A 72089-nucleotide genomic window follows, 5' to 3' on the forward strand; every position below is an offset into this window, starting at 1 on the left:
TAGAGCCTATACTGATTGGCACTAGTGCTAGTGGGAGATTGTTAGTTAGAGCCCTAGAGCCAATCATTTGATGATTGTACGGACTCATGTATATCATATTCTTGTATATTAATAAAGGCATTTGTTTGGTTATTATACTTATTTATATTAGTGCCAAATAGACTAAGTATAATAGCGTCCTTGAGTAGAAGGTTCATACCTATATCAATCGATTAGTTGAATCGATAGTGAGATGATATAGGGAACACTACTCTAAATCATTCCTAGTCGAGTATTAGCATTCAGGGACAATGTTAATACAATAAGACTAGCATGTAGGTCAGCTCGATGACTTGATCTCACAAGTCATGGATATAGAGATATCAAGCTGACACATGGGTATGCATTAGAGAATGTATACTGAATGACCCGCCATGAGAAAGTATCATGAATCGTTATATGAGTGTCATATACTTTCTCATTTGGCTATTAGTATGACTATTAGTCCTTAGACCTGAAGTCACCATGGATCCCTACATAAGGAGTTATGTACTTTAGTTTCGTCAAACGTCACCCGTAACTGGGTAGACTATAAAGGCGATTACTGGGTATATAATGAATTATGTAGAGGGATGTGAGTGATGTAGATGGAATCTATCCCTCCCATATGACGGGAGCGACATCGGTATTCTTGATAGAGTGAGACCACTAAGTGCATGGCCATGCCCAAATGAGTCAACATTAGATGTTGAGCTCATTTGATCGAGTGAGTCTACTTGGAGTTCAAGATTTAGATTGATTAGAGGATGACACGGTCTATGCCTCATATTGATCAATCTAGATGTCTAGGATAGAAGGACACTTGTCATTATTTTGTGAGTAGTCACAATTAGTAGTCACAAGGTGATGTTGGATCTCGACATTCTTGTAACTTGGGTAGTAATGATGTGTTGCTAGATACCGCTCATTACTTATGCTCCTAAATGGGTTTAGGGCATTGCCAACGTTACATGAACCTATAGGGTCACACACTTAGGATAAATAGATGGAGATTAGGTTCATATGATGAACCAAGAGGATTAGATTTATTTGATAAATCAAATTGGATTAAGAGTAATCCTAATTGGGCTAACTTGGGTTCGACTCAAGTTGATTCATGTATTTAATGAGTCTAATTTAGATTATGACTTATTAAATCAATTTAATTTAATGAATTAGATTCATTATATTAAGTTGGCTTGAATCAAATGGTTAGATTAGATCAACCATGGTAGAGATTGGGTCAAGTTTGACTTGACTAGAGATGGAAGACCAAAGGTTAATTTTGACTTGACCTTTTGCCACCTCATTGGTGAGTTGGCATTAGGTGGACCAATGATGATGTTCCACATCATCATGGTGTGCCACCTCATGGAAGTTACAAAGCCATTTTCTTATTAACTCCACATTAATTGCATTTAATGGGGAGTTATTCTTGTGAAGAAAGTGGCCGGCCACTTGGTGATGGTGAGTGAATTCATTTTTCATTCAAGTGTGGTTTTTCTTCCTTGTGTTCTTCCTCTCAAGCTCTCCCTCTCCCTCTCCTCCCTTGGCCGAACCACATAGGTGCTAGCACACCTTGGTTGTTGGTCATCTCCATCTAGTGTGTCCGTGTGGATACTTCTAGAGGACCGGCGCTTGACGGTCTTGAGATCCGGCATCATTTGGACGAGCGGGAACGCGAAGGGCATCGCATCAAGGGTAAACACTTTTTCCTCATAGATCTAAGTAGTAGATCAGTTTTTGAACTCGTACAAGAAATAGTTTTTCGAATTTTTATATGAATCTTTGAACGGATCTACGGCTTTGGGTCCTTCGGGGTTTTCGCGACGCGAAAAAGCGGTTTTCGCGGCTCGAAGAACCCAACACCTTGTTCCCAAGAATATGCGCCTATTTTCCTAAGTCCTTTATAACGAATTGCTTGGACAACCATACCCTTACTTCCGATAACACCTTGATATTGTTTCCAACTATCAAAAATGTAATCTACGTATAGTACAAGAAATACCACCACGTTTCCATCACACCTTTTGTATACACAAGACTTATCCGGTTACTAAATAAATCCATAGGTCTAGATAACTTTGATAAACTGGATGTTCCAAGACCTTTGAAGCTTTGTCTCAGTCCTTAAACTGATTGAGCTTGCACACAATATGCTCTTACCCTTTGCAATGAACCCTTCTGGTTGCTTTATATGGATGCTTTCTTCAAGACTTCCATTAAGGAATGCTGTCTTGACATCCACTTGCCAAATAGATAAAAGAATCCAGATAGATTTAAGCATGGTTGCCAATGAAAAAGTTTCCTTTTTCATCAAACCTTGCTTTGAAAGTTTCTACCTTCCTGTCTATCCCTCTTTTCCTATTATAGACCTTTTTATACCCAAAGGCTTTTACACCATTTGGTGGTTCTACTAGCTTCCAGATTTTATTAGAATACATATATTCTAATTCTGTTATTCATTACTCTTTGCCAAAATGCTGCATCTTTATCTTGGAGTGCTTCGTCATATGTCCGGAGATCAGGTTCATGTCCTCCAGGGATCGAGTCCAAAAACTCTCCCAAAACATGAATCTTTTTAGGTTGCCTAACAACACTCCCACTATGACGAGGCACTTTCTGCAATTGTGTATCATTTGTGATACGTGTTGCAGTTTCTTGTGATATTTCATCTTGTACAGTTGTACTAGGTTAGACATGTCCTTTATTATTTCCTTAAGAACAAATTTACTTATGGGCACGTGATTTATTACATAGTCATTTTCTAAAAATCTGTCATTGATGCTAACAATGACCTTCTGATTTTTAAGACTATAATCCTACTTTCATTTCTCTATGATAACTCACAAACAAGTGAATTCCTGTCCAACTTATCATTATCTCTCTTCAGCATATGTGCTGGACTACCCGAATCCGAATATGCTTTAAAATAGGCTTACGCTTATTCAGCAATTCTATATGAGTAGAGAGTTCTGACTTTGGAAGGTACTATGTTCACTTCCATTTCCAAAGTATATCCTTAAAATGAATTTGGTAATTTTTCAAATAACTCATCATCAATCTACTTATTTCTATAAGAGTCCTATACCTTCCTTTTTCTACACCATTCTGTTGGGGTGTACCAGGTGCAGTTAGTTGGGATTGAATCCATATTTCTGATAAGTGACTCCTAAATTCTCCCAAAGAGGTACTTGCCACTACGATCTCACCGTAGTGTCTTGATACTTTTACTTTGATGTTTCTCCGCATTAGCCTTGTACTTTTTGAACTAATCAAAGCACTTAGTCTTGCGGTACATTAAGTAAATGTATTTGTATCTTGAATAGTTGTCTATAAAATAGATGAAATATTCGATACTACCTCTTGTCTGGATAGTCATAGGATCACACAAATTAGAATGAAATAATTCCAACATATCTTTGGCTCTATACCCCTTAGACGTAAAAGCTTCTTGGTTATTTTTCCTTCCAAGTAAGACTCACAGGTTGGAAAGATTTCCACTACCAATGAACCCAAAAGTTCATCAGCTACCAATGAATCCTACTCAAGTTAATATAACCTAGCCTTAGATGCCAAAGATATAATTGGTTCATTTCCGAAGGTTGATTTCTCTTAAAGTTAGAAGATGTGTTATAATTTCCATTTATTGCATCGTGGGAGTTATTGGATTATAAATTGTCAACCAACATACCAGAATAGATAACTTCTCTATTTTTCTTGATAACAGCTTTGTTATCAAAATAGACACAATATCTATTCTATAATAGTTTAGAAACTGAAATCAGGTTCTTTCTAAACTTAGTACGTAAAGACAATTTCTAATAATCCATATTTTATTCATATTTAAAGGATAAACATCTCCCACTGCAACAGCTGCCACTTTTACAGCAGTGCCCATGTGGACGGTGTTTTTATTTTCATTTAGTTATTGGGTTTCCTGGAACCCTGCAATGAATTGCGAATATGATTAATGGCATCTGTATCTACACTCCAAGTTCTGGTAGATAACACCACTAAACATGTTTCAACTAATGAATTAAATACACTTATATTGTTCTTTAGTTCTAAAAAGACATACTACCTTAATGTCCAAGTCCTATTTTCAATTTTTTACAATCGGGACTACTAAGTCTTTTCTATAGTATAACAGCTAAGGAATTGACAAACATTTTAAATCCTAAGAATCACAAAAATATTTGGTCAAGATCAATTCCTTAAAATCCCTATGAATTTTGTATGCCACGATAGTGTGGACGTATACAAAATCAAAGAAGAGATTTTATCCATTAATTTTATTATCTCGTCAACTTTACTTTATGACGAATAAAATTAATAGTTGATCTTTCTTTGATTAAATATTTGGTCAAAACTTTTGAATTTAAAATAACATTGATTCCTCAAACAATATTATTTACATTCTCCAACACCTCAAACACCGTAAATTTTGCATGCCACGATAGTGTGGACGTATACAAAATTAAACATTTGTAAGAGGAGGGGTTTACCCATTAATTATCTTGTCAATAAATCTTTATGACAAATAAAATTACCTCAAACACCGTGAATTTTGTATGCCATGATAGTGTGGACGTATACAAAATCAAACATTTGTTAGAGGGGTTTTTAATTTTATTTTCTTGTCAACTTATTTATTTGACAAATCAATAGTTGGTTTTCTTCGGTCACACAAATAATAGTAGTGCCTCCAATGGGGAGGATACTATTAGACATGCCTAAGTGTATACCATTACTTGACACTAAGTCCGTTAATAAGATTGTGTCCCTTCCGATGGGGAAGATCACACGCTCTTAATTATCTTCCTATAGTCATCCAAAATGGAAGTTTAAGCTAGTGATCCGCAAACAAGCTCATCCGATACGGAGGAAGGCACTCAGAGCCAACGCGCAAGCTTGTTGCATCACTTATAAACCAGTAATGGAGACCGTGGAATTTATTTAAAAATAAATCCCTCTCCCACTTAGTTATTTAAAGTGAGAAATTTTGACTATGCTAGCCTACTTAGCATGCATACTAACAAGCACACACAACACAACATAAAAAGCAATAAATAGAAAAACTAATTTTCAACTATTATGGCTTTTATCTATTGCTGTCCTCCGTGTGTCGCCAACCCTAGCTGCTGCCATCTTTGGTCACCGCCACCGGGTCTAGTTGTCGCATCCATCTTGCTCCTTGTTCCGCTGCGCCTCTTATCCTCAAAAGGTTCCACGCCTTGCAATATTTGATCCGCGACATAAATAGAATTTTACATTTTTCGATCCTATATTCCTCGAAGGAATGTGCATGTACACTAGATCGAACATAAAATAAAATTTACATCCATCGATCCTATATTCCATAAAAGGAATGTACATGTAACTAGATCAAAAAATAAAATCCTAATAAAACTAAATACAGTTCCTGCTGTATTTTATAATACAATCATGCACACACAATAAAATGCCCTTGACATGTCCAAGGGTCCAATCACACACATAATAACTATAAGCCATAATAGTTGGATCCTGCATCCACAAAGTTAGCACATCCTACTATTAACCTGCCTAAATTATGTATGACATGTGCATAATTAAACTAATACCAAATACATAGAGGCAAAACCCTAGCTCTGATACCAATTGTTGGTTGCTACTCGGAAAACCTAGAGGTTCCACTGTATAAAAATTTTGTACAAAGGTCTGAACCTTTTCCTAGCTACCATGTGTTCTTTTAAATTAAATTTTGGATCGCCTGCGGAACTTAACACGTTTGATCCAAAACTTAATCTATTTGTTCTTTTAGGTTTAGACTTGGATCTCCTGCGGAACTTAACACGTTCGATCCAAATCACCTAAGTTATTAATTCCATTAAATATTAATTTCCATAATTGGTTCCCAGTACTAACATGACGAGGCACATGACCTTCTTGGATATGGGAACAACCACCACCGACTAGACGAAACCTTTTAAGGAAAGCTAATATTTAATTTCCTAAAATAACTTTAGGTTAACCGAAAGGAACAATCAAATCACAAGGAAAAGAAGAAAACATAAGAACACTACATCAAAAATAAATTTGAAATACTAGAATCGTAAGCCTCTTGTATTTGGTATTATTTCCAAAAATAACTAGTATGATGCGGAAAGGAAAAATTACTAGTTATATCTTTTAGAAAGACCTCTTGATCTTCTACCGTATTCCTCTTCTAACCTCGGACGTTGTGTGGGCAACGATCTTCCAAGATGAGAAACCACCTAAGCACCTTCTTCTCCTCCTTGCTAGGTTCGGCCAAAACAAAAGCTTCACCAAGGATGAAGAATAACACCAACCAAGCTCCAAGGGATGCAAGCTTTCTGTCCTTCTTCTTTTTCTTCTTCTTCTCCAAGTAGTATCCGGCCACCACAAGAGCTCCAAGCAAGAGATAGGTTTCGGCCACCACAAAGAGGAAGAGAGGGAGGGAGGATGGCCGGCTACAACACCAAGGAAAAGAGGGAGAAAATAATAGAAGTTGTAACCCATGAAGGCACCCCAACCCCTTCTTTTATATTCCTTGGCTTTGACAAATAAGGAAATTTATTTATAATAAAATTTCCTTAACCTTCCTTGACAACAATTAATTAATAAAAATTAAATAAAATTTCCTAATTAATTGTATGTGGCCGGCCACCTCATATAGAGCAAATAAGATAATTTTAAATCAACAATTAAAACTTCCTTATTTGTCTTTGGAAATTTTAAAAAATAAAATTTCCCTTTAAAATCCCTTCATGGTTGATAAAAAGAAATTTCTATAATTTTAATTTTTCAACATGTGAATAATTTTCAAAGAGAAAAAATAAAATATCTTTCCAATATACAAATAAGGAAAGAGATCTAATCTCTTTCTTTAATCTTTTGTAGATCCTTTTTAAGAGAGATATTTTAATTTTAATTCTCTTTAATAAATTATATCTTCCACATAATAAAAATTAAAAATTAAAATTCTTTTTAATTTAATGGGGGCCGGCCACCTAAGCTTGGGTTCAAGCTAGGGCCGGCCACCCATGAATCAAGGCTTGGCCGGCCCTAGCTTGATCCACAAGCTAGCTTGGCCGGCCCCCTTATCATGGGCATGAAGGTGGGTATAGGTGGGTATAGTACTCTATAAATAAGAGGCTACGATAGGGACCGAGAGGAGGAATTGGTTTTGGTCTCCCGATAAAATTAAGCATCCCGTGTTCGCCCCGAACACACAACTTAATTTTATCAATAATAATTCATTCCACTAGAGAACTATTATTGAACTACCGCACCAATCCAAATTATATTTTGGGCTCCTTTTTATTATGAGTGTGTTAGTCTCCCTGTGTTTAAGATAACAAATGTCCACTAATTAAGTAAGTTACTGACAACTCACTTAATTAATATCTAGCTCCAAGAGTAGTACCGCTCAACTTCATCGTCATGTCGGACTAAGTCCACCTGCAGGGTTTAACATGCCAATCCTTATGAGCTCCTCTTCGGGACATTCGCAACCTAGATCACTAGGACACAGTTTCTTTCTATAATCAACAACACACACTATAAGTGATATCATTTCCCAACTTATCGGGCTTATTGATTTATCGAACTAAATCTCACCCATTGATAAATTAAAGAAATAAATATCAAATATATGTGCTTGTTATTATATTGGGATTAAGAGCACACACTTCCATAATAACTGAGGTCTTTGTTCCTTTATAAAGTCAGTATAAAAGAAACGACCTCTAATGGTCCTACTCAATACACTTTAAGTGTACTAGTGTAATTATATAGTTAAGATAAACTAATACCTAATTACACTACGACCTTCCAATGGTTTGTTCTTTCCATCGTGAGCTACTGTTTATAATTTATAAGGTACTGATAACATGATCTTCTGTGTGTGACACCACACACCATGTTATCTACAATATAAATTAATTGAACAACTACATTTATCATAAATGTAGACATTTGACCAATGTGATTCTTATTTCTAGATAAATGTTTATACTAAAAGCTAGACTTTTAGTATACATTCTAACAGTTATTAACTTAGCTAATTATTTTTCAAAGAAATTATTTTCTTAGCTAAGTATTATTACAAGGAAGTCTTCTCAAAACTTAAATTTAGCTAAGTTTTTTTTTAACTAAGTTTTATCAAAATCTTTTCAAGCTAAGTACTTAACTAAGTTTTTATCAAAATTTTTTTAAAAGCTAAGTACTTAACTAAGTTTTTGTTAAAATTCTTTTAAAAACTAAGTATTGAGCTAAGTTTTTTTTAAAGAAAATCTTCTAAAAGCTAAGTATTGACCTAAGTTTTTTTAAAAGATAAGTATTAAGCTAAGTTTTTTTAAGAAAATCTTTTCAAAGCTAAGTATTAAGTTAAGTATTTTTCAAATACATCCTTTTCGAAGCTAGGTATTTAGCTATTTTGAAAAGATAAATGATTTTTAAGCTAAGTGCTACCCTTCAGGGAGAGTTTAAAAGATTGAATAAAAACTAGCCTTTCAGATTTAAAAATTCTTTTTCTCTCTAACATAGTACCCTTTTTTGATATTTGGCAAAGGGAGAGAGAAAAGTTAAAGTAAGAGTTAAATATAAAATATGAGCATAAGTGATGGAGTCAAAGAAAGAGAGCAACAAGCTAACGATATGCATCATGGTCAACCCACTCTAGTTGTTAATGATGATCCATTATGCATCAATGGAGGCCCAATTACAAGGGCTAAGGCTAGAAAGATGAAGGAAACACTTAATGTACTAATTGAAGATGTGAAGTACAAAGCTACCATTGAAGAAGGTTTGACCAAGAGCAAGTCATTCGGCATAGTCAACCTAATTCAAGCCTTAGATGAGCTTAATTAGCACTTAAGTCTCATGTCTATATAGTAGGGATATGTAGGCTTAATTTAGACTCAATTTCTACTTTTATTTGGGTTGTAATAAAGCCATAAGCTTAAAATGGCTAAGTAGTCTACATAGGCCTTTACTAAATGAGCTTTCTTTTGACCTTTTAGGATTTTTTGGCCATCTTATAGCTATAAATAAAGGGAGTGATGGCCACACATGTATATTTGACATATTTTTCAATCTAAAGCACGATGAGCCTCACTTGTTGGTTCTTCATTGAATTAGAACTTATCAAGACATTTCCTTGTGGCGTTTGAAGACTTATCAACCTCCATCCTAAGGTTGTGGTGTCTACCATCTTTTATACCAAGGTTCATGCTTTCCTAAGCATTGGGTCAAAGTTCTTTTCATCAATCTTATCGATTTAGTTCTGTCACGCCCCCAAAGGAGTCCCTACCGAAAAATTTCGACAGCATCTCCCTTATTCCGGTGACAATCTGAAGCATACATACATACAAAATACATCAGCCACATACGGCTGGAATATATACACAACCACGCAGTTTATATTCAGCCCACTCGGCTGGAACATAATAAAACACAACCACGCAATTATATATATACAATAAACAACCCACTCGGCTGTATAAAAAACCAACACAGTGGAAAAATGATAACGAAAAGCCCAATACAAAACAAACCAACACACTGCTAGCCGACTAGTCTTTATACAACAACCATAACAACAAATACAATGACACACCAAATACAGCAAACACCAAATACAAATAAAACATATACAAAATTTGAAACGGTCTTCGGATGTGACGTAGGACCCGATAGACAGGATACTCCGAGCAACACTCCAACCATCTACCTGAAAACATAAAGATATATATGCGGTGGTGAGTATAGGTAACTCAGCGGGTAATAGGCAAGATAGTGCATGGTCTATAAATAAACATGAAGATCAAAGTATACAGCCTCAGTAGAGAATAAAGAACATGATCATACTAACATATCCAATAAACATAACTACCAGTACCAGTCTATCTCACATGGTATAATGATCATAACTGATATACAAAAATTGCACATACTACAATAGACAAAATGATAAACACATACCAAATCTGGAAACGACACATGGTATCAGTAAACTCACCGAATTTGCAACAAACCCACTCATGCCACCTGTGCAATATAAACACAATTGCATATACATGTAAAATAAATGACATGTATGCAGCATGACAACCATATGCAACAAGCATATCTCAAACAAGTGCAACAACCACAATCACATGCATCTAGTATCTACTAGGCATGCATGCAAATATATCTCCAAAGATGCACAACGCATCATATGCAAAAATGCGTATGCATGCTCCATAGTCACCCCCGCCGCCTCTCTAGACACCATGACCCATGTATGGCCGAGAGGCTTGGGTCCATGAAAAACCGTACTAGCCGCCAGTACATGCACCTGTTGACTCTCCGCAAGTGTATGAAAATGTCGTAAGTAATAATAAAAGATATCATATCCACAGGGACTGGAATAACCACTAAAGATTTCTCAAGGTGAATTACTAAACAACTAATCAATTGGTTTTCAAAAGCTAAGAGCAACTATGAAAGGTAAACAAAGAAATGAAAGAATAAGAAACAAGAATAAGGGTAATGATAAAGGTATGTTCTAGGAGTTTTGGTTTCTTTGTAATGTTATTCAATGTAATGATATACTAAAATCTTATTCCTCAATTGTCCATCATTTGTAGAAGGTTGTCGGGTCCCTATTGCAATAGACAACCGACATAGGATTGAAATATATTTAAATGTGATCAATAAGGAATGAAACCTATGTTGTCCTTACACGGGCTTGCCTGTCACGTGTGTAGGACCGTTGGGCCGGCTAGAAGGGGGGTTGAATAGCCCTGAAAAAATAAACAAAGGCCCTTCCCGACTTTTCAAACTAACACTTGTGAAATAATCAAAGCAGTAAATAAAAAGTAGAAAAGAAAGAGGCACAGTTGTTTACTTGGTTACAATCGGGGAGGTTGTTAATCTAAGGAAAGGATGAAGCGCACTATCAATCTCCTTCAGGCGGAAAAGCCTCTTACAACGTTGAAGCACAGAAAGAAAGAAGCTAATCTAAATAGTGGAAAGCGCATAAGTGTTTTTACAATTTATGAACTGATTGAAAAGCTTCTGGACCAAGGTTATATTTATAGCCTTGGTCGGGGCGCTTGGAAGGGGTTCCGGGCGCCCTGGGAGATAAAACTTTATCCCCCAACGTTCAGATCCATTTAACATGATCTGGTCAACAAATCAGGTCCGGGCACCCGGAAGGGTCCGGGCGCCCCGGGCTGCTCCGGGCGCCTCGGAGTCAAAAGTCAACAGAGGTTGACTTTTTCATCCGGGACCTCTGCTCCGGCTCGGTTCAGCTCGGTCCGGGTCTTCTATTCCGGATCTGTTCGCTTGGGTGATCTCTGCCATCCGGAAAAGGGCTTACCCGAACCCAACTTCCGGTCTTCTCGAGCGGGCTTCCCTCCGGCTTCTCGTCCCTCAGAATCGCCGCGTGATTCCTTCTCGTCTGCCGGCATACTCATCCGCAGTCTTCGTCCCTCGGACGCACCGCGTGCCGTCCTTCTCGCTAGCTGCGTCTCTTGCTCCCCGAGCAATCTTCCGCTCCGGCTTTCGTCCCTCGGAATCACCGCACGCTTCCTTCTCGTCCGCCGGTGTACTCTTCCGCAGCACCTCGTCCCTCGGACTGCCGTCCTTCTCGCTAGCTGCGTCTTCCGCTCGACTACCTATGCTCCTAAGCTCCTGCACACTTAGACACAAGGTTAGTAACAAACAGGACCTAACTTAACTTGTTGATCACACCAAAACAACCTTGGGGTTCCAACAATCTCTCCCTTTTTGGTGTGAGCAACCCAAGTTATGTTAGGGTAAAAATGGACCTAAAATAAACTTAACTAAATTTGCAATCTAAGTGTAAAAATAAAACAAGTTAATATTTTGGTCTATATCCCCCTAGACTTATACTAATACTTCTCCCCCTTTGATCACAAACAAAATGGGGTTTCCAGAAAAAATCTAAGGGTTAAAGACTTAGAAAATTTTGAGATCCTTAAAAATTTGCAATAATTTTCATATAAGAAGTCTCTGACAAAAAAAACTTAAGTATAATTTTCTAAAAAAAAATTATAACTTAGACATTTTTTTTTGCAAAAACATTACAAAAATTTTAAAAAAACTTTGAAGTACAAAATTTCAATTTATAACAACCTTTAACTAAAAATTCTTTTGAGAATTTTTCTAAGCACTTAAATTTGTAAGTCAATTTCATGTAAAAGTATTTTTAAAAAATATTTTGAAAAAATGATTGAAAAACTTTGAAAGCATTAATCAATTCTAATTTTAATGTTTTGACAGAAAGTTAATTAAACATTTATTTCAATATTTTGGCTTTCAGGTCGTGGCGAGGCACTAGGCCTTCTTGGTTATTGGAGCAACAACCACTTTCTTAGACAAAGCCTCATAGAGAAATTCATTGTTTAATTTTCTCACTAAAAGTGCTAATTTTAATTTTAAAATTTAGTTTAAGCATGATTTAGGAACTCAATATAGGTTCCAACCTATTGGATTAACTAAAAAATTTTTAGGGACATATTTTCTTGAAATGTTCCTAATTTGTCCCGGATGATATTTAAAGTACCAATTTAAATTATTAAATCTTCTAAAATTTGTTTTAGATGAACATGCATAGTTTTTCAAGTTGTCTATTTGATTTTCTAATTGTCATTTTTCATTTTCCAATTTTGATTTATCTAATTCTTCTTAAGGGCAGGATTTAGCTAAAACTATTTTTAAATTTTTTATTTCTTTTTCTAATTTACAGCAATCTTTAGTTAATAACTTAACAAACTTAAAATGTTTATTGGGAGGAAGAGAACGTACCTGACTTACCTTGTCGAGTTCATTGTCCGTGTCTCCCCCTAAACTGTTGCTTTCTTCTGACAAAGCTCCCCCTTCATCGATGCTCTCGATGCTCATCTTGGAAGAGCTTGAATCGCAGTCGTCGTCTTGATGACTCGCCATTAGTGCGAGTCCGGAGAATGCTTCGATTTCCGATTCAGACGACGTATCATCCCATGCGCCTTTAGGGCCTTTCGCTTTTGGATAGGCTTCTTACCCTTCTCCTTGTCCTTTATCTTCATCTTGGGCAGTTGTCCTTGACGTGCCCTTCTTCGTTGCAGTGGCAGCAGCGGATTATTCTTTTCTTTCTACCCTGTGGATGGTTAGTTTTTCTAGAATTTTATAACTTCTTAAATCATCTTACCATCATTACCATTTCCTCGTCGTCGAGAGAAGATTTCGACTCAAGTTCGTCTCTCGATACTTTGAGGGCGACGTTGTTCTAGGGCTCCTTCGAACCTGCGCATCTTGATTCGTGCACTTCAAATGTCGAGAAAAATTCTTCTAAAGAAATTTTTTCTAGGTCTTTTGAAATATAAAAGGCATCTACTAGTGATGCCCATTTTGGATTTCTTGGAAAGGAATTTAAGGCATACCTTAGCGAATCTCGGTTACTTACCTTTTCTCCGAGATTCGAAAGTCCGGTGATGAGCTCCTGTATTCTCGAGTGTAGATGTGCAATTGTTTCACCTTCTTCAAGACGGAGGTTGGTGAGCTGGTTGCGAAGTAAGTCCCATCTCGTAAGCTTGGCTTCGGATGTTCCTTCGTGTAGTTCAAGGAACTTCTCCCAAAGCTCCTTTGCCGAGTTGTAGGTGCCGACACGGTTGACTTCTTGTGGTGGAAGTATGCTTAGCAGATGAAATTCTGCTTTCTTGTTTGCCACGTAGTCAGCCTGCTCTTTCTTCGTCCATTGATATTTTACTTTGCTTTCGGGAGCTTCAAAACCGAGTTCCATTGTTAACAATAAATCGAAATTAGTACCGAAAAATACCTCCATACGCTTCTTCCAGCTTGTGAAGTCCCCCTCGAATTTTGGCGGGTAGATGTTGAATCCGACCATCTCGTTGCTTCGTTCGGCGGTTAGTCCTCCTGAAGCGTCTCGGCTCTGATACCACTTGTAGGACCGTTGGGCCGGCTACAAGGGAGGGTTGAATAGCCCTAAAAAAATAAACAAAGGCCCTTCCCGACTTTTCAAACTAACACTTGTGAAATAATCAAAGCAGTAAATAAAAAGAAGAAAAGAAAGAGGCACAGTTGTTTACTTGGTTACAACTGGGGAGGTTATTAATCCAAGGAAAGGATGAAGTGCACTATCAATCTCCTTTAGGCGGAGAAGCCTCTTACAGCGTTGAAGCACAGAAAGAAAGAAACTAATCTAAACAGTGGAAAGCGCACAATTGTTTTTACAATTTCTAAACTGATTGAAAAGCTTCTGGACCAAGGCTATATTTATAGCCTTGGTCGGGGTGCCTGGAAGGGGTTCCGGGCGCCCTGGGGGTTAAAACTTTATCCCCCAACGTTCAGATCGCGTTTGACGCGATCTGATCAACAAATCAGGTTTGGGCACCCGGAAGGGTTCCGGGCGCCCCGGAGCCAAAAGTCAACAGTGATTGACTTTTTCGTTCGGGACCTCTGTTCCGGCTCGGTTCGGCTCGGTCCGGGTCTTCTATTCCCGATCTGTTCGCTTGGGTGATCTCTGCCATCCGGAAAAGGGCTTACCCGAACCCAACTTCCGGTCTTCTCGAGCGGGCTTCCCTCCGGCTTCTCGTCCCTCGGAATCGCCGCATGTTTCCTTCTCGTCTGCCAGCGTACTCATCCACAGTTTTCGTCCCTCGGACGCACCGCGTGCCGTCCTTCTCGCTAGCTGCGTCTCTTGCTCCCCGAGCAATCTTCCGCTCCGGCTTTCGTCCCTCGGAATCTCCGCACGCTTCCTTCTCGTCCGCCGGTGTACTCTTTCGCAGCACCTCGTCCCTCGGACTACCGTCCTTCTGGCTAGCCGCGTCTTCCGCTCGACTACCTGTGCTCCTAAGCTCCTGCACACTTAGACACAAGGTTAGTAACAAACATGACCTAACTTAACTTGTTGATCACACCAAAATAACCTTGGGGTTCCAACAACGTGCGCCCCTCGGATAATCAACATAAGAATTCATCACTTCTCAACCTGATTAAGATATAATGATTAAAGCATACAATCTATCATACCCTCTTGAATAACCTAATTTCCCCTTCAAGATTACCCCTCAAACGTCCTTACACGGGCTTGTTCTTGTCACGAACGTCCCTTGGAAAATCGAATGAGAAACAATCTTTACAAGATATTCAAACATTCAACTAAGCATGGTAATTAGGTCCAAACACAACAATCCACACAAGATCAAATGGATACAAACAGGGCAAAATCATAGAAATAGGAATTTGGCAAATCCACTAGATTTTTACATCAAATCTCCATTACAAATACTCCCTCCATCCTAGAAAAAGAGATCTAATCCATAAAACAAGGAAAGAAACCCAAAGATAAAAAGAATATAAGCATCTTGATCCCTAATCTAAGAAAGAAAGGGAAGAAAAGCTTATCTACGATGAAGAACCGTCTTCGGATCTAATCCTCATTCCCCGGAGTCGAAACGATGAAGATCTGACCTTAGATCGTCGGAAATCCCTCCAAGAAGGTGGAGGAACGTCCAAATCTTGAATTCCCCCCAAAAGGGAGACGATCCCCTTTTAATTCATGAAGGAGGCCTTATAAAGAGGGCAGGTTTGGGCGCCACATGGCCCCGAGGCACGGCCGTGTGAGGTTCACACGACCAAGGCCACTCCATTCTCTGCCTACCTTACACGGCCGTGTGTGACACGACCGAGTGTGATACACGGCTGTGACACACACTGCTTCTGCTTCCCATGTACGATCGTGTAGATCTACACGGCCTGCACTGCCTCTGCCTCTGGAAATCTCGCACGGCCGTGTGGTGCACACGACCAGGGTCTTCTTGGTCTCTAGAAACCTTGCACGGTCATATAGATCTACACGGCCAGGGTCTTCTTGGTCTCTGGATTGTTTGCATGCCCGTGTAGTGTACTCATCCATGGTCTTTCTGGCTTCAAATCTTAGCACGGTCGTGTGAGGTTCATACGGCCGTGGCAATTTCCACCTCTGCGGTAGCCACACGGCCAGAGATCTCCACATGGCCTGGGCAACCCCCCATGGCAGGGCCATGTGAGGTTAAGGAATGATGCCTTCCTCTCTTGCTTTGCTTGCAGATTTGGCCTCGAACATGAATCCTTCACCAAATTCAACCCGTGTGTACAGAAAATGCACAAAAGCATATCTCCGGACAAAAAGAGTAAATATGCTAAAAGGAAAGTTGGAAGTACGAAAATACGTAGACAAAGCATGTGCAAAGTATATGAAAGTGCGTCAAAACATGCTAAACAAAGGTATATAATCTATGCACATCTCACCCCCAGACTTAAACTTTTGCTTGTCCTCAAGAAAAATGCTGCAATCTAAATTCATATGTTTTATAATGCTCTCATATCCCTAATGCATTCTCCTAACTCTATCAAAAGTTTCATTAACAAGAAGAATCATGGAAACAAGTTAAGTATGGCTCAAGCATAAGTCTCTTGTGCACAGTGCAAAGTAACTCAAAACTCTTCAAGTTTCAATCTATGTCCTAGTCAAGTCATCATCAAATTTGAATTCTTAATGTTTCCAGTGATAGACAAGTAACCAGTGATAGGCACTTACTTGCCACATATTTCTCTATCAACCCAAGGTCTCAAAGGCGTGCTCAATCTCAAGAGAAGCTAAGCAGTCATTTCCCCAATAACCTAACTCAGTCTCAAAGGGGTGACTTGCTAGATTCCACTCACGACAACTGTTTTTTTATATCCCTTATTCAACCTTCTTTTCTGCTTTTTTTTTCACTTTTTTTTACAAATATTTTCATTGTGCAAAACTTATTTTCAAATGTACTTTTAGCATAATTGTTTGGATATTTTGATTTTTCAAATGAGCTTACATGATTTGAGCCTCATTTAGTAACCAAAACGAAGTTTGAGAAATCACCATAGAAACCAAGTACTAAACAAACAAGATGAATCTTGACAATTTTAATGATATCAACTATCCAAGCTCAAGTATAGTGAAGTGAAGGTAAGATCCTTAAGGTCAAGCCAAAACTGAAACCTATCTCCATATGATACTTAGCTTAAATCATGCTACCCAAGATAGAGAAAAGAGGTACATTAAGCGTACTACTAGCATCATTTGCAACATCATGAATCTAGATAATGAACGTGCTAACATTTTCACCTAAAGACAAGAAAGCATATAAGTAACGTTTGATGTTCTCAAGATGTATTCCACAAAAAATCAAAACAAAATGCAAGACATAAGTAAAAAACAAAAACAAACAAAGTAAATCAAATGCATCTATTGCATCTCCCCAGATTTAAACTTTTCATTGTCCCAATGAAAACTAGAAATGATATATGGAGGAGATTTATGATGTTTAGAGAAGTTACCAAATGATGAGCTCAAATGGTTGCCATTTATGTTTTTAAAGATACTCCTCTATCCAATGCTCACATTCCTCCACAACTTTGAAATATACAAAAATAAGATAGACAAGAAAAATTAAGTAGAGGATACAAGTTTATTACAAGGAAAGAAATGAAACTAAAAAGAAACTAGAAAATGAAAACAAGATTGAACTTGGGTTGCCTCCCAAGAAGCGCTTGTTTAAGGTCATTAGCTCGACCATCTCTTTAGATTCATCAAAATCTTGCTCTTGGACGGGTAAGATATTTTATCACCCTCCTACCAAGGGTTCTTATTTTGGTGGGAGCTTTCAACATTTGCATTAAAAAGTGAAGTAACGCTCTCTCCATCTTCGTCTTCTTTAAAGTTCTTTCGGGTGGTCAAAGATAGTTCAGATTGAGCTTCCAATCATTCGTCCAAGTGAAATCTGCACATGTAAAGAAAGTACAAATCTCCCACAAGCATATTAGATAAGATAGAGCTATAACCATATTAAGATAAGAAGAATAAGAAATAAAAATTGAATCACATCCAACAAAGTAAATGATAGGTACCTCTATAACGTTTTCCAAAAGATCACAAGAAATACTAACCTTACATTGCTGAGAGATACCTGAAATTTCTAAACATATAGATGTGACTTCCTCTAAATCAAATGATGGTTCTGGCTCTGGCTTTGGCTCAAGTGTTGGTGATATCAAAGATGGTGATTCTTGAGACGCAACTATATCTACATGAGTCCCTATACATTGGTCCAAAACATGCTGAATCCTTGCAACTCTTACAACATCTAAGGATTGTGTGGACAAAAGAGGTGATTCTTGAGATGCTGCTTCCACAACATAGCTCCCACACATTGTTCCATATCAACATCATCAACACAAACTTCAAAAAACAAACCCACATCAATATCCTCAATAGGAGAATCAACTATAGGAGGATCAATAACTTCACTTGCAGTTTTAAATTGATCTACCAAATCACATTCATCATCTTAAAATTTAATATCACTACAACACCCTATAAAGTTTGGAGGTAGATCTGAAAACTTATTTACCACTGCTTTATCTTCACAATCCTCATTTGAAGAGTCTTCATCTTTATACAAATTTAAAAAATCTGCACTCAACCTTACCAGTGTCACAGAATTTTTTAAAGTCATAGTTCTCATTGACCCCCACTAACCTTTGTGGAAAAGGAACCCTTAGTGATGGTCTTGGGAAAGGTACTTCTAATTTCCCATATTCCCTTTTAGCTTGTGGAGGAGATTCAACTCACTTATCTAGTGTTGGTATGATCAATCGTTGAGGGAAAGGTACTTGTGGCATTTGGGAACCTCTTGGAATAATGGAATAGAGTTCATGTGGTCTTCTATTGTTCTTCTCCTCAATTCTAAACATGTCCTTCTTCAAAAGTTCTTCATTATTTTTTTTCAATTCTCAACCCAACATCATCACACCTTTCACTAGATCTTGTCTGCGAAGGAGGGGGATCTTCTTTAAACCAATTTGAAACAATACTTTCAATCTTTGCCCCTAAATGTTTGAACTCCCCGTTCTGTGACTTGTGATTTTCAAAACTCATAGATGGTTGAGTTACAATTTTTTTGACAGGATCTATAGCATTTATGGCATACACTTCTTGAATGTTTGAGGGAGATTTCATCCAACTTATGTTCGACCATTCATGGAGGTTCAGTGTCACTTGATCAATTAGCATATATGCTTCATCTACATTTTTCTCCATAAAAGAAACTCGAGCTGATGAATCCAATAAACTCTTGTCTGAGAAAGAAATTCCCCCATAGAATATGTGCAGAATCAACCATTTTTCAAAACAATGATGAGGGCACTGTCTTTGAAGACTCTTGAATCTATCACATGCTTCAAACAATGATTCTCCATATGCTTGAGCAAAATTTGTTATGCAATTCCTCAGATACACTGTTCTGCTTGAAGGGAAAAAATGATTCAGAAATTGCTTCTCCAATTGTTCCCAACTTGTGATGCTTTGAGGATGGAGAGAATATAACCAAGTCCTTGCTTTATCCTTGATACTAAAAGAAAATGTCATCAATCGAACTGCATCTGCTGACACTCCTTCACATTTCACCATATCACAAATCTCTAAAAATGTTTCAAGATGCAGATAAAGACTTTCTGATACTTCTCCTCTAAATTTGTGACCTTGTATCATGAAAATTAACTCTGGGTCTTGTTGGAAACTTTCTGCTTCAATTTGAGGTTGCACAATGGTTGATAAAATCTTTTAGAAAAGGGTGTAGAAAAATTTCTCGTGGGCCTGCTTGACATGTTAGTGTTGGTTGCTACTCGGAAAACCTAGAGGTTCCACTGTACAAAAATTTTGTACAAAGGTCTGAACCTTTTCCTAGCTACCATGTGTTCTTTTAAATTAAATTTTGGATCGCCTGCGGAACTTAACACGTTTGATCCAAAACTTAATCTATTTGTTCTTTTAGGTTTTGACTTGGATCTCCTGCGGAACTTAACACGTTCGACCCAAGTCTCCTTAAGTTATTAATTCCATTAAATATTAATTTCCATAAAAGGTTCCCAGTACTGACGTGGCGAGGCACGTGGCCTTCTTGGATATGGGAGCAACCACCACCGACTAGACAAAACCTTTAATAGAAAGCTAATATTTAATTTCCTAAAATAACTTTAGGTTAACCAAAGAGAACAATCAAATCACAAGGAAAAGAAAGAAAACAAAAGAACACAACTTCGAAAAACATATTCAAAATACTAGAACGTAAGCCTCTTGTATTTGGTATTATTTCCATAAATAACTAGCATGATGCGGAAAGAAAAATTACTAGTTATACCTTGTAGAAAAACCTCTTGATCTTCTACCGTATTTCTCTTCTAACCTCGGACGTTGTGTGGGCAACGATCTTCCGAGATGAGAAACCACCAAGCACCTTCTTCTCCTCCTAGCTAGGTTCGGCCAACAACAAGAAAGCTCCACCAAGGAAGAAGATCAAAACACCAACCAAGCTCTAAGAGATGCAAGCTTCCTCTCCTTCTTCTTCTTCTTCTCCAAGTAGTATCCGGCCACCACAAGAACTCCAAGAGGGATGAAGTATTCGGCCACCACAAGAGGAAGAGAGGGAGAGGATGATGGCCGGCCACAACACCAAGGAAAAGAGGGAGAGAAAACAATAGAGGTTGTGTCTCATGAAGGCACCCTCACCCCTTCTTTTATATTCCTTGGCCTAGGCAAATTAGGAAATTTAATTACAATAAAATTTCCTCAATTTCCTTGACATGATTTAATTTAGAAAAATAAAACAAATTTTCCAAATTAAACTTCAATGGCCGGCCACATCATTGGAGAGCAAATTGGACAAGTTTTAATCAACAATTAAAACTTCCTAATTTGTTTCCGGAAATTTTAAAAATAAAATTTCTCTTTAAAAATCTCTTCATGGTTGATAAAAGGAAATTTCTATAATTTTAATTTTATCAACATGTGGATAATTTTAAAGAGAAAATAAAATAACTCCAATCTACAAATAAGGAAAGAGATCTAATCTCTTTCTTTAATCTTTTGTAGATCTTTTACAAGAGAGATATTTTAATTTTAATTCTCTTTAATAAATTATTTCTTCCACATAATAAAAACTAAAATTAAAATCCCTTTTAAATTTAATTTGGCCGGCCCCCACTAGCTTGGGTTCAAGCTAGGGCCGACCACCCAATTTTATACCTAAGCCGGCCCTAGCTTGTTCCCAAGCTAGCTTGGCCGGCCCCTATTGTGTGGGTATAGAAGGTGGGTATAGGTGGGTATAGAACTCTATAAATAAGAGGCTACGATAGGGACCGAGAGGAGGAATTGGTTTTGGTCTCCCGATAAAATTAAGCATCCCGTGTTCGCCCCGAACACACAACTTAATTTTATCAATAATAATTCATTCCACTAGAGAATCATTATTGAACTACCGCACCAATCCCAAATTACATTTTTGGGCTCCTTCTTATTATGAGTGTGTTAGTCTCCCTGTGTTTAAGATATCGAATGTCCACTAATTAAGTGAGTTACTGACAACTCATTTAATTAATCTCTTAGTCCAAGAGTAGTACCACTCAACCTTATTATCATGTCGGACTAAGTCCACCTGCAGGGTTTAACATGACAATCCTTATGAGCTCCTCTTGAGGACATTATCAACCTAGTATCACTAGGACACAGTTTCCTTCTATAATCAACAACACACACTATAAGTGATATCATTTCCCAACTTATCGGGCTTATTGATTCATCGAACTAAATCTCACCCATTGATAAATTAAAGAAATAAATATCAAATATATGTGCTTGTTATTATATTAGGATTAAGAGCACACACTTCCATAATAACTGAGGTCTTTGTTCCTTTATAAAGTCAGTATAAAAAGAACAACCTCAAATGGTCCTACTCAATACACTCTAAGTGTACTAGTGTAATTATATAGTTAAGATAAACTAACACCTAATTACACTACGACCTTCCAATGGTTTGTTCCTTTCCATCTTAGTCGTGAGCTACTGTTTATAATTTATAAGGAACCGATAACATGATCTTCTTTTGTTGACACCACACACCATGTTATCTACAATATAAATTAATTGAGCAACTACATTTATCATAAATGTAGACATTTGACCAATGTGATTCTTATTTCTAGATAAATGTTTATACCAAAAGCTAGGCTTTTAGTATACACTCTAACAATCTCCCACTTATACTAAAAGACTAAGCTGCTATATCTGCTGCCATACATCTGATTCCTAACCCTTCAACATGTCCATCAAAAGCTCTTGCCTTAAGGACCTCGGTGGAAGGATCTATAGGTCATCACCTGATGCAATCTAGGTAGCAACAACTTCTCCTCGTTTATACGATTTCTCGTATTGGGTGGTACTTGCGCTCTATTGTGTTTACTTGCCTTTATAGACTTATGGTTTCTTTGAGTTTGCTACTGCACCAATATTATTACAATAAATTGTAATAATCTTTGGACAAACCAGAAATCATATCTAAGTCTATCTTGAGATTATTGAGTCATTCAGCTTTTATAGCTACCTCAGAGGTTTGCCATATACTAAGCTTCTATGGTGGAGTCCAGAAAAACACCTATGCTTATCACTCTTCCATAGTTATGACTTTACCTCCTAAAGTAAACACAAAACCCCGAGGTTGACTTATTATTGTCCCTATCCGATTGGAAGTCAAAATCCATGCAACCCACAAGGACCAAATTAACTGTCTTGTAAGCTAGCATATAATCTCTAGTGCCTCTAAGGTACTACAATATATGCTTTACTGCAGTCCACTGTCCTTGTCCAGGGTTACTTTGATATCTGCTAACTATGCCTTTGGCAAAACAGATTTCTGATCTCGTACATAGCATACATTAGGCTTCCAACAGCCGTAGCATAAAGAACTGCCTTTATTTCCTTTATCTCCTTTGATGTCTACAGAGACATATCTTTAGATAAAGTTACTCCATCCTTAAAAAGTAAGAAACCTTTCGAGGAGTTTTGCATGCTTAAAACGAGCAAGGATTTTCCGATGTATCAAGCTTGGGATAAGTAAAATATATTTTTCTTTCGATCCCTTATTATTTTGATCTCAAAAATATATACATTCTCCCAAGTCCTTTATATCGAATTATTTGGACAACCATACCCTTACTTCTGACAACATTTTGATATTGTTTCCAACTACCAAAAATGTTATCTACGTATAGTACAAGAAATACCACCACGCTTCCATCACACCTTTTGTATACACAAGACTTATCCAGTTACTAAATAAATCCATAGATCTGGATTACTTTGATAAACCGGATGTTCCAAGACCTTGAAGCTTTGCCTCAGTCCATAGACTGATTGAGCTTACACAAGATGCTCTTAGCCCTTTGCAATGAACCCTTCTGGTTGCTTTATATGGATGCTTTCTTCAAAACTTCCATTAAGGAATGCTGTCTTGACATCCTCTTGCCAAATAGATAGAAGAATCCGGATAAACTTAAGCATGACTACCAGTGAAAAAGTTTCCTTTTTCATCAAGCCTTGATTTGAAAGTTACTACCTTCCTGTCTATCCCTCTTTTCCTATTATAGACATTTTTATACCCAACGGCTTTTACACCATTTGGTGATTCGACAAGCTTCCAGATTTTATTAGAATACATATATTCTAATTCTTTTATTCATTACTCTTTGCCAAGATGCTGCATCTTTATCTTGGAGTGCTTCATCATATGACCGGAGATCAGGTTCATGCCCTCCAGGGATCGAGTCCAAAAACTCTCCCAAAACATGAACCTATTTAGGTTGCATAACAATCCTCCCACTACAATAAGACACTTTCTGTAATTGTGTATCAATTTGTGATATGTGTTGCAGTTTTCTTGTGGTATCTCATCTTGTACAGTTGGTACTAGGTTAGACATGTCCTTTATTATTTCCTTAAGAACAAATTTACTTATGAGCACGTGGTTCATTATATAGTCCTTTTCTAAAAAATCAGTCATTGATGATAACAATTACCTTCTGATTTTTAAGACTATAAACCTACTTTTGTTTATCTAGGATAACTTACAAACAAGTGAACTCCTATCCAACTTATCATTGTCTCTCTTTAACATATGTGCTGGATTACCCGAATCCGAATATGCTTCAAAATAGGTTTTCACCTATTCAGCAATTCTATATGAGTAGAGAGTTCTAACTTGAAAGGTACTATGTTCACTTTAGTTATCAGAGTTTATCCTTAAAACAAATTTGGTAATTTTCTAAATAACTCATCATCTATCTAATTATTTCATAAGAGTCCTTTACCTTCTTTCTACTACACCATTCTGTTGGGGTGTACCAGGTGCAGTTAGTTGGGATTGAATCCCTACTTTTGATAAGTGACTCCTAAATTCTCCCAAGAGGTACTTGCCACTACAATCTTACCATAGTGATATTTACTTTAACATTTCTCCGCATCAGCCTTGTACTCTTTGAACTAATCAAAGTACTTAGTCTTGCGGTACATTAAGTAAATTTATTTGTATCTTGAATAGTTGTCTATAAAATAGATGAAATATTCAATACTACCTCTTGTCTGGATAGTCATAGGATCACACAAATCAGAATGAACCGATTTCAACATATCTTTGACTCCATACCCCTTGGACTTAAAAGCTTCTTGGTTATTTTCCTTCCAAGTAAGACTCGCAGGTTGGAAAGATTTCCACTACTAATGAACCCAAAAGTTCATCAGCTACCAATGAATCCTACTTAAGTTAATATAACCTAGCCTTAGATGTCAAAGATATAATTGGTTCCTTTTCGAAGGTTGCTTTCTCTTAAGTTAGAAGATGTGTTATTAATTTCCATTTGTTGCATCATGGGAGTTATTGGATTATAAATTGTCAACCAACATACCAGAATAGATAACTTGCCTATTTTTCTTGATAACAACTTTGTTATCAAAATAGACACAATATCTATTCTATAATGGTTTAGAAATTGAAATCAGGTTCTTTCTAAACTTAGTATGTAAAGACAATTCCTAATAATCCAAATTTTATTCCTATTAGAGAATAAACCTCTCCCACTGCAACAGCTGCTACTTTTGCAGTAGTGCCCATGTGGACGGTGTTTTTTATTTTCATTTAGTTGTCGTGGAACCCTGCAATGAATTGCAGACATGATCAGTGGCTCCCATATTTACACACCAGGTACCGGTAGATAACTCCACTAAACATGTATCAACTAATGAATAAAATACACCTATATTGTTCTTAGTTCTAAGAAGACAGTCTACCTTAATGTCCAAATTCTATTTCCAATCAATTATAATTGGGACCACTAAGTCTATCCTAAAGTATATCAGCTAGGGATTGACCATCTTCCTAAGAATCACAAAAATATTTGGTTAAGACCAACTCCTTAAAAATCCCCATGAATTTTGTATGCCACGTTAGTGTGGACGTATACAAATTCAAAGAGGAAATTTTATCATTTTATTATCTCGTCAACCTTACTTTATGACGAATAAAATTAATAGTTGGTCTATCTTTAATCAAATATTTGGTCAAGACTCTAAATTTAAAATAATATTGATTCCTCTAACAATACTATTTAAATTTACCAACACCTCAAAACACCGTGAATTTTGTATGCCACGTTAGTGTGGACGTATACAAAATCAACATTTGTAAGAGGAGGGTTTTACCCATTAACTATCTTGTCAACGTAACTTTATGACAAATAAAATTATCTCAAACACCGTTAATTTTGTATGCCACGTTAGTGTGGACGTATACAAAATCAATCATTTGTAAGAGGGGTTTTAACCCTTTAATTTTATTATCTTGTCAACCTAGTTTTATGACAAATTAATAGTTGGTTTCATTTGGTCACACAAATAATAGCAGTGACTCCGATGGGGAGGATACTATTAGATGTGTCTAAGTGTATATCATTACTTGACACTAAGTCCATTAATAAGATTATGCCCCTTCCGTTGGGGAAGATCACACGCTCTTAATTAACTTCCTATAGTCATCCAAAAATGGAAGTCTGTTCTAGTGATCCACAAACAAGCTCATCCGTTATGGAGGAAGGCACTCAGAGCCAACACGCAAGCTTGTTTGCATCACTTACAAACCAGTAATGGAGACCATGGGATTTACTTAAAAATCCCTCTCCCACTTAGTTATTTATTAATGAGGAATTTTAACTATGCTAGCCTACTAAACTTGTAAACTAACATGCACACACAGCACAATATAAAAGCAATAAATAGAAAATCTAATTTTCAACTATTATGGCTTTTATCTCTAGTTGTCCTCCGTGTGTTGTCATCCCAAGCTGCTGCCATATTTGGCCACCGCCATCGGGTCTAGCTGTCGCATCCATCTTGCTCCGCTGCGCCTCTGGTCCTTAGAAGGTTCCACGCTTTGCAAGATTCGATCCGCGACATAAATAGAATTTTACAATTTTGATCCTATATTCCATAAAAGGAATGTACATGTATCTAGATCAAAAATAAAATCCTAATAAAACTAAATACAGCTCCTGCTGTATTTTATAATACAATCATGCACACACAATAAAATGCCCTTGACATGTCCAAGGGTCCAATCACACACATAATAACTATAAGCCATAATAGTTGGATCCTGCATCCACAAAGTTAGCACATCCTACTATTATCCTGCCTAAATTATGTATGACATGTGCATAATTAAACTAATACCAAATACACAGAGGCAAAACCCTAGCTCTGATACCAATTGTTGGTTGCTACTCGGAAAACCTAGAGGTTCCACTGTACAAAAATTTTGTACAAAGGTCTGAACCTTTTCCTAGCTACCATGTGTTCTTTTAAATTAAATTTTGGATCGCTTGCGGAACTTAACACGTTTGATCCAAAACTTAATCTATTTGTTCTTTTAGGTTTTGACTTGGATCTCCTGCGGAACTTAACACGTTCGACCCAAGTCTCCTTAAGTTATTAATTCCATTAAATATTAATTTCCATAAAAGGTTCCCAGTACTGACGTGGCGAGGCACGTGGCCTTCTTGGATATGGGAGCAACCACCACCGACTAGACAAAACCTTTAATAGAAAGCTAATATTTAATTTCCTAAAATAACTTTAGGTTAACCAAAGAGAACAATCAAATCACAAGGAAAAGAAAGAAAACAAAAGAACACAACTTCGAAAAACATATTCGAAATACTAGAACGTAAGCCTCTTGTATTTGGTATTATTTCCATAAATAACTAGCATGACGCGGAAAGAAAAATTACTAGTTATACCTTGTAGAAAAACCTCTTGATCTTCTACCGTATTTCTCTTCTAACCTCGGACGTTGTGTGGGCTACGATCTTCCGAGATGAGAAACCACCAAGCACCTTCTTCTCCTCCTAGCTAGGTTCGGCCAAAACAAGAAAGCTCCACCAAGGAAGAAGAAAAACACCAACCAAGCTCTAAGAGATGTAAGCTTCCTCTCCTTCTTCTTCTTCTTCTCCAAGTAGTATCCGGCCTCCACAAGACCTCCAAGCAATAGAGAGTTTCGGCCACCACAAAGAGGAAGAAGAGAAGAGATGATGGCCGGCCACAACACCAAGGAAAAAAGGGAGAGAAAACAATAGAGGTTGTGTCTCATGAAGGCACCCTCACCCCTTCTTTTATATTCCTTGGCCTAGGCAAATTAGGAAATTTAATTACAATAAAATTTCCTCAATTTCCTTGACATGATTTAATTTAGAAAAATAAAACAAATTTTCCAAATTAAACTTCAATGGCCGGCCATATCATTGGAGAGCAAATTGGACAAGTTTTAATCAACAATTAAAACTTCCTAATTTGTTTCCGGAAATTTTAAAAATAAAATTTCTCTTTAAAAATCTCTTCATGGTTGATAAAAGGAAATTTCTATAATTTTAATTTTATCAACATGTGGATAATTTTTAAAGAGAAAATAAAATAACTCTCCATTCTACAAATAAGGAAAGAGATCTAATCTCTTTCTTTAATCTTTTGTAGATCTTTTACAAGAGAGATATTTTAATTTTAATTCTCTTTAATAAATTATTTATTCCACATAATAAAAACTAAAATTAAAATCCCTTTTAAATTTAATTTGGCCGGCCCCCACTAGCTTGGGTTCAAGCTAGGGCCGGCCACCCAATTTTATACCTAGGTCGGCCCTAGCTTGTTCCCAAGCTAGCTTGGCCGACCCCTATTGTGTGGGTATAGAAGGTGGGTATAGGTGGGTATAGAACTCTATAAATAAGAGGCTACGATAGGGACCGAGAGGAGGAATTGGTTTTGGTCTCCCGATAAAATTAAGCATCCCGTGTTCGCCCCGAACACACAACTTAATTTTATCAATAATAATTCATTCCACTAGAGAATCATTATTGAACTACCGCACCAATCCCAAATTATATTTTTGGGCTCCTTCTTATTATGAGTGTGTTAGTCTCCCTGTGTTTAAGATATCGAATGTCCACTAATTAAGTGAGTTACTGACAACTCATTTAATTAATTTCTTAGTCCAAGAGTAGTACCACTCAACCTTATTATCATATCGGACTAAGTCCACCTGCAGGGTTTAACATGACAATCCTTATGAGCTCCTCTTGAGGACATTATCAACCTAGTATCACTAGGACACAGTTTCCTTCTATAATCAACAACACACACTATAAGTGATATCATTTCCCAACTTATCGGGCTTATTGATTCATCGAACTAAATCTCACCCATTGATAAATTAAAGAAATAAATATCAAATATATGTGCTTGTTATTATATTAGGATTAAGAGCACACACTTCCATAATAACTGAGGTCTTTGTTCCTTTATAAAGTCAGTATAAAAAGAACGACCTCAAATGGTTCTACTCAATGCACTCTAAGTGTACTAGTGTAATTATATAGTTAAGATAAACTAACACCTAATTACACTACGACCTTCCAATGGTTTGTTCCTTTCCATCTTAGTCGTGAGCTACTGTTTATAATTTATAAGGAACCGATAACATGATCTTCTGTGTGTGACACCACACACCATGTTATCTACAATATAAATTAATTGAGCAACTACATTTATCATAAATGTAGACATTTGACCAATGTGATTCTTATTTCTAGATAAATGTTTATACCAAAAGCTAGGCTTTTAGTGTACACTCTAACAGTTAGTGCTCATGGATATTCAAGAAAAAATTATTAGAACAAGAAAAAATTGAAGAATCAAAGACAAGAAATAAAATGCAATATGAGAAGCAAGAAAAACAATGCAGAATTAAAATTGTAAGAAAGAAATTGCATAATGAAAACAAGAAAGAAAAGATAAAAGGAAAAAGAAAAATATCTAGAATAATTCATATGCTAAAGATTTCAAGATATGTTTACAAAAGAAAAAAAAGAAACTAGATCAAAAGAGAAAGCAGAGAAAAGTTAGATTAGAGTGCTAGAAATCAAGAATGCAAAGTTAGAATTAGAATTAGAATTGCAACAAAATGAATTGTCAAGAATTAGAAAGATATGCAAATGATGAAAACAAAATTCTAAAGATTAGTTTCAATTATGCTAATGAAAAGAAAAGAAGAGTTATCTTTAGTCTAACTCAATTGATAATCTCTAATGTTATAGTGTAACACCCACTAAGCTTTTAAGATAAATATGAGAATGATGAATTTACGTTAGAAAAATATTAGTAGAATGTTGAACCAAAAAAAAAAAGAAATAAAAAGAAATAAAATAGGGAGTTGTCAAGGATTGAACCTTGAACCTCTCATGATGTAAATGATAGGATTAATGGGTAATAACCAGTTGGGATAGGAATAATATATTGATAGCAAAGGAGGGAAACTCATGATAAGGGTGGGAGTAAAAGCTAGCCAAAAGAAAACAAGAAAAGAACAAGAGAAAGGCAACTTGCCTTCCTCTTTTCTCTCCCTCTTCTTCATTCTTTGCCGTGACTTAAAGAGAGGAATTAAGGGGATTCATTCCCCCTTGTTTCATCATGAATGATGAGAACAAATAAATAAATAAAAATAAAAAGGAAATGAAAAAAAGGGCTAAGGGAGAAGGAAAGCAAAAACCGATTTTGCTACATCTTCCCCCTTAACATAAAAGAGAGTATGTAAAGAGGAGATTTTATTTTTCTCTCATTTCTCTCATCCTCCCTCTCCCTCACCGAACCCTCAGTCCCCTCTCCTCCATCTTCGGCCCAATCCAAGGTTTTCTCCTAAGAAAGCCTAAGATACAAGGAGGACTTAGCAAGGAATCAAGGGAAGGGAACTAGAAGAAGAGGCTACTTCTTCCATCACCACACCTTAGATCCACAAGCGAAAAGGAAGTAAGCTTCCCCTCACCTGTGGTACAAGGCGTTTTATGTGCTTTTCGGATTTTATGAGGATTAGAAAACCTAGAATAGAATTTAAGAAAAATTCGGCCAAAGAAGAGTTTTCAAATCTAGGAAGGTTTAAACAAGTCCTCATTTCATGATATTTTTCTATGCTATGTAGGAAGGTTTTCCTTCATGTTTTTATACCTATATGATGCTTGGTCAGAGGAGTACCTAACCCTAGAATTTCGGCCAAAAATATTTTAAAGAGGTTAGGGAAATCATTGTTTAACCAAACTAGTACAAGATTCCCTCCATGAATTACTAAGGGTCTTTTGTTGGTTTTTCTTGCTTAAAAGTTACTTGGAACCAAAAGAAATCCACTCATATGTTTCGGCCAAGAAAAGAGCTTAGGGTTAGGAATACCTTTAAATTTAAGTAACCATGTTTATGTGATAGAATATAGAGTTCTCTTAAAGAATTGCATGTTGAATATTGATAGAAATTCATGAACTCTTCATTAAGATTTTCGGCCATGATAAGATGGATAGCTTAGAAAAGCTTAAACAAAATTTTAACATGCTCAAGACCTCTGTGATATTAAGATATGAAAGTTGTTTAATGCTCTCATGCTTAATTAGGGTATAGAGAATTTAGTTACATGATATATGACATGTAAGATCACAAGGGTCCTAGCTTGTTTATGAACCAAATTTGTATATGATGTTCTTAGTACTTTTTGCCATGAAACTTACTTAGGTTTTCCATGCTTTAGGCCACTTAAAACCTAGTTTAGAGATTGGTAGGTTTCGGCCATGAGGAAAAATAAAAGAAAAAGGAAAGAAACCTAGGAAGCCTAAGACACAATTCACATGTATGTTTATTATGCTTGTCTTTATACATGCTATGAAACTTGTATGACTTCCTATGCTTTTAGTCTATTTGAAGAAAATTTAAATACTGATGAGTCTCGTCCAAGTAGGGTTTAAATGACCTAGAGGCCTTAGAATTGAAACCAATTGTGTTAAAAATGCTTCTTATGGAAATATGATAATATGTTGATTGAGTCACATGCTTGTATAATTTTTCCATGACCTAAATGTACCATTGTATGTTTCGGCCATGAAGGGATAGATGCCCTAGAACAAAAATTAAATATGCTCATGTCACTCTACATGAAATATGATAAGTAGAAAGCCAAAGTTCTCATGCTATATGTTGTTTAATGACCTAAAATGAGGCTAGGGTAAGTTTCGGCCATACCCATTGTATGATGCCTTATTATGAATTTATACATGATGTTAGTTCAAGTTCACATGCTTGTATGCTTGCTTTTAGCCCTAATGAATACTTGTTAAATTTCGGCCATGACATATGTTAAGGGCTTGAAGAACTTAGGAACTAGCTCAAATATGCTTACTATGTTACTTGGAAAAAAATGCTATAAATATGGTTTAAGGTTTCCATGCTTTCATGACATTTGGTACCTTGTTTCACACCTGATAGGGTTCGGCCACATGAAGTTTAGGGACTTGGAGAACTTAGAAACCAAGTTAATCATGCTTCTAATGCTTCCTATGAAATTGATGTGATGATAATTTAGGTTCCACATGCTTGGAGGTTGTTTTTACCTAAATTGAGATCTAAGGGGGTTCGGCCATGATAAGAACCCAAGGGATTAGGAAGCTTAGAACCCAAGCTAACTATGTTACCATGTTTCTTATGATAGTATAATCACATGATACACCCTTATGCTTAAACATGTATGCTTGTGATTGATACTTTCCATGATATGATATGTGCTTAGAAATATGCATGCTTTGATGATATGCTATGTGCTTAAAATATGCATGCTTTCATGATATGCTAGGTGGATAGAAATATGCATGCTTGGATGATATGCTATGTGCTTAAAATATGCATGCTTTCATGATATGCTATGTGGATAGAAATATGCATGCTTTGATGATATGCTATGTGCTTAAAATATGCAAGCTTTCATGATATGCTATGTGGATAGAAATATGCATGCTTTGATGATATGCTATGTGCCTAAAATATGCATGCTCTCATGATATGCTATGTGGTGAAAATATGCATGCTTTTATGACATGATGTGTGCCTAAGTGATGCATACTTTTTATGACATGATGTATGCCTAAGTGATGCATACTTTTTATGACGTGATGTATGCCTAAGTGATGCATACTTTTTATGCCATGATGTATGCCTAAGTGATGCATACTTTTTATGACATGATGTATGCCTAAGTGATGCATACTATTTATGATATGATGTATGCCTAAGTGATGCATACTTTTATGACATAACGTATGCCTAAGTGATGCATACTTCTATGATATGCTATGTGACTAAATGATGCATTTTTATACATGCTACTTTACTTTGTAAGGCTTGTAACAAGGGTGGGCTCCTAATCAGCCCCTAGGCCTTTGGCTGTGTGATCCAGGCTAGTAAAAACAAAGGGATGGACTCCTTAGTACGCCCCTAGGTCTATGGTTGTGTGATCCGGACCTAGTTCCTAGTATGATTCAAGACTTGCTACCTTGGATATACTTAGGAAGCGCGCATATCTACGTGATTTATCTATGTGTGGTACAAGCCGGGGCCCTGATTATGTTGATATTATGTTCAAGTATATATGTAAGAAGAAATGGTTTTAAAGATCATGAGACATACACATGTTTTTCGGATACATGTTTTCAAAATCATATTGCATATACCTTATGATCATGTTGTGATGATGCTATGATTTATGATATGCCATGATTAGATACGATTATGTTATGTTTCATGCTATGCTTTAAGAGCTTGATATGCCATGCCACCTTATGATGATACTATGATATGCCATGATTAGATATGCTTATGTTATGTTTCATGCTATGCTTTAAGAGATGATATGCCATGACTAGTTATGATTTTGTTATGTTGCATGATATGCTTAAAGAGTATGATATGTTATGCCATGACTAGTTGAGATCATGTTATGTTGAGACATTCTTTGATCATGTGATGATTTTTGGTTTTAGTGAGTAGGAAAGGAACTTACTGAGCCATGAGTGCTCATAGCTTACTTTCCTTGTACCACAGATAAAGGAAAAAGCTGGATGAGCTAAAGGAGCAGCAGGAGAGGCAAGGAGATGTGTGTGGCAGTGGCTAGGCAACCAAATAAGAACCCGCTTTAAAAACTTTTAAAGAACTATGCTTTGGTATCATGAATTGTAGTACCATATGTGTGACTTGATGTTATGTTTCTACTAATTTTGATATCATGTTATTGATGCCATGATAGTGTAGTTCAGATTTGATGAAAAGAAAAACAAAAGAAAAGTTTTTATTAAACTAAGAAAATTATTTTAAGTCTTCCGTTGTTTTAAAAAGAAAAATTTGTACATGGAGTATCGTAGCCCCGTCCCTTAGAGTTAGCAGGGAGGGCGGGCGTTACATATAGCGCAGTCTCCGGCAACGCCGCCAAAAACTTGTTAACTCTCCGCAAGTGTACGGAAATGTCATAAGTAATAATAAAAGATATTGTATCCACAAGGACTGGAATAACCACTAAAGATTTCTCAAAGTGAATTAGCTAAACAACTAATCAATTGGTTTTCAAAAGCTAAGAGCAACTATGAAAGGTAAACAAAGAAATGAAAGAATAAGAAATAAAAATAAGGGCAATGATAAAGGTATATTCTAGGAGTTTTGGTTTCATTGTAATGTTATTCAATGTAATAATCTACCAAAATCTTATTCCTCAATTGTCCATCATTTTTAGAAGGTTGTCGGTTCCCTCTTGCAATAGACAACCGGCCTAGGATTGAAATACATCTAAATGCGATCAATAAGGAATGAAACCTATGTTGTCCTTACACGGGCTTGCCTGTCATGTGCGTCCCTTGGATAATCAACATAAGATTTCATCACTTCTCAACCTCATTAAGATATAAAGATTAATGCATACAATCTATTCTACCCTCTTGAATAACCTAATTTCCCCTTCAAGATTACCCCTCAAACGTCCTTACACGGGCTTGTTCCTGTCACGAACATCCCTTGCAAAATCGAATGAGAAACAATCTCTACAAGATCCACAAGATATTCAAACATTCAACTAAGCATGGTAATTAGGTCCAAACACAACAATCCACACAAGATCAAATGGATACAAACTGGGCAATATCATTAAAATAGGAATTTGGCAAATCCACAAGAGTTTTACATCAAATCTTCATTACAAATACTCCCTCCATCCTAGAACAAGAGATCTAATCCATAGAACAAGGAAAGAAATCCAAAGATAAAGAGAATATAAGCATCTCGATCCCAAATCCAAGAAAGAAAGGGAAGAAAAGCTTATCTACGATGAAAAACTGTCTTCGGATCCAATCCTCGTTCCCCATAGTCGAAACGATGAAGATCTACCCTTAGATCGCTGGAAATCCCTCCAAGAAGGTGGAGGAATGCCCAAATCTTGAATTCCCCCAAAAGGGAGAAGATCCCCTTTCAATTCATGAAGGAGGCCTTATAAAGAGGGAAGGTTTGGGCGCCACACGACCCCGAGGCACGGCCGTGTGAGGTTCACACGGCCAAGGCCACTCCCTTCTCTGCCTACCTTACACGGCCGTGTGTGATACACGGCCGTGGCACACACTGCTTCTGCTTCCCTTGCACGTCCGTGTAGATCTACACGGCCTGCACTGCCTCTGCCTCTGGAAATCTCGCACGGCCGTGTGGTGTACACGGCCAGGGTCTTCTTGGTCTTTAGAAACCTTGCACGGTCGTATAGATCTACACGGCCAGGGTCTTCTTGGTCTCTGGATGGTTTGCATGCCCGTGTAGTGTACTCGACCATGGTCTTTCTGGCTTCAAAACTTAGCACGGTCGTGTGAGGTTCACACGGCCGTGGCAATTTCCACCTCTGCTGTAGCCACACGGCCAGAGATCTCCACATGGCCTGGCCAACCCCCCATGGCAGGGCCATGTGAGGTTAAGGAATGATGCCTTCCTCTCTTGCTTTGCTTGCAGATATGGCCTCGAACATGAATCCTTCACCAAATTCAACCCGTGTGTACAGAAATGCACAAAAGCATATCTCCAGACAAAAAGAGTAAATATGCTAAAAGGAAAGTTGGAAGTATGAAAATACGTAGACAAAGCATGTGCAAAGTATATGAATGTGCATCAAAACATGCTAAACAAAGGTATATAATCTATGCACATCACACCCCCAGACTTAAACCTTTACTTGTCCTCAAGCAAAATGCTGCAATCTAAATTCATATGTTTTATAATGCTCTCATATCCCTAATGCATTCTCCTAACTCTATCAAAAAGTTTCATTAACAAGAAGGATCATGGAAGCAAGTTAAGTATGGCTCAAGCATAAGTCTCTTGTGCACAGTGCAAAGTAACTCAAAACTCTTCAAGTTTCAATCTATGTCCTAGTCAAGTCGTCTTCAAATTTGAATTCCTAATGTTCCCGGTGATAGACAAGTAACCAGTGATAGGCACTTACTTGCCATACACTTGGTTCATATTTATCAATCAACCCAATGTCTCAAAGGCGTGCTCAATCTCAAGAGAAGCTAAGCAGTCATTTCCCCAGTAACCTAACTCGGTCTCAAAGGGGTGACTTGCTAGATTCCACTCACGACAACTGCTTTTTTATATCCCTTATTCAACCTTTTTTTCTGCTTTTTTTCACTCTTTTTTTTTACAAGTATTTGCATTGTGCAAAACTTATTTACAAATGTACTTTTAGCACAATTGTTGGGATATTTTGATTTTTCCAATTGAGCTTACATGATTTGAGCCTCATCTAGTAACCAAAATGAAGTTTGAGAAATCACAATGGAAACCAAGTACTAAACAAACAAGATAAATCATGACTATTTCAATGATATCAACTATCCAAGCTCAAGTATAGTGAAGTGAAGGTAAGATCCTTAAGGTCATGCCAAAACTAAAACCTATCTCCATATGAGACTTAGCTTATATCAAGCTACCCAAGATAGAGAAAAGAGGTACATTAAGCGTACTACTAGCATCATTTGCAACATCATGAATCTAGATAATGAACATGCTAACATTTTCACTTAAAGACAAGAAAGCATATAAGTGAAGTTTGGTGTTCTCAAGATGTATGCCACGAAACATCAAAACAAAATGCAAGACATAAGCAAAAAACAAAAACAAACAAAGTAAAACAAATGCATCTAATGCATCTCCTTAGACTTAAACTTTTCATTGTCCCAATGGAAACTAGAAATGATATATGGAGGAGATTTATGATGTTTAGAGAAGTTACCAAGTGATGAGCTCCAAATGGTTGACATTCATGTTTTTAAAGATACTCCTCTATCCAATGCTCACATTCCTCCACAACTTTGAAATCTACAAAATTAAGATAGACAAGAAAAGTTAAGTATAGGATACAAGTTTATTATAAGGATAGATATGAAACTAAAAAGAAACTAGAAAATGAAAAAAAGACTGAACTTGGGTTGCCTCCCAAGAAGCGCTTGTTTAAGGTCATTAGCTCGACCACCTCATTAGATTCATCTAAATCTTGCTCTTAGACGGGTAAGATATTTTATCACCCTCCTACCAAGGGTTCTTATTTTGGTGGGAGCTTTCAACATTTGCATTAAAAAGTGAAGTAATGCTCTCTCCATCTTCGTCTTCTTTAAAGTTCTTTCGGGTGGTCGAAGACGGTTCAGATTAAGCTTCCAATCATTAGCCCAAGTGAAATATGCACATGCAAAGAAAGTACAAATCTCCCACAAGCATATTAGATTAGATAGAGCCATAACCGTTTTAAGATAAGTAGATTAAGAAATAAAAACTGAATCACAACCAACAAAGTCAATGATAGGTACCTCTATAACGTTTTCCAAATGATCACAAGAAATACTAATCTTAATTTGCTGAGAGATACCTGAAATTTCTAAACATGTAGATGTGACTTCCTCTGAATCAAATGATGGTTCTGGCTCTGGCTTTGGCTCAAGTGTTGGTGATATCAAAGATGGTGATTCTTGAGACTCAACCATATCTACATGAGTCCTTACACATTGGTCCACAACATGCTCAATCCTTGCAACTCTTACAACATCTAAGGATTGTGTGGACAAAGGAGGTGATTCTTGAGATGTTGCTTCCACAACACAACTCCCTACACATTGTTCCATATCAACATCATCAACGCAAACATCAAAAAACAAACCCACATCAATATCCTCAATAAGAGAATCAACTATAGGAGGATCAATAACTTCACTTGCAGTTTTAAATTGATCTACCACATCAAATTCATCATCTTAAAATTTAATGTTACTTCAACACCCTATAAAATTTGGAGGTAGATCTGAAAACTTATTTACCACTGCTTTATCTTCACAATCCTCATCTGAAGAGTCTTCATCTTTATATAAATTCAAAAATCTGCACTCAACCTTACCAGTGTCACAGAATTTTTTAAAGTCATAGTTGTCATTGACCCCCACTAACCTTTGTGGAAATGGAACCCTTAGTGAAGGTCTTGGGAAAGGTACTTCTAATTTCCCATATTCCCTTTTAGCTTGTGGAGGAGATTCAACTCTCTTATCTAGTGTTGGTATGATCAATCGTTGAGGGAAAGGTACTTGTGGCATTTGGGAACCTCCTGGAATAATGGAACAGAGTTCATGTGGTCTTCTTCTATTGTTCTTCTCCTCAATTCTAAACATGTCCTTCTTCAAAAGTTCTTTATTATTTTTTTTCAATTCTCAACCCATCATCATCACACCTTTCACTAGATCTTGTCTGCGAAGGAGGGGGATCTTCTTTAAACCAATTTGAAACAATACTTTCAATCTTTGCCCCTAAATGTTTGAACTCCCCGTTTTGTGACTTGTGATTTTCAAAACTCATAGATGGTTGAGTTACAATTTGTTTGACAGGATCTATAGCATTTATGGCTTGCACTTCTTGAATGTTTGAGGGAGATTTCATCCAACTTATGTTCAACTAATCATGGAGGTTCAGTGTCAGTTGATCAATTAACATATATGCTTCATCTACATTTTTGTCCATAAAAGAACCTCCAGCTGATGAATCCAATAAACTCTTGTCTGAGAAAAAAATTCCCCCATAGAATATGTGCAGAATCAATCATTTTTCAAAACAATGATGAGGGAACTGTCTTTGAAGACTCTTGAATCTATCACATGCTTCAAACAATGATTCTCCATATGCTTGAGTAAAATTTGTTATGCAATACCTCATATACATTATTCTGCTTGGAGGGAAAAAATGATTCAGAAATTGCTTCTCCAATTGTTCCCAACTTGTGATGCTTTGAGGATGGAGAGAATATAACCAAGTCCTTGCTTTATCCTTGATACTAAAAGAAAATGTCAACAATCGAACTGCATCTGCTGACACTCCTTCACATTTCACCATATCACAAATCTCTAAAAATGTTTCAAGATACAGATAAAGACTTTCTGATACTTCTTCTCCAAATTTGTGACCTTGTATCATGAAAATTAACTTTGGGTCTTATTGGAAACTTTCTGCTTCAATTTGAGGTTACCCAATGGTTGATAAAAATATTTTAGAAAAGGGTGTAGAACAATTTCTCATGGGCATGCTTGACATGTTAGTACTCATGGATATTCAAGAAAAAATTATTAGAACAAGAAAAAATTTAAGAATCAAAGACAAAAAATAAAATGCAATATGAGAAGCAAGAAAAACAATGCAGAATTAAAATTGTAAGAAAGAAAGTGCATAATGAAAACAAGAAAGAAAAGATAAAAGGAAAAAGAAAAATATCTAGAATAATTCATATGCTAAAGATTGCAAGATATGTTTACAAAAGAAAAAAAAAAGAAACTAGATCAAAAGAGAAAACAGAGAAAAGTTAGTTTAGAGTGCTAGAAATCAAGAATGCAAAGTTAGAATTAGAATTAGAATTGCAACAAAATGAATTGTCAAGAATTAGAAAGATATGCAAATGATGAAAACAGAATTCTAAAGATTAGTTTCAATTATGCTAATGAAAAGAAAAGAAGAGTTATCTTTAGTCTAACTCAATTGATAATCTCTAATGTTATAGCGCAGTCCCCGGCAACGACGCCAAAAACTTGTTGACTCTCCGCAAGTGTACGCAAATAGCATAAGTAGTAATAAAAGATATCGTATCCACAAGGACTGGAATAACCACTAAAGATTTCTCAAGGTGAATTAGCTAAACAACTAATCAATTGGTTTTCAAAAGCTAAGAGCAACTATGAAAGGTAAACAAAGAAATGAAAGAATAAGAAATAAGAATAAGGGCAATGATAAAGGTATGTTCTAGGTGTTTTGATTTCTTTGTAATGTTATTCAATGTAATGATCTACCAAAATCTTATTCCTCAATTGTCCATCATTTGTAGAAGGTTGTCGGTTCCCTCTTACAATAGACAACCGACCTAGGATTGAAATATATCTAAATGCGATTGATCCTGTCTGAGAAGCTTGGCAAAACGAAAAGCTAGGAGAAAACCTACTGCTGATGAATAATAATACATGTAGAATACCGATCCAAGAAACCCAAAGTGGATCTAGGAGAATACAGTCACAGAATGCCCTCCTTGTGCGAAGATCCAAAGATGAAAGGAAGGATTCAATGAAGATAATCAAGATCTGTAGCTTCCAAAGCTTCCTGTGCACAAGAGACCAACCAACACTATTATCAGTGACCTAAGACCGGGGTGGGAATCCCTGGCTAGGCCCTCCGACGCTCAAGTCAGTGATCTCTCTTAGTGTGGAAGAAGGAAGAAGATGAATAGTAACTGAAAATTAGTGTTCGTAAAAATGGGTTGTGAGTGTGATGAGCCTGAGCATACCTAGCCAAGGGAGAGAATTTTTCTTTTTATACCACTTCATATAACCTTCATAGTCATGAACTGGACCCCGGTTTGTTAGAGTTTGTTATGAGATGACGTCAGCCATGTACTTGCGAAAAATAACTTTTAAGGAATCTTTTTTGTACCCCAGATGTACCTTCTTTGTCGTCTAGTACCTGCAAAAGAGTCTAGAAACATTGTTTCCGCCAAATTAGTGAACCTGTTATACCATCACATAAGTTATTCATGAATATTCTTGGCCCATTTGTTCTCGCCCTGTCTTATATCGAGTTATATTTATCGTTCATGTTTGCTTACCCTGTCTTCACTATGTTATAGCCAGTCCAATATTATACTATGCTTTATATTGGACAGAATTGAACCTAAGTTATGTCCGGGCTGGTTGTTACTGTTGTTCATCATAGGTTCTGTCCATCTAGTAATATACTATAAATTTTGTAAAGCCTTGTATCTTTTCATACCCGAGCGATCGTATACACTCAACTAATACTAGTTTATGTTCAGATGTGCTAACTCAAACAATCTCGACTTATCTATCTTACAACGCTTAATCCCGGTCGATATTAGCCTACCTTTCTTAAAGTATATCCCGACTGATATTGCTCTATCCTTCTCCAAGTATATCCCGACCAATATTGCTCTATCCTTCTCCAGGTATATCCCGACCGATATTGCTCTATCCTTCTCTAGGTATATCCCGACTGATATTGGCCTACCTTCTCTAGGTATATCCCGACCAATATTGCTCCATCCTTCTCTAGGTATATCCCGACCAATATTGCTCTATCCTTCTCCAGGTATATCCCGACTGATATTGGCCTACCTTCTCTAGGTATATCTCGACCGATATTACCCTATCCTTCTCTAGGTATATCTAGACCAATATTGGTCTACCTTCTCCAGGTATATCCCGACCGATATTGCTCTATCCCTCTTTAGGTATATCTCGACCGATATTGGCCTACCTTCTTAATTCTGTTATCCCGACCGATATTGGCCTATATTTTCTTAAGCATGTCATCTCGGTCGATATTGCCCTATATCTCCTTAAACTTGTTGTCCCGACCGATATTGACCTATAAAACCTATTATCTCGGCCAATATTAATACTCGCTTAATTCTGCTATCTCTTTTCCCCTTTTCATCGGGGACCTACTAAACCTAACCTATATCACTAGCCTTCCCTTCAAGTCTAGTCGAAGGAGGTGTAGCCGACTGACTAGACCTAAGTCTATTTTTGTTTCTTTGCCTATCTTTAATCGTGACTCTGCCATGGCCACTGCAGCAGACTCGTGACCTTCTCTATAGCAGTTCTCGTGACTCCTGGTACAGCAATCCCGTGAACTCAAGTATAGTGATCCCGTGAGTCTTTTAACCCTTTAAATAGGGTTGTGATCCTCCCTTTCTTCTTCACTTGCCTCAGTTCTTTTCTTCCTTGTTCGCTTCCCCTTACCGAGAGTATGGTTTTAGATTTCCCTTTCTGGGGGCAATTGTTGTTGGATAAGGTGAAATCTATAGATGAAGCTGCCCTAGCTTTGGATCTAGTTAACTCTTTGGCACGAGAACTGGGGGTATTTCTGTTGGGGATGGCCTCTGAGAACGAAGTTCACCGAGATCTAGAACTTCAAGCCAAAGAAATGCCTGTTTTGCAGACTCAACAGGCTTCAGAAGTGCTCTCGTTAACCGAGGAGGCTCACATAGCTAGCCTGTTGTCTTCCCGATGGCAGCAAAGCTTAGGCCGTTTGTGGGCTAAGGTGGACACTATGGCAGCAGAGCTCAAAATGTTCAAGCATGAAGTGGATTGTTGATGTGCGTAGATTATATACTCTTTTATGCATGTTTTTATGCATATTTACATACTTTGAGCATGCTTGATCTATGCACTTTTATACTTCCAGCTTTCCTTTTAGCATATTTACTCTTTTGGTTCGGAGATCTGCTTTTTGTGCATTTTCTGTACACAGGAGTCGAAATTGGTGAAGATTATGCGTCCTCGGGCAAGCTTGGAAGGAATTGAAGGGAGAGAGCATCAGGTCGTGTACCACACACGGCCGTGTAGTTTTAATAGGAAGGGTAGAGGACATGGCCGTGTGAATCTCACACGGCCGTGTCTTGATTTGAAGAAATTAGAGCAGATGCCTTACATGGCCGTGTAGATCTACACGGCCGTGTGAGGTTTCCAGAGGCCAAGCAGGTGGTGGCCGTGTGCATCACACGGCCGTGCATTTCCAGAGACAAGCAGGTGGTGGCCGTGTGCACCAGAAGGAACTGGACATGGCCGTGTGAATCTCACACGGCCGTGTCATGGGGCCGTGTGGCGCCCGATTTCCTCCTCTATTTAAACCCTCCTTCATGAATTGAAAGGGGATCTCTCCCCCTTTGGGAGAAGGCAAGATTTGGTGGTATCCTCCCATTCTTGGGAGGAATTCTGGGCGATTCGAGGGGAGTTCTTGACGATTTCGACTCCGGAGCGAGGATTGGATCCGAAGACGAGGCTTCTTCGTAGATAAGTTTTCTCTTTCCCCCTTTTCTTGGTTTCTTGGATTGGGGATTTAAGAAATGCTTGTAATCTTTATTTCTTTGGGTATTCTTCCTCGATTCATGGAGTAGATCTTGTATTCTAGGATTAAGGGAGTATTTGTATGATGGATTGATGTAATCTCTTATGGATTTGCCAATTTCTTGTTTCAATGACATTGTCTTGCTTGTATCAATTAGATCTTGAATGATTAATGGTGATTTGTGCTTAATTCTCATTCTTGATTGATTGTTTGGATTTCTTGTGGACTTTATAAAGATAAACTCTCACTCGATCATCCGAGGGATCCACGTGACAGGTGCAAGCCCGTGTAAGGACGTTTGAGAGATAATCTTGAAGAGGAAATAGGAATATTCAAGAGAGTAGGATGAATCTTGTGATTAGTTTCTTGTATCTTGATAGATTAATAAGTTGTGGGCTTCTATGTTGATATCCGAGGAAGGCATAGTAATAGGTGCGCTTCTGTGTAAGGACAACGTAGGTTCACGTCTAATTGATCATATTTATATACATTTCTCAGTCCTTAGTCGGTTATCTATTGCAAGAGAGAACCGGCAACTTTCTACAAGTGTTTGGTAATTGAGGGATAAGAATTGGTGAACCATTTATATTCAAGAAATCTTACAAAGAAACTGAAACTCCTAGAATCTCCCTTTATCATACCCCAAAACACTAAACTCTTGTTTGTTGATCTTTAATATTAGATTTGTTTACCTTCACTTTGCATTTGAAACAATTGGATAGTTGTTTAGCTAATTCGCATTGAGACATTTCTAGTGCTTATTCCAGTCCCTGTGGATACGATAATCTTTTATATTACTTGCGACATTTCCGTACACTTGCGGAGCGCTGTTGCCGGGGACTGCGCTATAACATTAGGAATTATCAATTGAGTTAGACTAAACATAACATTTGTTTTCCTTTCATATTGCATAGTTGTAACTAATCATTAGATTTCTGTTTTTACTTTCTTGTATAACTTTTACTTCTTGTTAATTCTTTTTGTACAAATTCAATTCTGCATTTTTGATTCTTTTATTTTTTTTCTTTTTCTGTTGAATTGTCATTTGCTATCTTGTTCTTGTGTATGTGAAGATATAACTTTGCAGGGGAATTCTTTCCTTTTAACCCTGAGATTGACAGAACTTTCCATAAAAGAAGAATTCTGCAAAGGCAAATTGAAGAACAGGAACATTTGAACATGGCGAATAGACCACTCAAGGATTATGCTGCACCTTATGCAAGAGGTTTTCGATCTAGTATTTCAAGACCTTCAGTGGAAGCTAATAACTTTGAGATCAAACCCGCAATTATATCTATGGTGCAGCAGAACCAATTTGGTGGAGGACCTCATGAAGACCCCAATCAACACTTAGAGGTCTTTTATGAAATATGTGGTACCATGAAAATGAATGGAGTTTCTTCAGAAGCAGTTAGATTATTATTATTTGGGTTTTCTTTATGAGATAGGGCAAAGCAATGGCTGAATTCTTTGACCCCTAATAGCATCACCACTTGGGAGCAGTGTGAGCAACAGTTTCTTGATAAATTCTATCCACCAAGCAAACCAGCTCATATGAGGAATTTAATTGCAAGCTTCAAGCAAACTAACTCAGAATCTCTTTTTGAAGCATGGGATAGATATAATAGTATGCTCAGACAATGCCCACATCATGGGTTGGAAAGATGGTTAGTGTTGCACACTTTTTATAATGGTATCAACTATCATACCAAAGTGTCCCTTGATTCAGCTGCTAGAGGGGCACTTATGAATAAAAGTTTAGATGAAGCTGAAGAAATTATTGACAGTGTAGCACGAAATCATCATCAATGGGCAAATGAAAGAAGTGGTGGCTATTCTTCTGTAAACCCAACAATTAAAGCATCAGGGAATTTGATGTAGATGCAGTCACTCTTTTGTCTGCAAAATTGGACGCTCTTACAAAGAAATTTGAGAATATGGGGACTAGTGCTAATATGGTCAATGCTATTAGTACATCTTGTGAAGTATGTGGGAGTTCAGAGCACCCAAATGACTCATGTCCATTGGGAGCTATCTTGCATAAATCAATCAACTGGAACAATGTGATGCAATCATGAGCTACAATCAAACGCAGAACAACCCATACTCAAATACTTATAACCCTGGATGGAATAGCCATCCCAATTTTTCTTACAGAAATAATCAAGATCAAGGACCATCTATGGGGGCAAGACCAAATTTTCAAGCTGGGCAACAAAATTTTCAACATCTATCTTCTCAAGTCTTACCAAAGTTAAATATTGAAAAGATGCTTGAAGAAATTATCTCAAGTCAGAATGAAATGAAGCAAGATTTAGCAAAGCTCATTCAGAGAATGGATAATTCTGAAAAGCATCAAAAGATCCAGGATAGTCAAATTGCCCAACTAGCTTCCTCATCATCCAGAGCACCAGGACAACTTCCAGGAAAACCTGATGTGAATCCTATGGAGCATTGCAATAGAATTGAGCTTAGGAGCGGACGGACCTTGGGAGACTCCCAAGTGACTGCTCCAAAAGGGATACAAAAAGAAGAAGAGCTCTCTCCTCTTATACCAAATCAGATTCAAGCTAATGAGGAGAGTACCATTGAGGTTGAAGAGACTCTCCCACTGAACCATCAGAGCAAAGCTGTCCCTTTTCCTCAGAGACTTACAATGCTCAAGAAAGATGAAGAATTTGGCAAGTTTTTAGAAAAAGTTAAGGAAATTTGTGTAGAGGTACCTCTTATTGATGCTATTCTTCAAATGCCTAGATTTGCCAAATTCCTGAAGGATCTCATGTTAAACAAGAGAAGAAGAGGAGAGGTTGAGACCATTGCGCTTAGTGAGGAATGTAGTGCTATTTTGGAGAAGAACACTTCCCCAAAACTAAAGGACCCAGGGAGCTTTTATATTCCTTGCAACATAGGAAAAGAATTTTTTGAAAAAGCTTTTTGTGATTTGGGGGCAAGTGTTAGCCTCATTCCCTATTCAATTTGTAATAAATTAGGTCTCAAAAATATTAAACTTACTACTATGGCACTTCAACTTGCCGATCATTCCTGCAGGTACCCTTTGGGTATTATAGAAGATGTGCCAGTAGAGGTGGATGGGAATGTTATTCCCATAGATTTTGTCGTGTTGGACATGGAAGAGGACCCCAGGATTCCTATCATATTAGGAAGACCTTTCCTTGCTGCAGCTGGAGCTATAATTGATGTCAAAAATCATAAGCTTTCTTTGGTAATTGGTAAGGAAAGGTTGGAATATGATTTATCTAATATCTCTAACCATGTCTCGTCTCTTTTAAATGCTTGTAGCAGGACAAGCATTTATAAACTTGAGGAATGGAATTTCCATCCTCATGGAAGGCCACCAAACGAAGGAGACAATGTGGTGGAAGATGTTGGGAGAAGATCTCCTAACAAAATGAAAAGTATATCTGTCCTCCAAGAGCGAGGAAAAGAAGTGAATGATCAAGTTTGGTCGAGCTAAAGACCTTAAACAAGCGCTTCTTGGGAGGCAACCCAAGGGTTCTTTTAGTCAGTTTTGATTTGTATTTTAATTTCTTTTAGTTTGATGCATTCTTTTGATTTTGTTTTCAGGTTAGGTGCAAAACAGAGCCCGGCCAGGCAAAGGTTGCAGAGAAGGGAAGTGCTTGGGCCGTGTCATCCAGACACGGCCGTGTAGGATCTCCCGAGGAGAAAAAGGTCTAGGCCGTGTCTCAAACACGACCGTGTAAAGAATCCCGAGGAGAAAGATGGAGAGGTCGTGTCCCAGACACGGCCGTGCGAAGATCCAGAGAAGGAAGAGGGGGAGGCCGTGTGGATCTGCACGGCCCGTGTAGGAGAGTTATTAAAGTCTTCTTTCTACCTTACACGGCCAGATCTTGGCCGTGTTCCGCACACCCCCAACTCTCCAAAACATCTCTTTCTCTCCCAATCTCTTAAAAACTCCTCTCTAATCTCTCAAGATCTCTTAGATCCGGATTCTCCTCCTCTCTAAGACTTGGACTTTTTGTTCTCCTAACCTAAGATCTTTGCTCTTTGAAGTTTTGTTCTTTGAGTTCCATTTTTCCAACCCTAGATAATTCTTCCCCTATCTAAACTCATCAAGATGTCCAACATTTTGAAGAAACTTCGCAAAGGAGGTGGTGGATCCAGTGGAGACAAAGAGAAGGAGCCATCAAGGGACAAAGGAAAACAACCAGTGAAGGGCAAAGGCAAAAGGACTTCACGCAACGAAGGTAATGACAATGAATTCAATATTGTGTTTAGAAATGATGATCAAGTAACTAGATTTGCAATTCTTGTCAATAGAAAGATAGTGTGTACTAGATATATGGACCCAACTGTTCTTGATATGCTTGGAATTAGGGAAGATGTAGATTTGATGATTGGGTTTTTGGATTGGAGTGATATTATGTACACACATTTGCCTACATATCCTCGTCTTGTTTTGGAATTTTTAAGTTCATTGGATGTCCATTTTACTAATGAAGATGATTATTTTGGAAAAATCTCATTTAGACTAATGAATCAAGTATTTCTATGGGTATTTAGTAACTTTAATTCTTGTTTTGGATTAACCACCGGTAGCCCTCGTAGGTTTGATCCAAGGTTTAATTGGAATCATTTTTGGAATGCAATAACTATGTTAGATCAACCTTATGAGCCTTCAAGAGCTAAGGCCTCCCATATGCAAAACCCCATCTTTAGATATCTACATAGAGTCATGAGTAAAACTATTTTTGGTAGGGGAGAGAGTGATGGGGTGGTTAAAAAGATAGAGCTTTATGCTTTATGGGCTATGCTTTATAAGGTTGAATTTGATTCTGGTTTTCATTTTGTTCAAACCTTATTAAGATCTGCTAGGGCATCATCGAGATCAATTGTTTTTGGTGGTTTGATTACCCGAATAGCTTATAATTTAAATCTTGATGTTGATGGGTTGGAAATAATTCATGGTAATGACATGATTGACATTGATGCATGTCTTGCTATGAAAATGATCGTTCGGGATGAGAATGGTTTCGCGTTTCCTAGGAGGAGTGGTTCTCCTTTACCCCTTCCCTTTCCTGAACGAACTACTATTCGTAACCCAGCTAATTGGGTAATTTTTGAGTTAGATTTTGAGGATAACCCTGCTATACCTGGAGACACTGAGCCACATCATGAGCCCTCGTCATCTGGACACCCGCAGCCTTCTAGTTTTATGGAGCCTGCTAGGCATTCTTTTGCATATGGCACGAGATCTTCTAAGTTTGATTTTTCAGATTTTCATACGTCTCTAGAATCACTTCATGAGAAGCAAGATGCCCAACGAAAAATGTTGGAGGGGCGCTTTTCTTTATCTGATGATTAGTTTAGGGAGGTACAAAATCATTTTCAGTTTACGAGGAATTTTCAAGGTCAAGTGGCTGAGTTTGTGCAGGATTATGATACTGATCAGGCTAGGATGAGAGATTTTATGCAAAGCATGATGCTTACTAGGCAACAAGTAGATGCTTTATATGAGTATCATAGATCCTTGGGTGAGATTCCAAGTTTTCCTAGTTTTCCTATTGGCCAACCACGTCGTAGACCTCCTTTCCCTCGTCCACCTCCACCTCCACCTCCTCCACCATATTGATTTCATCGGGACGATGAAAAGTTTAAGTATGGGGGGGTGTCATGTAGTTTTTAGTTTTTGTTAGTTTTTCATGTTGGTTCTTATTTTCATTGCTTGTTGCTTTATTTTGCTTGTTTTTGAAATAATCATGTCAAGAATTTTTTTTTTAAGAACATCAAATCTTCACTTATATGCTTTCTTGGATTCAAGTGAAATGTTAGCACGATTATTGTCTTGATTCATAATGTTCGAATGATGCTAGTAGTAAACTTTGTGTAGTTCTTTTTTCTATCTTGGGAAGCATTAATAAGCTAAAAATCTTATGGTGATGAGTTTTAGTTTTGGTTCAACCTTAAGGATTTTATCTTCACTACACTTGTGATTGATGCTTGAATAGTTGATGTCATTGAAATAGTCATGATTCATCTTCTTTGCTTAGTACTTGGTTTCCATGGTGATTTCTCAACTTTCATTTTGGTTACTGGATGAGGCTCAAATCATTAAAGCTCATTTGGAAAAATCAAAATATCCCAACATGTGTGCTAAAAGTACATTTGTGAATAAGTTTTGCACAATACAAACACTTATAAAAAAAAAAAAATAAGGGATATAAAAAACAGTTGTCATGAGTGGAATCTAGCAAGTCACCCCTTTGAGACCGAGTTAGGTTACTGGGGAAATGACTGCTTAGCTTCCCTTGAGATTGAGCACACCTTTGAGACCTTGGGTTAGTTGAGAAATATGAACCAAGTGAATGGTGATTAAGTGCCTATCACTGGTTACTTGTCTTTCACTGGAAACACTAGGAATTCAAATTTGATGACGACTTGACTAGGACATGGATTGAAACTTGAAGGGTGTTGAGTTACTTTTATACTGTGCACAAGATTCTTATGCTTGAACCATACTTTACTTGTTTCCATGATCACACTTGTTAATGAAACTTTTTGATAGAGTTAGGAAAGTGCACTAGGTTTTATGAATGTGTTGTAGAACATATGAATTTAGACTGCAGCATTTTGCTTGAGGACAAGTAAAGGTTTAAGTCTGGGGGTGTGATGTGCGTAGATTATATACTCTTTTATGCATGTCTTTATGCACATTTACATACTTTGAGCATGCTTGATCTATGCACTTTTATACTTCCAGCTTTCCTTTTAGCATATTTACTCTTTTAGTTCGGAGATATGTTTTTTGTGCATTTTCTGTACACAGGAGTCAAAATTGGTGAAGATTATGCGTCCTCGGGCAAGCTTGGAAGGAATTGAAGGGAGAGAGCATCAGGCCGTGTACCACACACGGCCGTGTAGTTTTAACAGGAAGGGAAGAGGACATGGCCGTGTGAATCTCACACGACCGTGTCTTGATTTGAAGAAATTAGAGCAGATGCCTTACATGGCCGTGTAGATCTACACGGCCATGTGAGGTTTCCAGAGGCCAAGCAGGTGGTGGCCGTGTGCACCACACGGCCGTGTAGCATTTCCAGAGAACAGAAGGGTCCTGGCCGTGTGAGTCACACGGCCGTGCAGCTTTGGCAGGGTAAATCTCACACGGCCGTGTCATGGGGCCGTGTGGCGCCCGATTTCCTCCTCTATTTAAACCCTCCTTCATGAATTGAAAGGGGATCTCTCCCCCTTTGGGAGAAGGCAAGATTTGGTGGTATCCTCCCATTCTTGGGAGGATTTCTGGGCGATTCGAGGGGAGTTCTTGACGATTTCGACTCCGGAGCGAGGATTGGATCCGAAGACGAGGCTTCTTCGTAGATAAGTTTTCTCTTTCCCCCTTTTCTTGGTTTCTTGGATTGGGGATTTAAGAAATGCTTGTAATCTTTATTTCTTCGGGTATTCTTCCTCGATTCATGGAGTAGATCTTGTATTCTAGGATTAAGGGAGTATTTGTATGATGGATTGATGTAATCTCTTATGGATTTGCCAATTTCTTGTTTCAATGACATTGTCTTGCTTGTATCAATTAGATCTTGAATGATTAATGGTGATTTGTATCAATTCTCATTCTTGATTGATTGTTTGGATTTCTTGTGGACTTTGTAAAGATAAACTCTCACTCGATCATCCGAGGGATCCACGTGACAGGTGCAAGCCCGTGTAAGGACGTTTGAGAGATAATCTTGAAGAGGAAATAAGAATATTCAAGAGAGTAGGATGGATCTTGTGATTAGTTTCTTGTATCTTGATAGATTAATAAGTTGTGGGCTTCTATGTTGATATCCGAGGAAGGCATAGTAATAGGTGTGCTTCTGTGTAAGGACAACGTAGGTTCACGTCTAATTGATCATATTTAGATACATTTCTCAGTCCTTAGCCGGTTATCTATTGCAAGAGAGAACCGACAACTTTCTACAAGTGTTTGGAAATTGAGGGATAAGAATTGGTGAACCATTTACATTCAAGAAATCTTACAAAGAAACCGAAACTCCTAGAATCTCCCTTTATCATACCCCAAAACACTAAACTCTTGTTTGTTGATCTTTAATATTAGATTTGTTTACCTTCACTTTGCATTTGAAACAATTGGATAGTTGTTTATCTAATTCGCATTGAGACATTTCTAGTGCTTATTCCAGTCCCTGTGGATACGATAATCTTTTATATTACTTGCGACATTTCCGTACACTTGCGGAGCGTAACAATTGTTTCATTACATGTCTGAAGGGACTTGAACTAGTTTGCACCTCCTTTGTTCATGAGACCACTCTTTTTCCTACTTTCTCCCAGGCGTAAAAGAATATATTGGCTCTTCTAAATGAGGAGGGGGGAGGGCAATTCCATTGGATGACAAATTTTTCACCCTATTCCCCTGCTAGGTAAAATATTCCCACTTCTCCAACCTGGCCGGGTTTATTTTCAGATGGGTTGAAGTTTTCTGAGAAGTTCAAGGGCTTACATTCCAATAGGCTTCCCTTTAAGTCTGACCGAAGGAAGTATCAGCCGACTGACTGGACATAAGTCTATGTTTAGTTGAGTTACATAGCTGGGGCAATGTTGTATGCTCGATCAGGTTTTTGCCTGCTAAGTACATGTAATACCTGCTTGACTATATAAGGCTAAATGCCTCAAATGCAATCGATATGTTATATTCAACCAATCCCTTTAACCTCGAATGACGCAGACTTATCTTTTATATACGTATTAACTTAGTTGATATTGACCTGTCTCTTATGCACGTGTTGACCCGGTCGACATTAACCCATCTATTATGAACGTGGTAACCCGATCGATATTATCCTGTCTGTTGTAGACCATGTTATACCGACCGATATTAGCCTATCCATGTTATAGACAAGAGTATCTCGACCGATACTAGCCTGCCCGTTATGGACAAGGTTATCTCGGCCGATACTGATTTCTTTTTTATGATTACGTTTGCTTGGTCAATATTTTCTACATGACTGACCCTTGTTTTCTCCTTTTTTCCTTCTAACCAAGGCTTTATTAGATCTAATCCATCTCTATTTATTGCCCCTAGTAAACTACGCCCCTTTTTCCAGCATTTTCTTAATCATGATTGGTCTTTCCATAGTAAGAGAATGTTGGAGGCACATGACGAGGTGTTACCAACTACTGCATGATTCGATTTGTCGCGTCCATCATCAAAGCCCATTTACAGTCATTTGACGCGTGGCTTTTCTTTCCTCTTTGTAATACCAACGCTGGCACGCTTCTATAATCAACGGTGTCTGTTGAAAAAAGGTATTCCGATCTAACGGTGGTTGCACATTCTTTCAACCCTAAACCCTTCATTTTCTTGTCGACTTTGCCCCTTCTTCCTTGACTTAGCGTTTTTTTTTCTTTGACTGCACTCTTTTGATCCATCTTCACTCTTGCCGTCTTCCCGTGCTCTTCTTTCTTAGTTCTCAGTAAGTAACCTGTTGCTCCGTTAACCTTTACTTCTATCTATGGCTGAAGAAACAATAGCTCCTTGGTATACTCAAATTTTATCTTCTTTCGACAAGGATGCTCAGCTTGCTATCCGTATGCAATATGAAATTCCTGAGGAATATGATATCATAATACCTGAACCAGACGAGCATCCTCACCATCATCCTGCTAACTGTATGACTTTCTTTAGGGATCAATTGATAGGGGGTTTAAGGTTTTCCATTCCTCCCTTTCTAATTGATGTAAGCCAATACTTTGGCATTCCCCTTCAACAATTTGTGCCCAATGCCTTTCGTTATTTGTGTGGCCTGTACATATTTCGTATGCTTGACATTCCTCCTACTCCTCAAAATGTTTTCATATTTTCCTATCCAAAATTAGCAGAGCCGAGTGTTTTTCTCTTCTAGTCTCGGACCAAGATGGTCCTTTTTGATGATATACCTTCTTCTCTTAATTGCTGGAAATCTCGTTTCTTCTTCATAAAGTTTCTTGTACCTATTCCTTGGTCTCATGCTTGGAAATCCTCTTTACCTCCCTTGCCTGATGTTAAGGAGTTTCACCTTCTCCCGTCCTTTCCCCTTTACTGTGAAAAATTGTTATGTCATCGTCTTTCTATTACTAAATGGTTGCGGAATGATCTTCTGTATCTGTTTGGTTTGAGCCCAGTCAGATCTAAGATACTTGGCTCCTTAGGTAAAATTCTGTCTCTTTTTCTATCAATTTTTACTAACTAAAATATTTTCTACCATTTTGTGTAGTGGCTGGTTTTTATGCTGCTTTGATTGACGAAGAACTACGTCTGGAAGAGGCCCAACTTCATGCAAAAGAGCAAGAGCTTCTTGCTGCCATTAATCCACCACCTTCAATTGAAGCTTTGGTTCTCCTAGTTGAAGCTTGTAGTTCTCAAGTTACTCCTGACGTTCTCGAGATTCTTCCAGCAGGAGTTCCTGCTATCACTTTGCCAACTGCTCCTTCATCAGACACTTCTCTTTCCGTCGCTGAGCTTATATCCCCTGTAAAGTCAGAAAAATCTCTTGCTGAAATTGCTTCAGGCAAATGCTTGGGACGCAAACTAACTAGAGTCCCCCCTTCTAAAAGGAAACTCACTCTTCCTACTGAGGAATCACCCTCAGAAGGTTTTGCTTCTGCTGCCCCTTCTTCTAATGAGCCTACTTTGACTGATTTATATCCTTCCCTTCTTTTTTTCTTCCTTTTTCTCTTAGCAATACTACCCCTGGTAGTACTTCTTTTACTTTTCCTTCATCTGTTTCAGAATCTGGGACTTTACCTCCTTCATCCTCTTCTTACTTAGTTTTCGCTCCCCCTTCTATCCCAACTTCCTCCTTTTCTACCACTTCCTCTTCTATCCCTGTTCTTCCTATACTGCTAGGAGGCTCTTTCGCCACTGCTCGAGAGGAAATTCATCCTCTCTTTGGAGAGCTTCCCCCTTCCGAGACAATTGATCAATTCTCACATGAGGAAACCAAGGTATGTTTGCTATTATTTATTTGTTATTTATCCATGACTGTTTTATGACCTATTCTTACGCTCATAGCGATGGATGGCCAATATGGGTTTAGCTCGCCTAGCGCATAACGTATATCATGAGAACGAGAAGTTGAAACAACAAGTTGCTGAGCTATCTTCTACCACTCTTTCAGAAAAGTCTAAGGAACAATACGAAACCCAACTTGAGAGCCTTCAGTCTCAATTTAAATTGGCCACAGACCTTAATACTGAGTTATCTTCCAAATTAGAGAAGCAAATTGCTGAGACTAATAAACTGAAGTCTGATTACACTACAAGAAAAAATGTCTACTATGACATTTTCTTAATGACACTTATAAAAAAATATCATTATAAAATATTTTTAATGACACTCTTTACCATTGATTTATTTTTTATAAAAATAATCATATTAGACCACTTATGGTGACATATTTTATATGTGTCATTATATTGTAAACACTATTAATTCCCTTCCCACACGATCATTTCCTTTATTTCCCACCTCTTCGTCTTTCCTTTTCTTTTCTCTATCGCCGTTAGGTTTCCTTTTCTCTATCGCCGATCGCCGTTAGGTTTCCTTCGTCTCCCACCTCTTCTTCTTTCCTTTCCTCTTTGCAATGTAACCAGGTTCTTCCCTCTCCACAGCAAGTAAGGAGAAGCTCAAAGGTAATCTATTTATTATTTCTTCCCTCACCGCGGGTAGACTCGCCAGGCGCCAGGTGACGAGGGTCGCCTCGCCAGGCGACGAGGGTCGCCTCGCCAGGCGACGAGGGTCTGCTTCGCGTTGCGACATTCTGACGACGAGAAGGAGGAGATGGTGTCAGAGGAAGAGATCAGCCTGTCTTCCTCTTCTGGCTCCCTCCCCACATCCAAGGATGTCTTCCTCTTCTGGCTCCCTCCCCACATCCAAGGAAGATATCAACCAATGATGCCAAGTCATTGCGAGATATGGCATGGAAGAAAGATTCTTGAATTCGTGATGCGTATTTGGCTTGTGAGAGTAAGGGTGAGCATGAAAGGTTGACGACCTTCCTGAAGTTGACGTACACCAGTACAAGGTTTAGTTTCTTATTGCTATTCAAATGTTTTTGTACAACATTCAGTTATGAAAGTTCATACGGTTACTCTTTATTTTTCTATTTCTCTTATGCAGGCCAGGATTACACATTATCCATATTGCTGCAGAAATGGCACCAGTTGCAAAGGTGAGCCAAACTTGCATCTTACATAATGTGAACTCTTTGTTTCTTGTATCAGAACTTTGCGATCTTATATTAAAAATTTTAATCAGATGAGTTCTTATTCACTGCACTGCTCAGACATGTTGAAGTGGTTTTAGGATACTTTTAGATTCCTTCTTTTGTTTTTTTTTTGAAGTGCCTTCTAAGTATTGTTGCAAATGAGCATTCAACATTTAATGTCTGCTTAGCCTCTTGAGTAATACTAAACAGATATTTCTGTTAAAATACTTGTGCATATCACAATATCTATTTGCTTTTATGTTTTTGTTGCACACTTCCACTAACTCTTGGACCTCTTAACTTTCTATTCCTACATACAAATCTTTTCTATGTAAATTATGAAATTTATGTGGATGGAATAGGGATGGAATAATATTGTCAGGTGCTATGAATCAAAGGCAATTAAGGAAGAAATAACATTGTGAAGTCTAAACTCGAGAATCCAGCTGAAAGTTTATATTTTAAGTGCTTGCCTGTGTACATGCATATGTTCTACCTGAAAATTACCCTTATGAACTTCAATGTTTCTTTCTATTACTTTTAATTATTTTGTGATCTATATTTATTTTTAGGTTGGTGGTTTAGGGGATGTTATCACTGGTCTTGGTAAAGCATTGCAGAGGAAGGGACACCTAGTGGAAATTGTCCTTCCAAAATATGATTGTATACAGTATGATCTTATTGCCGATCTGAAGGTATATTACATTGTTGTTTGTACCAGTTCCTACTTTTGGGATGATATGGTGTTAGTGTAGGTTCTCAGTATAGTTGATGTTGCAGGCACTGGATGTTGTGATAGAGTCTTATTTTGATGGACAACTATTCAGGAACACAATTTGGGTTGGGACTATTGAAGGTGTAAAACTAAGTTTATTCTGGTTTTTAACTTGTATTAGATATACAAATTGAGCTTGACAGAAAGTTAGTTTTCAGGTCTGCCTGTTTATTTAATTTCGCCTCACCATCCAGCCAAGTTCTTCTGGAGAGGAACATATTATGGAGAGCATGATGACTTCAAACGGTTTTCATTTTTTAGTCGTGCTGCACTTGAGTTGCTCTATGAAGCTGGGAAAAGGCCTGACATAATCCATTGTCATGATTGGCAGACAACCTTTGTTGTATGGACCAAATCCTATCTTCTTAAATCGTGTTGTCTGATGGTCATTGATTTCTAGTGAAATTCAATGAATCTTAGCTTTATAGATCTATGGTTTATTAACGTAATCATATTTTTTAAAAAAAATTTAGGCACCACTTTATTGGGACATATATGCTGCAAAGGATTTGAATTCAGCTAGAATTTGCTTTACCTGCCACAACTTTGAGCATCAAGGAACATATATATGCTGCAAAGGGTTTTTAAAGCACGAGCACTATTTTTGTTACTTTTCTTTTTATTTATTTATTATTTTGGTAGAGTTCATAAATACATGTATCAATCTTTCATGCTCTTTTATATTTGTCAAAGTAGTCTATATATCTCGTTCAAAGCTTTACCAATTTCTTTATATATGTGCCCTTCCATTAAATTTCAAGTAGAATTGGAGTTAAGGTTGATAGTTTAAAGAAGTGTGAATAAACTCAGCTCTATTAAGTTTGTGTAGTATGCATTTTCCCTAGTTGGTTTAAGTGATAATGAGAGGACTGATTACTGGTGTTGATTGATAAGTAAAGTTTGTTGATTTATTTTGTTACTAATGATGTTTGCTTTGTTGGTGCACATATACTGTTATGGAAATAAAAACTTTTCATTGTTTTCTTTGGTGTTTGTAGTTAACAGTAAGTGAAGACTACTATTAGGTGCATATGGAATGATACTTTGCATTTTTCTCGTTTGGTATGATATATAATATTTTGAACTATTTTTATTAATTTTGTATCTTCATTGTTTTATTTCATTTATACAAATATATACATTGTATTTGCAGGTGACAGGTACTTGGATTTTTATGAATCAATATAATGGTTGAAGATGATCCATCTAATCGAGTTTTTATTTTACAAGACTTTGTTAGGATTTACAATTTAATATTTTGAGTGTATTTGTAGGTTGTTTTGGATGTAAAAGATTTATCATTAGTATTGTATTTGTAAATTTGACTCAAATGAGTATTGGATGAATAAAAATATATATCCTTTTAAATTTTGTTTTGTAATTTTTTCTATTCTAAATGGTCAATGAATTGTGATGATATGTAAATATTGAATTCAAGTTATTTATTCTAAATAAAAATTAATGATAATTTTTAATGTATTTATAAATTATTATAATGATATTTATTATGACATTATAAATTAGTTTAGGTGACATTTATAAATGTCCTTAAAATATGATTTTTTTCCTGACATTTTTGACTGTCGGTATATCCCTATATTGTGACACTTTTAAAGTTAACATTGATATTGTATAAAGACATCATAAAATGTCAGGAATGCGAGGAGGTCTAAGACAACATCACTTTATAGGGTGTTTTTTGGTGATGTCACTAAAACTTAAGTGTCACCAAAAATATACTATAAAGACATTTATGTGTGTCATTATAGACCTTTTTTCTTGTAGTGTTACGAGTCCACCATGGCTGACAAACTCAAAGCTCTGCAGTTGAAAAATGATGAAATAACTTCCTTAAACACTTCTTTGAATATAGCTAAGACAGAGGCCTCCACCAAAGATGCTGAGTTGAAGTCTTCTCAGTCGACTCTAGTGGTTTACAAAGCTGGTGAAGAAGGTCACTTTAAGGAGCGGGCCACCACCTTGATCAAATCTACTGAATTCAACAGGCCGATCATAAAGTCTATTCTGGCCACCTATACCGCCGGAGCTGAAGGAGCAGTAAAACAATTGCTAGAAGAAGGCTTCCTGTCTCGTGATCCTCCTTCTAACTTCTTGAACCGACATAAGCTGATTGATAACAGGCTTGCAGACCTATTTCCTCAATTATCTATAGAATGATCGTTCTGCTTTGGTTCTAGTTGTTGTAAAGCTAACTATGAATTTGTGACCGTTTGGCTCATATACTTTTTTCTTTTGTGTTTATGTGTCTAAACTCTTTTCATTCATGAGGCTCTACTACCTCCCTTCTAAATTCATCCTACCTTTGTACTTGTCTTTTTCTAGTTCACTTTGTCTTAGCATATCAAATATTGTCCGATCTATTACTATTACCTGACTATATTCGAATAAGGTCCTAACCTATTATCAATATTGGACGGTCTATTACAACCGATCGATTTACCATTAGGCTTGCAAATATCGTCCGGTGCTTTATACTTGACTATTTTTCATCCAATTCGGTATAATCGACCGGCGTCAGTCTCGACCGGTTTATAATGACCGGTCGATTTATTGTAGCATCACTAATCTCGACCGATTTACCATAGCATTATCGATCTCGATCGATCTACTATTGCATCATCGATCTCGATCGATCTATTATAACATTCTTCATCTTGACCGGTCTATTATAACCGGTTGACTTACACTTATGTCTACCAATATCATCTGGTGTTTATACTTAACTGGGTTACGCCCGATCTAGTATAATCGTCCAATATGATAAAGTCAATTTCACCCGGTCTATTATGTCTGAAAATATCGTCCGACGCGTTACACTTGACTAGTTTTCTTCCAATTTGGTATAACCGACCGGCGTTAGTCTTGACCGGTTTATTATTACCGGTCGATGTATTGTAGCATCGCTAATCTTGATCGATTTACTATAGCATCATCGATCTCGATTGATCTACTATAGCATCATTGATCTCGATTGATCTATTATAACATTCTTCATCTTAACCGGTCTATTATAACCGGTTGACTTACACTTATGTCTACCAATATCATCTGGTGTTTATACTTAACCGGGTTACGTCCAATCTAGTATAATCGTCCAATATGATATAGTCAATTTCGCTCGGTCTATTATGTCTGAAAATATCGTCCGACGCGTTACACTTGACTAGTTTTCATCCAATTCGATATAACCAACCGACGTCAGTCTTGACCGTTTTATTATGACCGGTCGATTTATTGTAGCATCGCCAATCTTGACCGATTTACTATAGCATCATCGATCTCGATTGATCTACTATAGCATCACTGATCTCGATCGATCTATTATAACATTCTTCATCTTGACCGGTCTATTATAACCGGTTGACTTACACTTATGTCTACCAATATCATCTGATATTTATACTTAATCGGGTTACGTCTGATCCAGTATAATCGTCCAATATGATATAGTCAATTTCGCCCGGTCTATTATGTCTGAAACTATCGTCCGACGCGTTACACTTGACTAGTTTTCATCCAATTCGGTATAACCGACCGGCGTCAGTCTTGACCGGTTTATTATGATCAGTCGATTTATTGTAGCATCGCCAATCTTGACCGATTTACTATAGCATCATCGATCTCGATTGATCTACTATAGCATCATTGATCTCGATCGATCTATTATAACATTCTTCATCTTGACCGGTCTATTATAACCGGTTGACTTACACTTATGTCTACCAATATCATCTGGTGGTTATACTTAACCGAGTTACGTCTGATCTAGTATAATCGTCCAATATGATATAGTCAATTTCGCCCGATCTATTATGTCTGAAAATATCGTCCGATGCGTTACACTTGACTAGTTTTCATCCAATTCGGTATAATCGACTGACGTCAATCTCGACCGATTTATTATGACTAGTCGATTTACCACTATATTTATAAATATCGTCCGGTGTTTTATACTTAACTAAATCTCGCCTGATCTAGTATGACCATTCGGGTTTACTGTTTAATCACATAGATACTCTTAAACTATCCTATTAACCTCATACCCGACCGATTTTCCTCATACCTCTTTCATTCTTTAAGAATCACACGCATAGAGAGAGAAAAACTGGTCGCGTTTTCCGAGGATGATTACTAAGCTTACCTTTTTCGTGAGATTCATCATTCTTTTTGAATTCGATCCCATTCTTCGATGAACTCACCTCTTTATGGCGGTTATAATTCCTGGTATTCTTCCTTATTGGATTCATACTCTTTCTTCCCCTACCCACTTTTATACTTAAGTTCTACACGAACTGTTATTGATCTTATTATTTTATATATCCCTATGCCTTTGGGTTTCTCCTTTTTTCCAGTTCTTCTTCCCCACTTGTTTAAGGGTTTTTGGATATAAGGCCCTGAGGAAGAGAAGAAGGTTTAAAACGATATCTTCTTCTTCCCGACTATTTCTTCTCCTTCCTTTGTTTGCCTTCCTTCTGCTATTCCGCCATGGTCACTCCTTCCCCAGCGTGGTTTCTTTCGTGCGCTTCTAGACTTACCGAGCCAGAGGAGGTGGAGTTAAAAGTGAACTATGGTTTTCCTCCTTATATAGTTTGCCCTACCCCTCAGGATAGTCGGCATCTTCCTCCTTTAGGAAGTATATCGATCTTCTGGGCTCAAGCCTTACAAGGTTTCCGATTCCCCCTTCATCCCTTTTTCGCTGATGTTAGTATTTATTTTGATATTCCTCTTAATCAGTTTAGTCCTCAGTCTTTTTCTATCCTCGTGGGTTTTGTTGGGGTGTCTAAACTACTAGATTTCCCCTTATCCCCTCGTCTTTTTCACTACTTCATTCCCCGCTAAGTAGACATTGGTGTCTTTAAATTTCAATCTCACCCTAAGGCTATTTTGTTTAGCAGGATTCCTCCTCAAGAGGAATGGTGTCACAAAATTTTCTTTATGCGCCCCCCTTCTTCTGCTTCTTTTCCTATTGCCTGGATACACAATCTCCCCCAGCTCCTAACACTGATAACTTCCTCACTGATCCCTCTGTCTCTCTCACCTTATCCAAGCTAAAGGGGGCTAAATTTAGCTTACCGTCCTTGATTGTCGAGGGTTTAATGTTTTCCTTTGGAATAAGTTGCATCGACACTCCCTTGGATGTCTCTTTTGGTATGCCTAAGCATTCTAGGCTATGTTTATCAGTTATTTGTTAATTATTTTCTAAAATGACGCCCAATTCTTGTGTTTTATCTGATGCTCTTCTACCCACTTTCATGTACAAGAATATTACTATGACCAAGTCTTTTTTGAATAAACTTGGAGAACAATTACTGCAAGCTCGTCGAGCTAACCCTACCACCTCTACTTTGGGTTTATTATCTGAGGAAGAACAAACAGCAGAAGCTATTGCTTCTATGGAAGAGGAAGAGGAACAACCTTTTATTACCATACTCAAGAAACCCAAGCTTACTGAGGAAGTTCCCTTTCATGATACTTTTGGTACTTTTGTGCAGACCCCTATTTCTCCTTCACCTATTTCTTTTGAGAGAGGTAAGGCACCAATGCTGGCTACCCACATTATTTCTAATCTTTCTCTTAGAATGATAAGACCGGGTCTGCTTATTCCTTCCTCTTTTGCTATTGTTTCAGCTACTTCTGCTTCTTAGATGGCTACTACCACTTCGGCTTCCTCTTAACCTCTTTCCCTGGCCTTACCTCCTTTGGTTTCTGGACCCCGAGCTAGAAGAACACCTTGCAAGAGATCTTCTCCGAGTCCAGGACCATCCACTATCCATGCTTCAACAACTGAATCAACTTTTATTGCTTTGCCACCTTCCATCCCCTCTAGTTCTTCCTCTGTTATTCCCATTTCTACCACTTCTCCTCTCTCTCTTCCTTCTTCTTCTATGCGGCCTTCCTCACCTTTTGTCCTCCCACCTTTATTTAGACAGGCTATGGGTTTTCCTTCTCAATTGGGACAAGCTTTGGACCCTCCCAGTTGAGATTTTTTGCAGCTACAAGGCCCCTTGGCTGAATCTTGGCAGCATAACCAAGAACTGCTAAGGGGCACTAGCATTTCCAACCGTGTTAACAGTCATAGTCGTCAAACTGTTGCCGTAAGTGTTTTTCATTATATATTGTTATCGTATCACTATGTCCTGCTAATTGCACTATTGTTTCAGTTTCTTGCCTCAAGTCTTCATCTAGACCAACTACTCATTGCTGGAAAGGGAAAATGGCAAGTTAAAAGCTCAAATAGAGGCACTGAAAGCTAATCTTCCTCCTTCCCACACTGAGCTTACTCAGTTACAAGAGAAGATAGCTTTACATGCTTAACAAATAGAGGCTATGAAAAAGGAACTGCAGCATGAGCGATAGTCATTGAAAAACAAAGAGATTGAAAGAAAGACCCTAGAGTTGCGAGTGGATCGGTTAAATTCCAACCTCCAGGTGGAATCTGCTTTAAAAGACAAAGCTATATCAGATATTTCTCATAAAAATGTTGTCTTAGAGAAAGTGGAGAGAGGCTTCACAATGTCTTTTTTTCTGAGCAGGCTCAAGATTCAACCTTAAGAGATTTTTCTATTCTACAAGAGCAAGAACAAAGAAAGGCTCAGGATGCCGAGATATCCTCACTCCAGAAGGAGATAGAGCAGCTTAAATCAGAAAGAGATGCTTTCAAAGCCCAAGCTGCCACATTACAAACTGAATTTCAAAGTTATAAGGAGCAGAAGGAGGATCGATGGGAGGACAGGCGCTTAGCCTATCTAAGGTCCCCAGCATTTACTAATGAATATATCCGCCGGGTCATAGGGACTTTAAATCATTCCGTGACTAGAGTTATTCAACAATTGAGGGAAGGTGGTTATCTACCTCACGAACCTCCCCTTCAGTTCATAAATCGTCACAGACTTAACCGTGAATTACCCCAAGACTTGATAGGCGATTTTAAGTAAGCATGATTATGTACTCAAAAAGGCTTGTAAATGAAAGACTTGTAATTAAGTACTTGCAATATTTGTAAAAATTCATACTTACCTGTTTTCCGACCTTCATTATCTGGCTGTTGCTTCTTGAGAATACATACTATCTTGCTTAAAAGCTTCTCCTGTTGTGGTGTCTTAATTAATTATATGGCTTTGACCAATAAGGCTTCTCCGTAAACCCTTTGATCTCTATTCAGGCTTGATTGTATATAAGGAATTTCAAAGACCTCAGTGCTTCCGAGGGATATGTAATCTCAAGTAACTTTATCTGAAAAGCTCTATAGGATTTATGTATTCTTGGTCGGGCGTACAATCCCGAGCGATTTTAAATAGAGAACTTCATATGATTGTAACTTCTAATGGGGAATGTAATTTTGAAGGATGATATATAAAGAATTCCCTTTGGACTTTGAATCCTGGTCAGGAATGTAATACCGAGTGATCTTTATAAAGAAATCCAGATGACTTTGAATCTAGACTAGGCATATAATCCCGAACAATTTAATATGAAAGAATTTCATCAACCTTTGGTCGAGCGTATGATCCCGGTCGATTAAATATGAGGAATTTCATCAACCTTTGAGCTTTCGGTCGGGCGTGTAATCTCGATCGATTTAATATGAAGAATTTTATCATGCTCTGGCCGAGTGTATAATCCCGACCAATTTAATACGAAGAATTTCATCAACCTTTGAATTTTTGGTCGGGCGTGTAATCCCGATCGATTTAATATGAAGAATTTCATCAGCCTCTGGACGAGTGTATAATCCCGACCGGTTTAATATGAAGAATTTCATCAGCCTCTGGTCGAGTGTATAATCCCGACCGGTTTAATATGAAGAATTTCATCAACCTCTGGTCGAGCGTATAATCCCGACCGATTTAATATGAAGAATCAACCTTTGAGTTTTCGGTCGGGCATGTAATCCCGATCGATTTAATATGAAGAATTTCATCGACCTCTGGTCGAGCGTATAATCCCGACCAGTTTAATATGAAGAATTTCATCAACCTCTGGTCGAGCGAATGATCCCGACCAATTTAATATGAAGAATCAACCTTTGAGTTTTCGGTCGGGTGTGTAATCCCGAATAGAGTCCTATCCTCTATTATATTTTGATTAGGTACTCAATCCTGCATGACTTTGTTAATGATAGTTTAAAGTCTCCGGTTCCTCCCAGGAAGGCCCGTCCGGGTCACTTCAAGAAATTTCTCGATTGACTGTGTTCATGATGGTTTAAAGTCTCCGGTTCCCCCCAAGAAGACCCGTTCGGGTTACTTCAAGAGATTTCCCGATCGACTATGTTTGTGATAGTTTAGAATCTCCAGTTCCTCTCAAGAAGACTCGTCCGTGTTACTTCAAGAGATTTCCTGATCGACTATGTTTGTGATAGTTTAGAGTCTCCGGTTCCTCTCAAGAAGACCCGTCCGGGTTACTTCAAGAGATTTCCTGATCGACTATGTTTGTGATAGTTTAGAGTTTCCGGTTCCTCTCAAGAAGACCCGTCCGGGTTACTTTAAGAAATTTCCCGATCGATTATATTTGTGATAGTTTAGAGTCTCTGGTTCCTCTCAAGAAGACCCGTCCGGGTTACTTCAAGAGATTTCCCGATCGACTATGTTTGTGATAGTTTAGAGTCTCCGGTTCCTCTCAAGAAGATCCGTCTAGGTTACTTCAAGAGATTTCCCAATCGACTATTTTTATGATAGTTTAGAGTCTCCGGTTCCTCTCAATAAGACCCGTCCGGGTTACTTCAAGAGATTTCCTAATCGACTATTTTTGTGATAGTTTAGAGTCTCCGGTTTCTCTCAATAAGACCCGTCCGGGTTACTTCAAGAGATTTCCTAATCGACTATTTTTGTGATAGTTTAGAGTCTCCGGTTTCTCTCAATAAGACCCGTCCGGGTTACTTCAAGAGATTTCCCGATCGACTATGCTTTTGAGTGAAACTAAAAATACTTTCACTAACCTCGTGATGGTTTAATGTCTTCGAGATTCCTTAAGGAAAACTGGTTGATTACTCCTTAAAGTCCCCAATCGACGGCCGCTTGAGCAGAATAAAAATGTTTGCCCGGTAATTACCACGCTGCTTAAGCTGCGCTTATTTTTCAAGCGATATTTGGCCTGCATTGTATTTACCAAATGAAGTACATAAATTATGAGCATACTTGTTATTTGTTTGTAGGGCCAAATGGATGGAAATTGCTTAAAGTAAACTTGATTTGTTCTTTTGATAGCGCTGAATTTCACATGATTGGATGATTGAAATACACTGAAGAGGTGTTAGTCCGCTCATTCTGGGATATCTGTATTTCTCGAATGATATAAGCTTATTAAGTTTGGTAGGGCTGTAAATGATTTGCACTCCAGGGGCGCCCGAGAACTCTCCCTTCCGTGTCTTGGAGATAATATGAGTCTGATGCCAGTTTTTCTACCACTTTGTAGGGTCCTTCCTACTGTGGTGCTAATTTGTTAACATCCCCAGCAGGCTTGACGCGTTTCCATACTAGATCTCCCACTTGAAAGAACCTTGGGATGACTCTCTTATTATAATTTTACCTCATTCATTGTCGGTATGATGCGAGACGAGTTACAGCTTTGTCTCGAATTTCCTCTATCAGATCTAGCTCCATAAGTTGCCGACCCACATTATCATCATCGTATAGTTGTCTTCTGTCAGATTCTACTCCCACCTCTATAGGAATTACAGCTTCTCCTCCATAAACCAGTTGGAAGGGAGTAATCCCTATATCTTCTCGGGGTGTGGTGCGATATGCCCAAAGAACACTGGGCAATTCCTCTACCCAGCTGCCTCCAACATGATCCAGTTTGGTTTTTGGACCTCTTATAATCTCTCTATTTGTTACTTCAGCTTGACCATTACTCTGTGGATACGCCATAGAGGTGAATGCTTGAGTGATACTGTAGCTTTTACACCAATCTAATATTCTATCTCCTTGAAACTGTCTTCCATTATCAGAGACTAATTTATGAGGAATACCAAATCTGTAAATAATATTTTTCCATAAGAATTTAATAATCGCATCTTCAGTAATCCGAGCAAGCGGTTCTGCTTCTACCCACTTAGAGAAACAGTCCACTGCTACCAACAGAAATCTTCTTTGTGCAATTGCCATGGGAAATGGACCAACTATATCCATGCCCCATTGATCAAAGGGGCAGGAAACCATAGAGGTTCTTAATAATTGTGTAGGATGATGTGAAATATTCTGATGTTTTTGACAAGAAATGCAAGTTCTTACAAATTTGGCAGCATCTTCATGTAAAGTGGGCCAGAAATATCCTACTAATAGAATTCTACAGGCCAAGGATTTTCCTCCTATATGACTGTCACATGAGCCCTGATGAACCTCTTGCAAGATAAACTATATATCTTCTGTCCCAATTCATTTAAGTAAAGGTCTGGAGAAAGCCCTTTTATATAACTGCTCTCCTATCATAGTGTATTGGGAAGCTATTTTCTTAAATATCCTTGCTTGTTCTGTATCAATTGGAAGAATACCTTGCTGCAAATATAATATGATTTATGCTCTCCAATCACTCTGTATTTCTATTTCAGCCTGTCTTTCAATGTAAGATACTAATAATGTCTGCTCTACTGGCCGATCCAGACTCCATGGTGTTATAGCAGAGGCCAATTTAGCTAGTTCATCCGCTACTTGATTCTCAGATCGAGGAATTTTTTGTATATTTACTTCTTGAAACTAAGCTTTTAACTTATCAAATGCCTCAGCATATAACCTGAGTCTATCATTATTGATTTCAAAGTTATCTGATAATTGTTAGACTGCCAACTGAGAGTCAGAATAGATATAAACCTTGGTTGCTCCTACATGCCGAGCGGCTTGTAACCCTACTATCAATGCTTCATATTCTGCTTCATTATTAGTGGTCCTATAATTCAGCCTGACAAAAAGTTGAAGCTTATCTTCCCTTGGAGATATAAGGAGAATACCAATTCCACTGCCTTGTCTGGTTGAAGATCCATCCACATACACTTTCCAAGTACTCTCTTCTTCGGGACCTTGAACTTCTATGATGAAATCTGCTAGAGCTTGTGCTTTGATGGCTGAGCGAGGTTGGTATTGTATGCCATACTCACTAAGTTCGGTCGTCCATTTGATTAACCGACCAGATGCCTCTGGGTTGAGCAACACCCGCCCGAGAGTACTGTTGGTCAACACAATAATCGTATGTGCTAAAAAATATGGACGTAACCTCTGGGCGGTTAACACTAATGCGTAGGCCAACTTTTCGAGTGTAGTATATCTACACTCGGCTCCTTTTAATAAATGGCTGGAAAAATATACAGGTTGTTGTTCTTTCCCTTCCTGTCTAACTAACACTAAGCCTACAACATCCTCATTGGCCGACAGATACATCCATAAAGTTTCTCCTACTACGGGTTTAGCCAATACCGAAAGGGTGGACAAGTAGTCTTTCAATTCTTGGAAGGCTTTGTCATATTCTTCATCCCATTGAAATTTGTTAGCCTTCCAGAGTATTTTGAAGAAATGAAAGCTATGATCGGCTGACCTTGAGATGAATCTAGACAAGGCGGTGATCCGGCCGGTGAGTCTTTCGGCTTCCCTCAGGTTGCGGGGTGGATCCATGCTTTGAAGTGCTTTGACCTTTCTTGGGTTGGCCTCTATTCCCCGTTTGGACACTAGATACCCCAGGAACTTTCCACCCTTTGCTCCAAACAAACATTTGCTCAGGTTCAATTTAAGTCTATATTGCCTCAATGTTCTGCAAGTCTCCTCTACATCCCTGCAGAGATCAGTAGCCTGAAGAGACTTAATTAAAATATCATCAACATATACTTCCATATTTCTTCCAATCTGTTTCTGGAAGACCTTGTTCATAAGCCTTTAATAAGTCGCTTCTGCATTTTTTAGTCCAAACGACATAACATTATAATAATAAGTACCTTCAGATGTTATAAAATTGACCTTCTCTTGATCCTCCTTAGCAAGAGGGACTTGATGATAGCCTTGATAGGCATCCTGCATAGAAATATATTCACATCCAACCGTAGAATCTACCAATTGATCAATCCGAGGCAAAGGATAATAATCTTTTGGGCAAACTTTGTTGAGTTCACGGAAATCAATACATACTCGCCATTTATTTCCTGGTTTAGAGTCCAGGACAACATTAGCTAGCCAGCTAGGGAACTGCACCTCCCTGATGTAGCCGGCTTCCATGAGTTTAACCACTTCTTCCTTGATGATCTGATTTTGCTCTGCACTGAAATTCCTCTTTCTTTGCATGACAGACCTTGCATCTGGGAAGACATGTAAAGAATGCTATATTATCGAAGGAGAAATGCCCGTGACTTCTTTAGGTGTCTAAGCAAAAACATCATTATTCTTCTTCAAGCATTGAACTAGCTCGGTTTTCAACATAGGATCAAGATCGGGCGCGACATAGGTAGTAGCCTCAGGTCGATCGGTCTGTATCTGGACCTCTTCCTTTTCCTCATAGACCAGAACAGGTGGCCTCTCTTGAATAGCATTAACCTCCATTCTTTGTATTTTCCGAGCGGCATTGGCCTTAGTCCTGACTATCTCCACATAGCATTTTCGAGCCGTCTTTCTGATCACCCCTTACTTCCCCGACTTAGTCCTCAACAGGAAATTTAATTTTTTGGCAAAAAGTAGAAACGACCGCCCTAAACTCATTTAGGGTCGGTCGACCCAATATCACATTATAGGTGGATGGGGCATCCACCATCATGAAGTAAGATCTTCTTGTCCTCATTAGGGGCTCCTCTCCTAAAGATATGGCCAACTTTATTTGACCCAACGGTTGTACTTCGTTACCAGTGAATCCATATAGAGGAGTCACCATCTGTTGGAGTTCGCTCGGGTCAATCTGCAGTTGATCAAAAGCCTTTTTGAAAATAATATTTACAGAACTACCAGTGTCTATGATGGTGCGAGAAATAGTATAATTGGCAATCACAGCCTTAATTATCAATGCATCATCATGGGGTATTTCTACCCCTTCAAGATCTTTGGGTCCAAAACTGATTTCTGGCCCTGCTGCTCTTTCCATGCTGCATCCTACAGCATGGATCTCGAGTCTTCGTGCGTGTGCTTTTCTGGCCCTCTTAGAATCTCCATCAGTGGGCCCGCCCGTGATCATATTAATGCTACCTTGGGCGGTATTGCTCCTATTTTCTTCCTGTCGGGCGGTCATGGCCTCAGGCTGAGTCTTCTCAGGCACCTGAGTTGTACCGACCGGGACTGGTAATACACCTTGTTAAGGCTCGACCGGGCGATATTCTAATTTGAATGGGATTTGCTGCCTGAGATATTGCTGCTAATAATAGTTTTGCCTCTGATAGTGATCCCTATTTGTTTTCCTATTTTTCAGAACAAAGCAGTCTTCTGTATGATGACTGCTGGTCTTGTGATAAGTGAACCATCTTCTTGGTGCTTCTTGTTGCATCTCCACATGCTGTACCACTTGTGGGCGATATTCTGGATGACGATGGGGTGGAGGGATTACTCGAGGTCCCCTTGGGGGAGGAACTGGAGCGGGAGCCTTTTCCTTAACAGGAGCAGAAGAAGTAGTATCTTCTTTTCTACGTGCAGCCTGAACTTCTTCAACATTAATGAATTTAGTAGCACGCTCAATTAATGAGTCAAAATTGGCAGGAGGATTTCTTACCAAATTTTTAAAGAAGTCATTATCATTCAAGCCCTGAGAGAAAGCACTTACTAATATTTCGATGGTAGCATTGGGTACGTCAATGGCTACCTGGTTGAATCTTTTGATGTAGGCTCTAATGGCCTCTTTGGGTCCCTATTTAATTGAGAATAAGCTCCAGGGAGTTTTATGATACCTCTTGTTACTAGAAAAATGGTGTAAGAAATCCTTCTTGAAATCTTAAATCTTCGGATAGAATTTTCTGGTAATCTTTTAAACCACCATTGAGCAGCTCCTCCAAGTGTTGTAAGGAACATCCGGCACTTCACTCCATCAGAAAACTGCTGCAATAATGCTACATTCTCAAATTTTAATAAATGATCCTCTGGGTCTATGGTCCCAGTGTATTCGATGATCTGGAGATTTTGATACCGCTTAGGAAGTCGATCATCTAACACACTTTGAGAAAATGGAGAGATAATTCTTTCTGGTGAGTTATCACTAGCTACCATCATCTTAGCTTTGTGCTTCTCTCTATCTGGTGCCTCGCCAGAGGATTCTTGAAAGATAGGTCTCCATCCTCCCTGCTCAAAAGGAGTACGAAGAAAGGCTCGAGGGCACCGGGTCGGAGAAGCAGTGGCCGGAGTAATATATACACGATCTTCTTCCTCTGCCTCTTTTCCCATTAGTCGATTAGTGGTTGAGACTGCCGGATTATGAGCTACTGGCAGAGTAGCTCCAGTATGAGCTTGCTGTTGCTGTTGTTGTTGCTGTAGAGCCTTCTGGACATGGGTATTGATGAGGAAATCCAAATCTTCGCGACTAATGGTGAGTAGGTTCTATTTTCCAGCGTCTTCCATATTGCAATCTCAGATTCAGGTAACTATTCCCATAGACAGCGCCAAATTTGATCCTGTCTGAGAAGCTTGACAAAATGGAAAGCTGGGAGAAAACCTACTGCTGATGAAGAATAATACCTGTAGAATACCGATCCGAGAAACCCAAAGTAGATCTAGGAGAATACAGTCACAGAATGCCCTCCTTGTGCGAAGATCCAAAGACGAAAGGAAGGATTCAATGAAGAAAATCAAGATCTGGAGCTTCCAAAGCTTCCTGCGCACAAGAGACCAACCAACACTATTGTCAGTGACCTAAGACCGGGGTGGGAATCCCTGGCTAGGCCCTCCGACGCTCAAGTCAGTGATCTCTCTTAGTGTGGAAGAAGGAAGAAGATGAGTAGTAACTGAAAATTAGGGTTTGTAAAAATGGGTTGTGAGTGTGATGAGCCTGAGCATACCTAGCCAATGGAGAGAATTTTCCTTTTTATACCACTTCATATAACCTCCGTAGTCATGAAGTGGACCCCGGTTTGTTAGAGTTTGTTATGAGATGACGTCAGCCATGTACTTGCGAAAAATAGCTTTTAAGGAATCTTTTTTGTACCCAGATGTACCTTCTTTGTCGTCTAGTACCTGCAAAAGAGTCTAGAAACATTCTTCCCGCTAAATTAGTCAACCTGTTATACCATCACATAAGTTATTCATGAATATTCTTGGCCCATTTGTTCCCGCCCTGTCTTATATCGAGTTATATTTATCGTTCATGTTTGCTTAACTTGTCTTCACTATGTTATAGCTAGTCCAATATTATACAATGCTTTATATTGGACAAAATTGAACCTAAGTTATGTCCGGGCTAGCTGTTACTGTTGTTCATCATAGGTTCTGACCGTCTAGTAATATACTATAAATTCCATAAAGCCTTGTATCTTTTCATACCCGGGCGATCGTATACACTCAACTAATACTAGTTTATGTTCAGATGTGCTAACTCAAACAATCTCGACTTATCTATCTTACAACGCTTAATCTCAGCCGATATTAACCTACCTTTCTTAAAGTATATCCCGACTGATATTGCTCTATCCTTTTCCAAGTATATCCCGACCGATATTGCTCTATCCTTCTCCAGGTATATCCCGACTGATATCGGCCTACCTTCTCCAGGTATATCCCGACCGATATTGCACCATCCTTCTCCAGGTATATCCCGACCAATATTGCTCTATCCTTCTCCAGGTATATCCCGACTGATATTGGCCTACCTTCTCCAGGTCTATCCCGACCGATATTGCTCTATCCTTCTCTAGGTATATCTCGACCGATATTGACCTACCTTTTCCAGGTATATCCCGACAGATATTGCTCTATCCCTCTTCAGGTATATCTCGACCGATATTGGCATACCTTCTTAATTCTGTTATCTCGGCCGATATTGTCCTATATCTCCTTAAACTTGTTGTCCCGGCCGATATTGGCCTATAAAACCTGTCACTCCGGCCAATATTCATACTCACTTAATTCTGCTATTTCTTTTCCCCTTTTCACCGGGGACCTACTAAACCTAACCCATATCAGCGATCAAAAAGGAATGAAACCTATGTTGTCCTTACACGGGCTTGCCTGTCACGTGCATCCCTCGGATAATCAACATAAGAATTCATCACTTCTTAACCTCATTAAGATATAAAGATTAATGCATACTATCTATCCTACCCTCTTGAATAACCTAATTTCCCCTTCAAGATTACCCCTCAAACGTCCTTACATGGGCTGGTTCCTGTCACGAACGTCCCTCGAAAAATCGAATGAGA

At 38.0% G+C, this 72089-nt stretch overlaps 1 protein-coding gene and 3 non-coding genes across 8 annotated transcripts; 3 read left to right on the forward strand and 1 right to left on the reverse strand.

The window, feature by feature from the left end:
• The first annotated feature begins 19244 nt into the window (after window positions 1-19244).
• On the forward strand, window positions 19245-19350 carry LOC121973914. The gene has a single exon (XR_006109819.1). It is a non-coding gene; the product is annotated as a small nucleolar RNA R71 (small nucleolar RNA).
• Window positions 19351-38462: 19112 nt separating this feature from the next.
• On the forward strand, window positions 38463-38568 carry LOC121973944. Its single transcript, XR_006109847.1, has one exon. It is a non-coding gene; the product is annotated as a small nucleolar RNA R71 (small nucleolar RNA).
• Window positions 38569-44309: 5741 nt separating this feature from the next.
• On the reverse strand, window positions 44310-44415 carry LOC121973978. The gene has a single exon (XR_006109875.1). It is a non-coding gene; the product is annotated as a small nucleolar RNA R71 (small nucleolar RNA).
• Window positions 44416-54235: 9820 nt separating this feature from the next.
• On the forward strand, window positions 54236-57139 carry LOC121969981 (probable starch synthase 4, chloroplastic/amyloplastic). 5 transcript variants are annotated; one of them, XM_042520341.1, is made up of 7 exons: window positions 54247-54813; window positions 54909-54960; window positions 55569-55691; window positions 55777-55852; window positions 55930-56114; window positions 56770-56833; window positions 56925-57139. In XM_042520341.1, exons 2-6 carry the CDS (start codon window positions 54943-54945, stop codon window positions 56794-56796), a joined length of 429 nt encoding a protein of 142 aa, XP_042376275.1. In that variant the 5' UTR covers window positions 54247-54813; window positions 54909-54942; the 3' UTR covers window positions 56797-56833; window positions 56925-57139. The 5 variants fall into 5 exon arrangements, 4 of the variants coding, with proteins under 4 accessions (XP_042376273.1, XP_042376275.1, XP_042376274.1 ...); XM_042520339.1 differs by having other exon boundaries at window positions 54236-54327; window positions 54401-54813; window positions 55930-57139; XR_006108771.1 differs by having other exon boundaries at window positions 55930-56833.
• Window positions 57140-72089: the final 14950 nt, after the last annotated feature.

This window comes from Zingiber officinale, chromosome 4A (genome assembly GCF_018446385.1).
Source record: "Zingiber officinale cultivar Zhangliang chromosome 4A, Zo_v1.1, whole genome shotgun sequence".
In the NCBI taxonomy this organism is placed as follows: domain Eukaryota; kingdom Viridiplantae; phylum Streptophyta; class Magnoliopsida; order Zingiberales; family Zingiberaceae; genus Zingiber; species Zingiber officinale.

Excerpts from the sequence above, each read along its gene's own strand:
- LOC121969981 (XM_042520339.1), top strand. Across the intron at positions 55,692-55,776 it reads ATCTTATTGCCGATCTGAAG|GCACTGGATGTTGTGATAGA; the intron begins GTATATTACATT and ends TTGATGTTGCAG. Across the intron at positions 55,853-55,929 it reads TTGGGTTGGGACTATTGAAG|GTCTGCCTGTTTATTTAATT; the intron begins GTGTAAAACTAA and ends GTTAGTTTTCAG.